Source organism: Leptosomus discolor, chromosome 9 (genome assembly GCF_034619465.1).
Source record: "Leptosomus discolor isolate bLepDis1 chromosome 9, bLepDis1.hap2, whole genome shotgun sequence".
NCBI lineage: Eukaryota > Metazoa > Chordata > Aves > Leptosomiformes > Leptosomidae > Leptosomus > Leptosomus discolor.
This window is the reverse complement of record NC_141399.1, coordinates 14069073-14138321: the sequence shown is the minus strand read 5'-3', so window position 1 is coordinate 14138321 and position 69249 is coordinate 14069073. Positions and strand designations below refer to the sequence as shown.

Sequence of the window (69249 nt, the reverse complement as noted above, 5' to 3'; positions counted from 1 at the left end):
GTTGTTAGAAAATGAGAAGATATCTAAGGAATGGGTCCGACAGCACAGGAAAGAGGAGAAAATGAAAAGGTAAGTTGGACGGGGGAACTGGAATGCGGGGCGTTGAAGCGTAAGATTTTTTACTGTCAAATTAGAATCTGGTCTTCAGAATTCTAGAGCATTCTCCAGAACTCTTTAACTTTCATTTTCTTTTTTTCTTGTTTTTACTAACCTCTTCAGTGCGGGCAGGTTCAGTAGTGAAACTAGTATGTCCTCAGCCTGGTAGCGTGTTGAGTCTTTTCATTTATTTTTTGGTTTTGCCGTGGTCAGTTGAGAAAGGTTTCCCAATGTTACTTTTGAAGCTTCTGGAAAAAACAAAACAAAACAAAACCCCAAAAAACAAACACCAACATCTGCAAAAGCACAACAGTTGTTAAAAAAAGAAATAGAAAAAAAAATTCAGTGTTACTATATATGGCATACTTTTATAGGAATCCTGCTTTATCTCTGCTAATGATATTTTTCCCCGTGTTCATTTATATTAATTGTGCCCATTGTAAACTGTGAGCTGCGATGTATTGTGCTAAAAACAGTGACCTTAGCAAAGGATAAATCTTAAAGCACATCGCTGCTACTTGCATTACTTCTATGGAAGGAATTCACAAAGGTAAAGAGTATATAAAGTACAATTACTACATGTTTTCTAACTTATTTGGCTGTATGTGAGTCTATATTAGTATGGAAGTAGCTTTATAAAGGTTGAAATATTACTGATGGGCAGCTTATCCACTTGTACAGAAAGTAAACTAACGCTTATGCTAGCTGTTAGTGAAGGTGAGCACAATAGTTTGTAACGTTAAATCCACTGACAGCCCATTTAAAGTGTTTATTTTTCTACCTGACCTCTAATTTGCTGCTTTGTTCTGTTTTCTAGTCACAAACTGGAGGAAGAATTTGAGTGGCTGAAGAAATCTGAAGTCTTGTATTATACTGTAGAGAAAAAAGGAAATGTCAGTTCACAGTTTAAACACCATAATCCTTGGAGCATGAAATGTCACCAGCAGCAGTTACAGCGGATGAAGGAAAATGCGAAACACCGGAATCAATATAGTATCCTTTCCTGAAAATACCTCGTAACAGTGGAAGGAGTAGGGCTCTGCTTTTTATTTCTTGAACATGCCAGATAAAAGTTCAGAGCAGGCTTAACTGCAATCCAGAGAGACTCTGAAGCCGTATTTGTTTGACTTTGAAGGGATTGCTAGCACTTCCCAGAACACGGACTTTTCCTGCATGTAATAAAGTAGCTAGGCTAGGAAATTCAGATAACTTAATTCAGATCTACAAATTGTGTATTAGTTACTGGACAAGTTTTACAGCATACTGTGTTTGGGATCTTCCATAAAAACAAAATGAAAGCTCTCAAAGGGGAAGAGTTCTGTCACTTTTTGTTACTGTTTTGGTATTGGTGATCTTAAAAACTAGCATCACCTTTCCCTTTTCAGCTAATTCTTAAATATAGAGGATATTCCAGTGCCTGGGGTTGTCTGCTTCTAGTAGTCTCTTTTTAGTGAGGCTTTTTGTTAAAGAAAAGCTGAATATAAACTGCTGTGTTGATATTACTAGAACATCTCTGACTGATAAACTGCAAAGCCATAGAAAGCATTTCATGGCTGGTATCCTCACCGTTTCACTGTAGATGATTATACTACCTAAGTAGGAATGTGTGCTGTCTCTGGAACAGTATTTCTATGGATGTTCTGAAGTGCTTTTTAACTTCTGTGTTTCAGAGGTGAGAAAATGCTTCACTGTTTTTCAGTGGTAACTGAAGCACACGAAATCTTCGTTTCCCACCAAAAAAGGCAGGAAATGCTTCATAATTCCAAGTCAGATGCCAGATTATATTTCTAGATGACCCTGACTGTGGGGTTTTTTCACTTAATGTGAAAATTCACCTGTCTTTTCTAGAGACCAGTGAAACTGGAACTAGATATCCACTCTTTGTGCCAGTCTATGTAACTGTAATTTTTGATAGGCTACAATATACAGGGCATGTTTTGGGTATACTTAAAGTTAAGATTGTGGCACTATAAAATCTGTGATAATGTTTTACAAACCTGTGTTCCGTGTTGTGAGGATTGTTCCTTAACTAATCAGAATTCATTTTGTTGGAAAACCTCACATCTCGGTACGAAGTGCCATGCGTGTTGGACCTTAAGATGGGAACCCGGCAGCACGGAGATGATGCGTCAGAAGAGAAGAAGGCGAATCAGATTCGCAAGTGCCAGCAGAGTACCTCGGCTGTTATTGGAGTCCGTGTCTGTGGCATGCAGGTGAGAGGAAGAATAATTGTGTAGGGCTGTAGGCTTGCATCCGTTTCTGTTAGTGGGGTTTTTGGCTTCTGTGGTCATCCCGTGTGTTGCTGTCTGCGAGATGCTGTGCTTCGTTTCCTTCGGCGAGGGGCATGAGGCTTTTGGGTATCGCTTACCAGTTGGAAGGGGCAGCATCGGCAGGAGCAACCTGCAGCATGCGCTCCGCACCACTGAAGGCATTCTCTGAGCACAAAGCCAGTCCCCTGCACAATAGCAGCAATTCAAAACTGTGCAGTAAAATTGCTGATTCGATTAACGTTTCAGGGCAGCGTAGGAAACAATAGAAAGGAGGGTCTGCCAGTACGTGTGTTTTGAGTAAAGCATGTGGAAATTTGCCAGAGTACTAAGAAGCAAGCAGTCCTGTCTTGTAGACTTTGAAAAGCTACAGATCTTTCACTGCTTAAAGTAGACTTGTTGCAAAGTGCAGACAAGAAGTGGCTTGGTAAATGTGATAAGACTTGTGGTCAAATAAGGAGATAGAGTTGCGTGGACTTTCACCAGAGTGTTTTGTTTACTTGTTTCTGTATTCCTAGAGTGACAAATGGGAAACAACTTGTTTGTATTTGAGTCTTTTCCGAAGCCTCTCTCCTCCCATCCAGTAGATTCCAGGAATAGCAGCAGTGTTTGCTAGGGCTTGTTCCACAGCATGACTGTTGGCATGTTTCGAGTTCAGCTCGCAGTTCAACTTCGGAGAAAAGCACGAGGCAGAAACGGAAGTGTGGGAGGTGCATTTCTAACCACAGTATGCTGGGATTTGAGCAGGGCCTGCTCATTGTTCACCTTCCAGTATAGATCTGTGCTGGAAACAAGGAGGAACTTTGGAGGCACCTGAAATCTTTACCTGACCCAGTTGTTTAGGCATTATCGAGCTGTGTGCTGTATAGACCACTCTCCTATAGGAAAAAACCTTCCTGCAGGAGCACCTCTGACTTGTTTAGACACAGAGTCTTACAGAGCACACCTTAGTTTTATACAGGAGTGTTTGCTGTCACTTAGAGCTCTGTGTTCCAGGAATCAACTGGTAGCTTGTGAGCAGAGGCAGGCAATGAGCTGAATGAGTGGCTGTGATACAAGTTGTAGCTTGACTTTGGAGATTTTGGCCGCAGCTTTGCTATTCTCACTTACATTCTTACATTCCTGGTGGAAAAGCTCAAATCTAAAGTGAAGGAATTTTGTTTCCTCTGTGCCTCTGAGTTCCACAGACAGTGCTGGAAATCTGTTGTTCTTAGCAGTTTCTGTAACTGGAAGAGCATTTTTGAGTAGTATGTCATCTTGTAAAAGCTTTCTGTAGCATGTCTCTCTCTCTCTCCTGTTTATTTTTTTTTTCCCCCTCAAGGCTTTGAGTCAGCAATTTTAACCATTCCTTTTCTCTTGTCTTGTGTTCGTATTTGCAGGTCTACCAGGCAGGCACTGGCCAGCTAATGTTCATGAATAAATACCATGGAAGAAAACTCTCAGTCCAAGGATTTAAAGAAGCACTTTACCAGTTCTTTCATAATGGCAAATACCTGCGCAGGGAACTCTTTGAGTCTGTTATTAAGAAACTGACTGAACTCAAGTCTGTCCTGGAGAAACAGGAGTCTTACCGCTTCTACTCGAGCTCCTTGCTGATCATCTATGATGGAAAGGAGAGACAGGAGGTTGCTGTTGACTCAGATCCAGAGGACCTGGAGGACCTTTCAGAGGAATCTTCAGACGAGTCAGCAGGAGCATATGCCTACAAACCAACTGCTAGTACTGTGGATGTCCGTATGATAGACTTTGCCCACACGACCTGCAAGTACTATGGAGAAGATAGCGTGGTGCATGAGGGCCAAGACACGGGTTATGTTTTTGGACTTCAGAATTTAATAGATATTATTAAAGAAATAAGAGACGAAAGTAGTGAATAAACAGTGTGAATGCACATCAGTAGAAAGCACTATTGTGACTCTTTGTATTCCAGAATTATTGGCCACTTTCTGGTGGTAGGAATCTTCACAGGCTCTGCAGGGATGGTCCTGTCAGAGTCAGACTTGTTCAGAGGGCATTTACTTACCTTGGTGCTGGACCTAGCACTGGCAAAACTTGGTATCCTTATTTATTTTAACTTTCTTAAACATTCCATATTTGATTACTCAGATACCTCTGTTATCGCTGTGTGTATACGTTCCAATAAAATTCTTTTTGTTCATTGTAAGTGAGGCTTCTTGTTGCTGGTGACTGAGGAGGAGATGAGGCTCAGAGATCTTTCTGGTGGTGTAGTGCAAGAACAAAGCAGGGTACAAACAGCAAGGCTTACCTGCCTTGTGAGGCTGTGCATGGAACAGCACATCTCTTCTGTCGAGAGCAATGAGCAAGTCCAGCGGAGCCACCAAGCTGGCCAGGGGCCGCAGCACCTGCCCTTTGAGGAGAGGTGGAAAAGGCCCCACAGAAGGGACCAAATGGCAGGAAGTTGGATGAGAGGCTTCCGGAGGTCCCTTCCAGCCAGAATAATGTGACTGAGAAGTGAGAACTTGTCTTTTGAAATCTCCAACAACCTTCTTCCTGTTTCAGGATCTTGTACACTAGACCTCATGCTGTGTAACCCGTGCCTAGAGAGCTGTTGACGTTTTTTAATCCAAGATGAGCCAAAACATGCGTAAAAGGCCTGCAGGATTAGCTGCAGTGGCAGGGACTAGGGGAGAGCTGCAGAGCCTGAAAGGTACCCTAAGCGGCTTAACATCTTCCTTGGGACAAAGACGGGAAGGAAGTGTCAGAAAGTGAGAGGACAGTGAGTAATTGACATAAAGATAACAGAGTAGCTGCAAACCACTGGTTCTTTTAAGAGAAATGTTTCTTTATCAGTTTTCAGATAAATGGCTTCTGCCCTTGTGAAGCTTGTCAGTCATTGTGATAGCGCAAAAGAAAAATGGGTGTGGAAGTGCTGAGGTAAGCGTGGGAGTGTTGTGGCTTGTTACAGCTGCCCAGGATCAAGCAGCAAGCTTATGTAGAAAGGAAGAGTTTGGGGAGGTGGGTGATGCTGGGATCACCCCCCTGGCCTGTCCTTCAGCTTCCTGCAGGTGTGTTGAGGAGAGGAGAGTGGGGATGTGACGGGAAGGCTGCAGATCAGCTGGTGGAAGGTCACCACCCTCTAAGTCGGCTGTAGCCCTGCAGCTGTGGTTGCAGCTTTAGTTTCGTATTCCCCGGCTGTTGCTATCAGGTGCTCCTGATCAAAGTCTCTCTGATGGTTGTCCTGTGCTCTTTTGTACTTTCTGAAGAGGTTTTTTACCTTTGCTCTTAGAACATTAGTTTGTGGTTGCCTTTTTTTTTTGTTTATTTGGTAGTGTTCAGGCACAAACTGATGTCAGCATTGAAGAAGTAGCTTTACATCTTGCAGTCACCTCGCTGTTCTATGCCTGCACAGCGGTGATTTCACCGTGAGGTGGGTCTGTGGATCCTCAACTCGCCATTCGTTGCTGTTTCATGAATCTCCAGTGCTGGGTGCAGCTGAGGAGGCCCCATGAGCTGCCCCTGAGCTGCTCCTGGCACTGGCTGTGAAAAGCCTTGGGCGGGAGGATGGCGCTGTTTATTCTTGACACTTCCAATTGCAAAATGCTTTGGGCAGGGAGCAGGGGTGCTTCCTGCCCGCTGTCCCCGAGAGGTGCCGGGGCTGTGAGTCAGAGTGCCCAGCACAGGGAGAGGGGCCGTGGCTGCAAGGTGTCGTTTCCTTTTCGGTTCTCCTGCCTGGGATGCGATGCCCTCTGCTAATGAGCTAATGACGAGCCTCTTGGCAGGCGCTAAGGTTGCCTGTCACTGGTGTTGCATATGAATAAGCCAGCCTGTGCAGATTCATCTGATACTCGGTTTGACTTTGTAGTCTTAAATTAGCAGGGATAAAGCCCTCTAATGGACTTGTGTTACGTAGGAACTCTGGAGGGAATTCATAAAATCTGATGAGAACAATCGCATTTGCTCTGATGCAAGCTGCCTCCAGTACAAGTCCTCTTTGTTTTGCTGCCTGCAGACAGGGCCCTGGGTACAGGCAGAGAGCTGCCCTCTCGGTAGTGCTGCCAGCAGGATAAGCTTGGGTCTACACCTGGTCTCAGACCAGTACAGTGTCAGCAGCCAGCCCTGGAGCACTTGGGGACACATATATGATAATAAAACCCCGGGTGGAAGTGGTGCTGCTGTAGCAAGGCAAACCTGGCCCTTCCCCCTGCTGGCCCTGGCCTGTCTGCTGAAATCCTTTTGCCAATATTGTCTGAGGATTAGTGGAGGCTGTGCCAGCGCTCTAAAGTAACAACAAGGTGGTTGGGAGCTTCCTGGGCCTGCAGCAGTGTGAGGCGGGGAGCAGGGACAGAGATGACCTTCTTTATTAGCTGCTTTAGAAGCTGCAAGAGCAAAATGTCAGGAGGGAAAAGTCTCCCTCACCTGCACATTGATGTAAACCACAGGCATCCTGGCCCAGACCATGTCCTCAAGGGTTAAAGACTGGGTGACTCTGAAGGCAAGTCCCTCTGAATGACCTATTATCTTGCAAAGTTCAAGAGCAAGTTTGTTTTCCTTCCATGCTGTTCTGCACAAATCCCTCCAGCAGTTCCTTGTGTTTGTGGAAAGGCAATTGTATAACTGCCAGCCTGGGACACGCTGGTGTGAGAGTGGGGCTCCCTGTGGCCCCACGTGCAAACAGCCACTCTGCCCATCACCCCTGCACCTGGGCTTCTTGGAGGACAGGACTGGGATGGGCAGGTTATGGGTCTGGGGAGAGTGTGTGTGGTTGCTGAGGGGCCAGGGGTTGCCCACCTGTTGGGGCATGGCAAAGGATGGAGTGATGGAATAACAGGAGAGCAGCAGCCAGGCTGGGGAAGAGACTGGAGGGCTTTTCTGTTCCTGTTTTTCCTCTATCAGTGCCATGCTGCTGCTGGCAGGTGGCACCAGGCTGACCTCAGGGGCAGATGCTCTGGAGATGTCCTGCCTGGCCTGGGCTGGCAGCGGGGCAGTGACGAAGCAGCCTGGCTTTCATGTCCCTGTGAGATACAACTTCCAGCAAGCTCCAGGGTGTGTCTGCCACGGGAAACAGTGCTTCTGCCTCTGCAGAAAGCACTTTCCTCTCCAGGGAATGAATCCTGCCCTCGATGCCTGTGCTCTGAGGGTGGCTTCCCGCAGCTCTGGTCCTCCCTGGGCAATAAGCTCTTCTCTGGCACTGGCCAGAGCACTGGGAAGGGGCAGCCGGGCTGGGCCCCCGCTCTGTCCTGGGGAGCACTGAACCTGGGCAGAGCCACCTCCGTGGGGCAGCCCTGCAGCTGGGCAGGGGGACAGGGAGCTGGGGCAGCCTGTGCCCCAGCAGGGTCACCCCCCTCTGCAGTCACTGCAGCCTCTGCTTTGTGGAGGACAATGCTCAGCGCACGTCCCTGTTCCTCATGGCTCCCCTGTGTCTGGTCTCCTCCCTGGCTGCTTCCTGATGCTCGGAGAGGACCCACCTTTTCCTGCCAGCCCAGCCCCAGCAAGGCCATCGCCCAGGGTGGCTGCAATGCGCTGGGCCTGACCCTGCACTGGGGACTTTGCAGGGGCTGGGTGAGCAGCAGCCTGTGGTCCAGCCTGGCTGGGCCCTGTCCCCAGGCGCCCACAGCCCTGCATCTCCACAGCCTCCCCTGTGCGATGCTGTGCCAGGCCCAGGGTCATGGGGAGCTTGCCTTATGTAAATGGGTTACTTCTAGCCCAAAACTGGGGTGGCTGTCAGGAATCGCCACGGGTCATCTGGCCAGAGATGAAATGCGTTCCTGCGGCCGGCGCGAGCTTCTCTGGTGAGTTGAGCTCTGCTTTGATGTTGAGGCGCTGGGGACCAGGGCAGGGGGCTGAGCAGGGGTCTGTGGACCTGCCAGGGCGTTTCAAAGATGGCCTCCCTGGCATGTGGCCTGGGCAGGGCAGAAGCAAGAAGAGGCAAGGGACAGCTCATGGCCCCCCCTGGAGAAGAGGACAACTCTGTCCCCATCCTGTGCTGCTGCCTCTTGAGTAGCTGCTGGATTTCTTCCCCAGAGCTGGGTCCCTGCCAGTGGGGAGGGACACACAAATGGCTTTTATGGAGCAAGAGCAAAATATTTCGTTGTGACTGAGCAGCAGCATCCCTGCAGGGCAGCAGCCCAATGTCACTGTGACTCCTGCCTAAGGGAGAGTGGTGTGCCCCACTCACCCTGTGGCCCAAGGGCTGCAAAGTGCTTGGGCCCCAGCAAGGCATAGGCCATGTTCCGCTGCCCCAAGCCTTGCTGGGGGCACGGTGGCTCCCAGTGTGTGGAGGCAGAAGGACCCTGTATCCTCACGGCTCTGTGGCACCCACTGCCCTGGAGACTTTCAGGTGGAGTGTGTGGCCAAGCAGCCGTGCCTTCACTGTTTCTGATGGTCGTGGGGTCAAGTTTGTTTAACTGGATACTAATAAAACGGGATTTAAGCCATTTCTATGGTGATGTCATAGCAGGGCTGGAGGTCCATCCATCCCACACGTGGGTCCTGCACCGAGGGTCCCATGCTGCCACTTGGCCAGCTACAGTGGTGACCCAATCTGGAGCCACGCAGGGCAGAGTGGACCGCGAAGGCTCCTGTCCACAGCTGGGAGCTGCCAGGGGTGAAGCCTCCTTCCCTGAATTGTATGGAAATAAGGGTTGGCTAAGGGGCCTCCTGCAGCTGCCCCACACCCGGCCTTTGCTCACAGCCTGTGACTCAGCCACCCGTGCGAGTGCAGAGCAAACCCCAGTGGGGTGTCCAGAGCCAGTCCCCGCCACACTGAGCACCCCACTGCTCCCGCAGGGATCCCCATCCCTGCACCCCTCACTTGCCTGCCAGGGCCTGCTGCACCCACCCACCCACCCACCTGCCCAGGGCTCCCCCTCAGGCAAGGGGTGCCCCTGCCCCATGAGCAGTGTGGGCAGCAAAGGGTGACGCTGGCGGGCAGTCTCGGGTGATGCAGGCTGGCGTCTGCCATGCCACGCTGCCAGCTCCAAATGAGGCCACGGGCTCTGCCCTCTTTTCATTCTTGGGTTTGCACCATAGCGATGTCCACACCAGCTGAGCCATGACAGGCTGCACTGGCCCCACAGGGTCTTTTCAATCTCTCTTTGAAAGGGATGTGGGGAGCTCCTCTAGCCCGCAGGGCCAAGACTTGCTCCTGCACCCCAGGCAACCCCTCACTTTGCAGCTCTTCCCCGGCCAACACATATGCAATGGGGAAAGGATGCGAGAAGGGTGACGTTGGGCAATTTAAAGATGCGAACCTGAGAGCGTGTCTCCTTTGCCCTGGCAGCCCTGTGATGGGAAGAACTGCGTGGGGAGCCCCAGGTGTGGTGCTGCACATTGCGGTGCACCCTGCGCTCTTGCTCCCAAGCACCTTACCCCAGGTTCCCCCTCTCTTCTCTCACCGTGCAAATGTCTTCTGCTTGTGCCCAGGTTTTACACCACAGGCAAGGTGAGTCAAGGAGGCTGGCTGCTGAGCTGATGCCAGAAAAAGCTGTATTCCCCTGAAACGGCTGTTCCCAGAGCACAGCTTTGCAGCCGGCAGAGCTGCCCCGGTGGGGGAGATCTGGGAAGGGGCCATGCAGGCAGGCAGAGTGCTTGGGCCAGTGAGGGGCTCACCAGGTCAGGACGCGAGCAGACAGCTTAACGAACAGGCCACTGCTGCTTGAAGCCAAAGCGCTTGTTTTCCTGAATTGGAGCTGCAGGGTGGGCCAGGCTGTGCGCTGCTCGCCTTGCAACCTGCAGTGCCTCAATCCTCCCTGCAGCATCCCCCCGGTCCCCCCTCCGCCATCCCTCAACTCTCCCGACCTTCTGTCTTCTTCATTTCTAGGAAGCACAGCTGTTGGCAGCGACTGGCTGCTCCTTCGTCCCAGCCGCAGGAGGGGCCTGGGGCCCCGCCAGCCCTGCCACAGGCTTTGTGCAGGGCGGGTTGTGCAAGGAGCCCTGCAGACACCTCGGTCCCACGGGCAGGAGGAGCAGAACAGGTCCCAGAACCACCCACTGCCCCAATGGCTTCAGCTCCTCTGAGTGTTGGGCTTTGTGCAGGAGCGGCCACCAGCAGAGCAGCCCCTTGCCGGTGTTTTTGGGCTCAGCGTGGAGCACTGCGTCCCTGGCAAGAAGCGGCGGCAGGGTTTGCTCCTGCCTGGCAGAGCGCCCTTCCCTGCTGCTGGCAGGCAGCGCTGGTTTGGGGTATCTCCCGTGAGGTAGCAGATGTAGCTGGAGGGGTGAGATCTCCTGCAGGCGATGCTGGTGAGCGCACTGTGTGGCTGGATGCAGGGCTGCCCTCCCGGCTGCCAGCCACTCTGGCTTGCTTAGGGCTGTACACATGGCATGGGGCGCAGAGCTGCCCAAACCTGTCCCTGCCTCCTGCGTGCCAGCCCAGCTCCACACCTCGCCCGGGAGCAGGGATGTGCATGTGTCCTGAGTGCCAGCTGTCATGGTGCAGCCATCCAGCCCTGTGCAGTGCCCAGCTGCCATGGTCCAGGCTGGCCCAGCCATGGGCGAGCAGGCAATACACAGCCCCGTGCCTTGCACGGCTCGCCCCCCTGCTCTGCTGCCGGGGTGCCTTTGGTCCATGGTGGCCTTGGCAGCTCTCCCCCCTGCAAACCTCCGAGGAGGTGGCCGGACCGGCTTCCAGCAGAGCTGCAGGAGCTGCTGACAGGGTGCCTGGAGCAGACGAGGGCACATGGCACTGCTGTGGAGGGGCTGGGGCTGCTCCCACCCTGCCAGTTGTGCCATGAGATTGCAGGAGCAAGACAGGGCTGCCTCTCCTGCCTGTAATGCAGGCAGGGCACTGTCCCCTCCCCAGGTGGCTCCGCTCTGCTCAGCAGGGTGGCAGGGCTGATGCTGGCAGGAGGAGTCTCGAGGCATCCAGCTGACGGGTCCCATCTACAGCCTTTTAATGAGGTTTTCCAGGAGGGAGGGCTGCCAGGACATCGGGAAATAGTGGCATGCCCAAGAGACATCCCAGTGCCTCCCCGTCCTGCTCATGGACACCTCCAGTTCCCATGGGATGCGCTAGCGGTCTTGTCCGCGGAGCCACAGGCCCAGGGTTCCGGCAGCACCTCCCACCCCGTATGACTTTTCACCCAGAGAGGGCTAGCAGGAATACAATAATATTTGTATACCTAAAAGTAGAATGATTGATCCTGCTGCTGTTTTGCAATGTGTTGACGACCGGGCGGTGCAGAATTATGTAAGTGTACGTGGAGCTGGCAAGTTTGTGTTCCAATCATATGAGTGCTGTTGTGCAACCTTCCCCTCCGCAGCCCTGCAGGAACACGGGTGCTTGGGGCTGCCGGTCCTTCAGCAGAGGCTGCCATGCACACGCCGAAGCCTTCAAGTGCTTATGGTGATCCTGGTCCCCATGGCTCTGAGGGCAAGGGACGCAAGCGTTATTACCTGAGGTCTCAAGTTCCGCTTTAAGTCACCTGCAAATGACGCAGAGGGATTCTTGCTCGTTGTCCCTCCTTGTCAAAGATAAATTACCTGGCGCTTGCAATTCAGAGCCAATTCCTCAGCAGCAGAAACCTGTCCTGAGCTCCCAATGCTCTCGGAGGCTCTTTGCCCCTGGTGCAACATGCCCAGGTACAGAAGGGTTCACAGGAGCCCTTGCAGAGGAAATCCGGGCCCCTTCCCGGCCACCGGCTGGCAGAGCTGGTGCACTGTGCCGAGCAGAGGCAGAGGCCGGGGTGCCACTGCCATGTGTGTGGGAGGTGGGTGCCTGCACCCCCTCAGCTGCCTTTGCAGGCCGGCACAGCCTGTGCTGCCAACTTCAGTGAAATAAAGCGCCGTTATCCCAGCGCAAACAGGAGCTGGGCCCACGCCAAGGAGTGGCCAGGTCTCACCTGGAGCGGGGACACAGCTGCAAGCTGACCCTGGGGCAGGGCAAACACCGCAGCTGAAACCAGGGCGGGCTGCGGCACCACTGGCAGGGGACGGGCAGGCAGCGGGAATCCCAGCCGCGCAGGATTGGGTGATACCAAGAGTAGTAACCCCACAAGCGGGAAGGTTTCCCTGCCTGCAGTGCTGCTCCCCAGCTGCCCACCCTTTGCCCACCATCACGCCATGCCCCACTGGGCATCTGGAAAGGACGGCAACCAGGCACGAAGCCCAGACCCCAAAAGGCTCCTGAAGGATTCAGCCCCAGTTGCATCTCACAGTTCCCACTCAAAGTGCCCCGTCCCCTTTCCAGCCACAATGTGCCTGGCTTCAGCTTGCTCTGGCGATTCCCAGAATGTCGCCTGCAGCAGGGGAGCCTGGGCAACCACTCACTCCCAGTCCATCCTCCGTCCTCACCACCGTAACCAGGCTCAGCCAGAATTACCTTACTGACAGTGCTGGGAGAACCGGGGAGCCAGGGGGGCCTGCACTGGCAGCAGGCAGCGGTCCATGGCAGCCACGAGCCTGGATTTGATTGTTGGTGGTTTCTGGATTCATTAAATTCCCCCGTTGCTGGGAGCAGGGGTCTGCAGACCCTTTCATCTCCGCATCCCTCCATCCCCACCTCCCGCTGGGATGGCAGGGGCGGGCAGGACAGGTGAGGGGTGTCTCTGCAGTGGGTTCCGCTACAGCACCATGTGTACCAGCCTCGCTGGGATGCTGTAACCAGAACCCCTGCCTGGCCCACCTCGCTGCTGTCACCCCCGTGCTGGGCTCTCGGTGCTGGCTTTGCCAGGTGGAAGATTCCTCTTGTCCCCAGGGCAGCAGGGAGAAAGCCCTGGTTGGGGAAGAGGGAGGGGGGCGATGCACTGCAGGGCTGCCACCCACCTCCCCAGGGCAGCAGGAGGGGGTAGGACCCCCGGCAAGGGCAGCGGGGGCTGAGGGGAGCTGCTGCTGCTGGGCAGGCTCACGGGGGGTCTTGGGCTGCTGGGGGCGGCTGTTCTCCTGGCATGAGGTGCCAAGGCACAGCGACAGCCAGGGCTGGGGGCGGCTGTGTCCCCTCCGAGAGCCCCTGGCCTGACGGGCAGCCACTGGCCAGGTCCCCGCGTCCGCAGCGCGGTGCCAGGCGCCAGGCCATTTCCACGCCGGGGGGAGCGGGGCACGACCGTTCTCCGCAGGGGGAAGGGACCGCCCCCGGGGACCTCACCCCGGGGTGAAGCCCCCGCCGTGTGCCGGAAGCAGAGCGTGGCCCCCGGGGTGGGGTGGGGGGCTCACCGACACACGGGAACTTTGGGGATTTAACGGCGCTGATTGGTGAAATATGGGAGAGGGCTCCTTGGGGGGTACCCGGCGGGGCCGGGGGGCGTTTGGGGTGGGGGGCGATGCGCTCGCGCCCAGCCCGGCCGAGGTGGTGGCCGGTGCAAGGGCGGGCAGGAGGTGGGAGCAGCGGCGGCCGGGAGCCGGCGGTGACCCCGGCAAAGCCGTGACGGAGGAGGGACGCCCGGGCACAAACAGGCCGGCGCCGCCGAGGCGTCACTGCCTAACGGGCCCTGCCGGCGGCCCGGCCCCGCGGGCCCACCCGGGGCTCTGGTCGCCGCCCCCCCGCCGCCGCGGGCAGGGCCGGGTCGGCGTGCGCAGGGCCCCGCCGCTGCGCGAGCCGCTGGTGCCCCCTGCCGCGCGCGGCCCGGGCGGTGGCGGCAGCGGGGACGGCGGCGGGAGCGGCGGCGCCGCGCCGCTAGGGGGCGACACGGCGCGGGGTTTTGCAGGGGCGTGGCGCGTCGGTGACGTCCTGGGGCGTGGCCCCGGCGGGGGCGTGGCGGGCCGGGCCGAGCCGGGCCGCGGCGGTCGGAGGTGCCGGTGCCGCCGCCGCCGCCGCCATGTACCGGGCCCTGTACAGCTTCCGCTCGGCCGAGCCCAACTCGCTGCCCTTCGCCGCCGGCGAGACGTTCCTGCTGCTGGAGCGCAGCAACCAGCACTGGTGGCTCGTCACCCGCGCCGGCTCCGGCGAGACGGGCTACGCGCCGGCCTCCTACCTCCAGCGGCTGCAGGTGGGCCGGGCCGGGCGGGCCGCGGGGCCTGCCCCCGGCAGGGTGCGGGACTGGCGGGGGAGGCGGCCGCGCCGGCCGTCGTGTGCACCGCCGGGGCTGGGGGTCCGGGGCTGGGCACCTGTTTCCTCCGCCCCCTCCCAGGCCGGCAGCGGGGGCTGCGGCGCGGGCAGCGGGGCTTTCCTGCTGGGCCCCGGTCTGGCTGAGTGCTGGGGGGGGGTGGGGGGGTGGAGGAGCAGCTGGGCGGTGCGGAGCGGCCCAGAGCTCTGCCTTGGGTGCTCACGGTCCCGTCTCTGCGAGCCGCTGGCCTTGGTTGGGGGAAGTGGGACATCGTGTTCCTGGTGGGGGTGGGAATCGGGAGTTTGAGGGGAGACATCTTCTGTGGGTGTCATGTTTGGAGAGCAAGGTCCAGGGAGCACCAGCTCTGCAGGTCAGAGACAAGATAAAAGCTCAGCAGTTTCATCATCCGGCTGGGTAAGGGTCCCGTGGGCGCCGACTCGCAGATTAGGAGCTGAGGGGCTAAAGGCTGGCTTCCTTCCTGCAGAATTGGGAGAATAAGTCAGAAAAGTGCCTAGGTGATGCCCTGGGGACATGGTGAGGGGGATCATCACTCCAGGAGCGTACATGATTACTAGATAACCTTGGAATCTCCCAACTAGCAGCCCCAGTTGGTGTGAGTAAGCAGTGCTTGTGTGGCCACCTCCATGCTAGCTGTTCAGCCACGGGGGTTTCCATTTGTGTGGCATCCCAGCACCAAGAGGGCAACAAGGGGATGGTTGTCCTCCTTCCACCAACACACTGTGACACCAATAGCAGACCTGTACTGTCCTGGGGGCCAGGAGAAGCTATGGCAGCTGCCTGTGATGACAGTAATTACAAGTCAAGGCGGTGATACTGGTAATTGCAGCAAGTCTGAGCAGGCTGCTGTGGCCCTGACTGGGGTCAGAGGAGGGAGGGCACCTCGGGCAGCTGCAGGTGTGAGCCCTGTGCCAGCGTCACAGGGAGGAGGTTGCTTATGGCTTGTACATTGCAGGGGTCTGTTTAGTGGAGGCTTCTGAGGGACAACATGGCTTCTGAAATTAAAATAGGCCTTTCTTATAAGGCTAATTCATGGGGGTTTTATGCTTCTGGGACTCAGGGGATAGCTGTGGGAACTGAATGCTGAAAACTCTTTGCATCAGTGAATGGGTAACTGCATGCAAATGCACGTGAATGGTACAAATGGGCTTTTTAATATCTGGCTGAAAATGGTGACAAACCCCTTTATTTCAGCGCGCTGCTGATGCTCCTTCAGATGCCATTGAATTTCTGGTTAGCAGTAATTCAGCCTGTAAGTAAGCGTGGGTGTGTGCTTTGCAGAACACTTCAGTGGGATGAGCGTTACCTGGGGAGCATGTATGTGTGTTAGGGCAACGCTGGGTCTCTCTGCTGGCTGCTTGGATCAGGAGCCATCCCGCCTGCGAGGCTGGGGCTCGTCTGCACCCTGGCAGAATAGCCTGACAGGAGGGGACATCTTGAGTATCAATAAGCCCTTAAGCTATTTACAGGAGCTATTTAATTACAGAGCAAAGACATTAAACTACTAGATTTTAAAACCCCATGGTAGCCTTGCTCCAGGCTGCTGTTCATGACTTTCCTCTCTGCAGTCCCCTGCTTCATTTGCTGGCGTGGCGCGGCATCTTCTTGCCGCTGTGGGTGCGGGAGCCTTCTCCCAGGCTGCCTTCTGGAGCAGCCTTCCTGCGTCTCTCCACCTCGCTCGATCCAGTTTCAGAATCTTACAGGAAAAGCATTTCTTTGCTGACTTTACATTCATTTCTCAGGTTATATTTTACCACAGCCTTAAGGTAGCTTGCAGTCTGCCAGGCTGACTCCTTGAAAGTCCGTTAATAATGCACTAATGTTTAAGCAGCATTGCTGGTGACTTTTGTGAGCGTTGTCCTCTAGTTCAGATGTCACGTTCCCAGATGCCTGTAGACCTGGTAGCAGGAAACAGAAGAGCCTTCCCTGCATCCGCTCGTCTTTTTTTGGCCATTAAGTTTCCGCCTCCAGAACTTGCCTGATGATGCATGAGGGAGCAGGATCTAATTTGCTGCTCTGCAGTTGCAGTAGTGCTCTGCGTCCGTGACTTGCTTTCCGCTGTTGCATCCTGCCAGCTCCGAAGAGCTGATCTGAAGTCAGAACCCCCTTTTATTCATGGGAGAAGGCATCTGCTTGCTGAAAGCTTGCTTGAGACTGCTGAATGTCCAGGATGAGAGTGCAAACAATTCGTCACCCAGTTTTGATTTAATAAGGGTGCTGAGAGTAATTAGCAACAGCAATTTGGGAGGCAGTTAATGCTGCCCCTATCACAACAGAGAAAAAACACAGCTAATGATCAGCATTAGTGTGCTTGGCAGGGAGAGAGAGTGGCCAACAGGAGTCACCATTGTAAAAGTAAGCCTTCGGCTTTGTTAGCAGTGCAGTCAGGTTCCAGGTGAGCAATAGGTTGCACAACAGTTGCAGCCAACAGCAACAAATCTCCCGAAAGCCCCTTGCAGCAGGCCGCTGAGAGGATCCTCACGGGAGAGGCTTCGGCTGCTGCTGCTGTGGCTGTCTGCTATTAGGAGTATTAGCTTTCTTCTGAGCTCCTCTCAATTTTCAGGGTTTTTTTGCTCAGCTTTCATACAGGAAGTTCATTCCTTGGCTTCTCTAGAGGAAAAAATAATTCCTATTTATTATTTAAAGCTTATTCTTGACTGATGTCTTCTCATTGCAAATGCAGCAGAATTTTGTACTGAAATCCTTGTGGCTCAGTGTTGCTGTTCAAAGAGGGTTAGTTGTAGGGGGGTAAAAAACCAACAAACCCTTCTTGGAAACATATAGTGCCTCTAAGAAACGAGTTAGGGCCAACCCAGGGCACCAGAAGGTGTGAATGATGTGCAGTTAATTTGTGTCAATTAGAAATGCCCAACTTCAGCTGATATTCCTGCTGATTTTACTCTTCCACAGTTACATTTTGGCTCTGTTGTGGGTTACTTAGAGACATTTCAAGTCAAGTGCTGTTCTGGGGATAGTCACTGAAGCCGTCAAGCAGTGAGAGGGAAGGATCAGGCCGCGTGCTCTGAGCAGGGTGGCTTGTGAACCGCAAACGGAGCGAGCTGCTTGCCAAAATGCTGGCCTTGTGCGCGGCTGAGCCCTGGCCCTGCGTGCCCACGGTGGAGATGTTGAGTGGTGATGCCAGCAGGCACGGTGGTAGCGAGCAAAGCCGTAATGACCTCGGGGGCTGCTACCGAGACAACTGAAAACATGGACCCAGCACTGCACCGGCCGGTAACAGCACGCAGGATAATTGCCTCCGGCTAGTGACTGAGCAAGAGACAAATGCTAATATCTAATGCCAGGCAAATACTGCTGCAGTAAAGCTGTCGGCATGAGTGCCGTGGCTCTGATTGAATGGAAAGGTGCCTGTCGGCCCGAGGTTGGTCTTTTGTCTCCAGCTGTGTGCTGATGCTTAAGTGATGTATGAGTGGCAGAAAAATGTGGAGGTTAAATTGGAGCTCAGGGTGCCCTCTGGAGTCAGGCAGTCACTGCAGAAGGCAGGTCTTTCAAAGCTTGATATGGAGTGGTAAAAGATTCAATTTAGAAAGCTTCCTTGGGAGCAGGAGGTTCACTCGGTTTCAGGAAGGGACAAATGCTGAGTCTAGCAAATAATAAGGGTCCTTCCTTCAGGTTAAGTAGCCTGTATGTTGCTATCATTATGAGGGGACAAGTAATTTTGTAACAGGAGTCTGGAGTTATTCCAGGTTTGTCTGAAGGCTTCATGCTCTATCGCAGCAGTACAAGCAGTGTGAAGTGAGCTGCTGCCTTTGAGGATGCCAAACTGCAGGTGACACTTGGCCTGCTAGGGAGGCTTATCTGCTCTGCCCCCAGCGGGGCGGGGAGCAGGGCAGGGGCTGGCCCCAGTGGTCTGCTGGCCATGGGACCCACATACAGAAGCATCAGTCTGCTTCAGCTCTCGTCTTCACGAGGCACCGTGGCTGGTCTTGCCTTGTCTCTTGTCTGTGCTGACCCAGGCTGTATTCCCCATCAATGGAAGTATTAATATTATATGCTGAGGAGGGGAGCAGCAGCCACAAAATACTGTATTGGTAAATGTCAGGGGTGCAAAAATAAATGCTGAGTTGCAAGGGGATGTTTCCTGGTGAAGTGGGAATGGTTCAGTATGCTGGCTGCTGCAAATCAGCTGCTCAGCTGTATTAAGCTGTTAGGAAATAGCTCTGAAATGACTATGAATAGCCTTTTCAAAATTTTTGAAATTTATTTGGAATAACTGAAAAATTGTTTGCAATGTGAGTTTAGATTCTCTGCTTAGCTCAGGCCTTCTCTGGTCAGTCACACTTTCATGTTGTACCTCTGGAAGAGTGAGAAAGGGGCTGCCTGGGTGTGAAGGTACGTGTGCTGATGGCCAAGAAGCTTTTCACTGTCTGGTGAGAAAATGGACCCACCCTAGAGTATAACAAGTGTTTTGAGGATGCCTTGGATTGCTATTTGCTGTGTCTTTTTTTCTACAAGAATAAACAGCATGTGATAAAAATAAGAGACTGCTTTGTGCAGCCTAGCAACAAGTTAAAATTCTCCTGCAGCATGAGCAAGTGCGCAGCAGCAGTGTACAGGTAGTCCTGGCCAGGCAGGCGCAGGAATGGTGTTTCACCAACCAAACTGCAAAGAGAAGAGAGGTTTCTGTGAAGGAGTGAATTGTGAGCGCTCTCTGTTTGCAGGAAGCCCCTTTGTGGTTCACGTTGTTGTGTTGACAGGGGTTCAGGGTTGGAGCATCTTGTGCAGGGTGAGGTAGCACAGGAGCCGCCTTCCCTTGCAGACTGGGGCATGCCAGGGCTCAACGCGTGGGTCTGACAGCTCACGGCCGCTCCTCGAGCCTCATCCTGCAGTCCTGTGGTCCAGCCTTCCCCCGTGCTGCATCTGCTCTCGTCAGCCCTGCTCTCAATTAATTCAGTTCACTGGCTTGCTGGAAAACTCTTTGTTTCTAATCTGGTTGCTTTTCTGCCAGGATAGCAAGTGCATTGGTTCGGTGATGGAGCAGCACGTGCCGAGGCTGGTGCCAGTGTAGGACAGCTGGGGAAGCAGCGAGTTGTGGTAGCTCAGGTACTGTCAAACCTTTCACGCTAGCGTGGAGATGATGATGGTTGTGGAGCATGGAGTTGGTTGTACAGTGTCAGTCAAATGATCAGATGTTCTGGTAGCAAATCCTTAGTCCCTGGAAACTGAGCTTTGGCAAATTTGCATTGCTGTAAGAGTTTCTCCCTCCATCTACATAAAATCCAGCTTTAAACTTGGTGCTCCTGACTGCTGGCAGAGTTCCCTTCGTTGCTGCTGAGCAGAAGGTGATGATCGTGCAGACTGTTGTATAGACCATCTCCTGCGCTGGAGCCAGCAGTTATTTGTTATCTGCTGCAGATTTGACGGAGCTTTCAATGGGTGTGAGAGCTTAATTGCAATACTTGCACAGATCCTGAATAAGTGCTTAGGCTAAAAATAAAGTTTTATTTTGGAGAATAAGCAGCTGGTAGTGCTTTGCAGCTGAGGCTGCATTTCTTGACACATGCAGGAAACTGAAAGAATGAAGCATTTTTCTCTGGGCTGTCGCAATAACAGAGATGTTATAATGTCAGAGCTGCTAATGCTTTGAGATGAAGTTTTATTCTTGAGACTAAATTACACAGTCAGGGGAATTATAACCATTTCTAATTACTGTAGCTAAAGACTTGAAATTTTAGCCAGAAGTTCTGCAGTCTTTCACTGTTCAGAATGATTAAAGTAGAAATACACTAATGATCTTTAGCCTGTGTTTTTGCTTGGCTGTGAAGACAAGTTTTTTTCACTTTTACTCTGATTAAAAATAATTGGGCTTTTTGATATGAGATAAAATTTGCCTTTGTGACCTGAATGCATGTGTGTGAGCAATATTTGCGGTCTGGGCTTATTTGACCTGCAACTGTGTAATGGCTGAGCCTGGGTGGAGTGGCACTGGTGGATGCATGGATAGTCCTGGTTTGCATTGGGCTGGAAACGTTAAGCGTGTTTCAGGGTTGAACAACATGAAGGCTGTCTTGGTCAGAAGTGAGCAAGCAGTAGGGAGATGTCAGAGAGCCTACGTCTGGTCTTGAGTGACGTGGCTGTGACTCTGTTCACCATGGAGGAAGGGCAAGGTGAGGGGGCAGGCGGGAAAGAAGAAATGTGCCATTTTCTTCTAGGTTTTAGGAGAAGCACTTGCCCAGAGCCAATAGACACAGTCTGGTTTCCAGCTTCCCTGCGGTGTTGCAGTATCTGCCAGGTCATTTGCACCCCTGCTTCCTAGTGCTGATCTGCCCCTGAACGTTTCATTGTTTTGCACAAGTGATCACTTGTTGTTATCTTGCAATTTTACTGATCAAATTTGTGATTTCTTGGGCTGCCTGCTGTATGGTTTTTGAATGCTTTTCATCAGGACAAGATGGCTAGACTTCCTTTCCTGGTTTACGTCTAGAAGATGATCAGCTTCTCGTTGCAAAGGGATGAACGGCCAGTTTTGAACTAGGAGCATCTGTTCCAAATAGCTGGCGAGGTGCTGATGCCAGAGGACAGCAAATACAGACACCCTTCCTCTGACCCCATTTGCAAGAAAACGTCTTTAGTAATGACTGAATTGTGTTTGTTTATTGAGGTGCTTCTGTGATTAACGTATGGGAATCTAGATTCTGTTCAAATCTGCCACCAGCTCACTATGGGACTCCGTGCAAGTCCCTTTCTTTGCCAGACCTTGCTCCCCTGCTTGTAAGTGAGGATACGGACAAGAGGCCCTACAAGAGGGTTGTGGCTCAGCTGAATTTCTCATTAACGTTGAAATTTAGTTGGTGCAAACTTAAGCTGATCAACGCTGCTGTCAGCCGATGTGAAAGTAAGTTGTTGATGACTGCCCAGCAGCGTGGCTCTCAAATAACGGTGCTAACATCAAGTCAAGCTGGTGTCCCACCTTCAGCCATCACTGTCTTTGGATGCTTCAGATCAGTCTTATTCTGCCCTCACCTTGTGCAGGGCACCAAGAGCTCAGCCTCAGCTGCTCCTTCTGAGCCAAAGGGAATTGGCAGATGTCTTTGAACACGAAGTCTGAATGTCTCTGGGCTTGCCAAGCTGCACCTTCTCTATGCTTGTGTTCGTGTACCTCTTCTCATAATCCCACTCTTGTGTTTCCTTCCAGGATTTCCAGCATCCCATCAGGTGAACTCTTAGTAGAAAAAAACCCCAACAACTGGAGGGGGAGAGATTTGCATCAAAACCAATAGACCAGAAAGTTCATGGAAATCGAATTTTTTTTTGTTTTGATTGTTGCTGCGTGTGAAATACAGAGGGAGCAAGACACTGAAGAGCAGGGAGGAATTCGTGTTGCTTGTCCTTCAACAAAAATGTGCTGTTGTTAGTGATGATGGGAAAACAATGTGAAGAGTCCTTCTTGCAAGAAAAGAGTAACCTCTGCGCTCGGAGCAGCCTGTAAACTAGGAAAGGCTTTGACAAAAGCAGGCTATCTCATGGTCACTGGCTGACGTAAGAAGATCCCTTATGAGGTTTAATGCCCATGGGGAAGGTTAAATCCCATGGTGTAAAGTGGGTATTTACATCTGTCAGTGACTGAAACATGGAAAACAGCTGAACCTGTCTGTTGAAGTCGTCGTTAGGAGAGCTCTGGTTCTGGAATGGAAGCAGCTTCCTCTTTTTCTTCCCATGCTTGTGTAGCTCAGATGTACATAAAAACAGAATTTTGCAGAGCATTCCAGCTTCAGTCTCTCATGAAATTTAAACTTTGCCATTCCCAGCCAGGATTATGTATTCAGCATATGAGCTGTCAGTTGGGGTGCTGGAAAAAGGATAAATTCCAGAAGGGATTTATAAGGAGGGAAGTACAAGCAGCCTTAGTGTGCAACTGTAGCATTAGATAGTCCACAAGAAAATTAGACTTCACAGATGCTGACATCCTACATGGCCAATGCTATAACCAAAATTTTCCAAGCCACAGCTTCTAATAGAGCTCTATGTGCAGGGATTTTTAAATTAAAATGCATGTGCATCGCATTTATTCCAGAGAGAAAACCTTAAATTGAGGCTTTCTTCTTGTCCATGGCAGTAACAGTTGGCTCAAATTATTTCACTTAAAGAGGCATATTTGTATGCAGGCTTACAAGGGCTGTGAGGGCAGAAAGTGTTTGCTGTTGGACTGAGAGATCAGCCCCAGTTCACAGGCTCTTGCAGGCCTGCCCCGGTGTTTCACGTCTGATGTCTTTCTCATGGCATGCCGCCTGGTGCCTCGCCAAGGAGGAGAGGGCAGAGCTGCCTGTGCCGCTTGCTGCCAGCAGCAGACAGTGTTCGGTGATGAGTAACCATGGTGGAAGCTGCTGCAGTGCCACTGGGGTGAGATGCTGGTCCGGCTGGGCTGGTGCTACGCTGCCGCTCAGGCTTGCTCTTGCTGCCTTTGCTGAGGCTGTGCGTGCAGACTGCTGTGCTAACGGGTGCTAACTTCGGACGGGGAAGGAGGTCCCACTTCCAGGGCTGGCCTGGTGAGTGGGGATGCCAAAGCTGTGTCACGAGGCCATGGAGAAATAATTGAGCTCGGTGCTGGAGCTGCTCCTGAGTGCTCCTGCTAATGGGCTGCAAGAAGCATCCCTGTGCTGCAGCAGAGAAATGGGCGCCTGCACTATTGGAGGACCCCAGTTTGTGCTTTTTATGTGACTTGCCATCTGGAGCTACAAAATGCTTGTATTTAAAGGAAAAATTCTCATTTGAAATGACAGTCTGTTTAGGTCCATAGGAAGCTCTTTCTGTGGACCCTGACTGCCCTCGTGGCCTCTGGTCTTGAGTTGCAGCAGGAATTGTGGTGGGTCCGGGTCCTGGTCCTGCTTCTGGAGAAGCATCACTTTGCTTCCTCAGCCAGTGGCTCACAAATAGAGTTTTGACCTTTACGGGAGGGACTTGTCAAGCCTAATTTGTCTTGATTTTTATCACATGGAAAAACCTTTGATTTTAAAAGAAGGGTTTTGAAGCTTGACATGTGAGAAGTGGAACAGAGGACACGATTCATGATTGAATCTGTTTCTGTCTGCTCGCCTTCACCGCCCATCACTTTCTTGCTGCGGGGATGTTGAGCACTATTCTGGGCAAAGCTCTGTCGATGCTAACAGAGAAACAGAGTTGTCCCAAAGACAAGACCCGCTACTTTGCAGCAGGAATGGAGGGTTAGCTTCATTTCAGCTCTTCTGTGTTCATGCCCTGCGATGCAGAGCTCACTCAGCAGAGCTGTTTGCTTCCCTTGTGAGGGAATGAAGCACTAGCATTTGTCCCCTTTTAGCACAAGGCTTCAGCAAGAAGGGGAAGTAAAATTATGGCAGTGTGGGATTTTTAGTATGCAGTGGAGAGTTCATGCGTTTGTTTTTCCTGGTTATTTGTTTGCCTGTTGAAGTTGTTTAGAAGAAGTTGTCACTCCCTTCCTCCTTGGAAGCTGCTTACTTTTTGATTGCTGAGTTTTGAAAACTGTGTCCTTCCTTCTGTCTGTCAGCATAGTGAGACCATTCCTCTAACTCAGACTGCCTTTCATGCTGGCAAGATCTGCTTTGGATAGGTGTCTGTCTGTGCTGTCATACCAATGGGGTCCCATCTACACTGCTTCATCCCTCTTTCCTGTTCAGGCTGGGGTGATGTGCATGCAAGCAGTCTGCGAGATGTTGATTTTTGTGCCTGTGATCTAGAAATGCCACCATAGGCTGATATTTTAGTTTGTTCAGCTGCTCAAGAGGTTTGTTGTTTGTGGTTGTTTTTTTTTTTTTTTTAAAAAAAATCAAGCTGTCGGACTAAGCATGCTAGATAATTCCGGGCTGTGGGTTGTTTCTTTCTAAATCACTGGTTCCAAGTGCAGATTAGTGCTCTTCTAAGTAATAGCTATTCATTATTTCTTGGTTGGTTTTTTTTTCCTAGTACAAGTGGGGATAGTGCCTTGTAATATGGAAACCTGAGGGCAGGTCCCAGCTCCGAATCTTCTATTATGTTGAATAAGAACAAAGGGATGAGGGAGAAGATGAGCCAAGAGTTGCAAAAACAGACATTCGCCCACGGGGAGGAGGGAATCACCTGGAAGCTGGGATGTCTTGATGAAAGGGTGTTGAATGCTTGTCCATGGGGTTTGCGCCTGCGGCGATACCTCCACAGCTGCTAATGTGGTTGGGGTGTCATCTCCTGTTCCTGCTGCCTGCTCCAGCTCCACTGCCCTTGAGCTTGCTGCCTAGGAGGCTGAGCTCAGCCTCTGAGTTGCATCCTTCTTCTCTGGAGGTGGGAAATAATCCTTGATGGACCACGCAGGCGACTTTCACCTGCTGACATGTGGAAGGTAGAAATGGTGGTGGACAGGTTTTCAGGGTGGAGTTCAGTGCAGTGTCTGTGTGCTGCGATGGTTGTACAGAGAACCGTGGTAGCTCCTGTACAAACCAGATGGCTGCCTAAGGAGATCAAGTTGAAGCTCCCCACTGAGAAGACAAACGCAGACCTCCATGGCCTCTCAGTCTGATGTGGTGACAATTCCTTTTTGGGTAAACTCTGTGAATTCTGTGGTTTTCCAGGCTGCTTGAAGATACCCCTTTTCCCTCTCTTCCTGAGGGAAGGATGTGTGTTTGCAGGGGGATGGAGAGGATACCATGGTTTCTACATAGTGTGCTATGCCCAGCTCATAAATTGCATTTGAGTGGCACACCAGAAGGCAGGTCCGTGGTCCCTTTCACTTTGTCCCTGGGCTTGGCTGTCCCTGAGGAATATTTGGGGAGAAGCTCAAGTATCAGGGAAGCCCATGTTTTTCAGCATGTAAAAATAATAGTTGCATGAAAACCCAGTAGCTCAAGTAAGAATGATGATCATAAAAATTCATCACCTACTTAATGCAGAAGCTTAGGGGTTTCCCTGAGCCTGGCTGAATCAAAGTGTTTGTAGCTGAAGACTTTTTCCATTTGACATCAAAAAAAACGATGTCCCTTGAAGTGCTGGATTCTAAGTAATGAAGTTTTTGCCTGCCCCAGAATCACCTTTATTGACTTAGACTGAAAAATGCATACCCTTTAATTTGTTTTTTGAATTGATTTAATTTGTCTGTCTTCCATTATCTTGATGAGAAGAGATAGCAGCAGCATTGAAATAATTGTGCAGTTATTACAAGGGGACTGTACAGTATCATTCTTTACATCAGGGATGGAAGAAACCCCTTCAGCATCCAGTTTTGGGAAGTATCATCTTGTCTGTGGTCTTAGGCTCCCTTAGAAGCATTGCCCAGTCATACGGACCAGCATCTGAGACTTACATGCATGAACACATGTGAACTGGCTGTATTCTTGAGCTCTCATTCAGAAACTTAAGATTTCAAAAGGATATCAAGCTCTGTTCACTTCAAAAGATTTTTAAACACTATTAATATGTTAATATTGTTGGGCAAAAAAGTTCATCCAACAAAACGGCAATGTTTGGTCTTGTGTGACTTCAGATGTGGAGGTCCACCCAGCCCTCTCATAGCTGGGCCGTGGGGAGTTATGAGTGGTGAAGAGTGATCAGCCTCGACCTGGAGGAGTTTGGGGCAGGGCAGGGCAGGGAGACAGCATGCAGGTGGGTTGTGCAGACTCCACAACTTGAGAGTTACTGTAGCCCCTTGCTTGGTGTCAGGCAGCTTCCACTACCTTCTCTGCTCTGTGTGCACTGGAGGGGTCCTGCTCTGGACCTCCGAGGAGGAGGGGCCACCAGCTGGGTCAGGTGGAGGTGAGCTGAGTCCTGGCCATCTCCTTTCCTGTGGGATTTGTCCCATTGGAGATGGGGTGGGAAGATTTCCTGAAATACAGCAATTTGCCCTTGCTGATGCTGCTGAGCGAGTTGGATGCTGACATGGGTGAATGTGGCATGTGAAGAGGTAGATGCAAGAAATCGATACCATAATAAGGCAGGTGAGCTGGGTGAAAGTTTTGCACATAAGAAATGAACAGTCCAACAAATATAGGGTTTTTTGTTCACCGCCTCAGGAAGTGAGGAAAACAGGATTATGGCTGTTCTGCTGCCTGTAGCACAGTGTCCTAAGAGGACATTGCCCTCCTGTTCCCATTTCTTTGTGTTTTCTGGGGAGCCTATGCCACTCTAAGCTGCAAAAGGAGATGGGATTATAACTTGCAGCTAGAGCAGTAGGCTATTTTTCCCTGCAGATAGTTTGGGACACTAATGAATTGCTTTTCTTCTGTGACTCACCTCTTACTTACAGGTGAAATGTCAGCAAATCCAGTTGAACCCTTTAATCTTTTTTTAAGGTAAAAAAGCCCACTAAACAAACCCCAGAATTTGTTCCTGAACTGAATCTGGAGATAACAGCAAGTTAGCCTCGTTCCTCTGCTAAACGTAGCTAAACTTGCAATTCTCAAGGTACTTTTGTAGGTCAATGGGAACTATCAGTCTAAGTTTTGCAGCACAGAAAAATCATGTGCTGTCCACTCCCACTGTCTGCCAGTCAAAAAGCAACTCGGGAAGCTGCAGTGTCTTTAATTCACAACTCTCTGGGGTTGTTTGGTTTTTTTGACTTCTCCTCTGTCTTCATGATCACACATGTAACAGTTGTAATTGTAAGACACTGCCATAGAATTCAGTGGTATCTTTGTTTATTTTGGGGCATGAGTTAGCATTAGCTTTATCGTTGTCCCAATAAAGCTTGATTGCATTGACTCCCTGGATTTGGTGAGTGTCTGGGTGCTGATTGCTTCAGCAGAAACATCCGCTTTACCAGGAGTCAATGTGCTTGCAGGAGCAGCTCTTGGATAACAAGCACGTTGGCATGCTTTGGTATTTTGTCTATGGCCAATTAGCATGATCTACCTCTTGACAGCACAGCCCTTGTGGAGTAATTCAGCCCCTCTGGTACCCACTCCCTTGCTGCCCTGCACCTTCGCCCTCAGCAGTCTTTAAGTGACTTTGCTATTAGCTGGCACACCTAAGTTTTGTGTAATTTTTGTGTATAGCACTAATAAGCCAAAAGCATGAATAGCATCCCCCGTTCAACAGTGCTATTCGGAACGCATTGAAATATATAGCTACCAAAATGTATAGTAGGGGAGCGAGGGAGTTGCCTGTTTTCTTTCAGAAGAAGGTGTTCCTTCTTGCTTTACCTTTACAGTGGCCCACCTGAAAGCAAATGAGCGTTTGAGGGTTATATTTTACTGGGAGCTGTCATACTTCTTGTTTAAATCCCTCAATTAGTATTTTGTACCCAGGCTAAAGTCATGAAGGCTACTGGCAGCCGGAGGGAGGCTGCTAGGGCTGGACATGCCGTTTTACCTGGGTAGAAGGCTTCTTTGGGATTCCCGTATTGGGAAGTACCAGCACAGGAGAGCTGTGTTTCCCCTGCACTGGTGGGAGCTGGTCTGTACAAGCCTGAAAATGTTGGGGAGGAGGTGGTTGGGTGTCCTGGAGTTTTCTAGTACTGATGTTTCAAATACCTGTGCCTGTGACCCAGGGGGGGCTGTGGACAGAAGAGAAATCGCCAGTGAGATCTGTATTATGGGAATGTTACACAGAAATGAGGTTTGTTTTAGGCACCTACTTTGGAGAAACTTTGTAAGTGTGCTTGCTCTCTTGGGTCCCTGGCCTAAAACACCGTTAGTGGGAGAAGCCCTCAAGGATCTTAGTCTACCTGATGTACTTAGGACTTGTGTGAAGGGATGATGGTAAAAGGACTGTTTGTAAATGATCCCTGCACCTTGGAATGAGCTTTGCTCTGTGGGAATGTGGGGCTGCTCTCTGAGCAGAGGGACAGCATAAACCATAAACCCAGCCTTTCTGGTTGCTGTTACTCTGCAGTTGCTTGGAGCAATTCTGCTCCTGGTAACAAACACCCAGGTTTTTCCATATGGTGGTTTGGGTGTCATTTTATATCAGAGTAGGTCACAGATATGATCTGGTCACATCACTGTGATAAGCTGCATTTTGGGTAGGATGCGAAAGTAACTTGAAGAGAAATGATCATTACAAGGGAAAGCACTGAGTTTTCTGTAAGAGTTATTGTGGTTTCTGATCTTGCCCTGCTGGCTTTCTTTTTGTTTTGGGATGTACAGGGGGAACTGCATCCCTTTATGGCAGAAGCAGCAGTGTTTACTCCACATGTAGAGTCCAGGAGGCAGGAAAATTACTTTCTAGCCAGGCTTTTACCTGATCCTGCAGCAAGCAAGCTGCCTTTGATCCTTCCAACTGGAGTCACCTTTGTTTGGTGAGAACTTTTCAAGGCTCCTCTCTGGTTTGCTTATGGTAATGCAAGGCAGTTTTCATCACTGACAGCTTTGCAGGAAGGAGCACCGGCTGTGCTGGGCCTGGCAGCTCTGATCTTGGTGCTGCTAAAAAGATCCTGGAGATTTGTGTCTGGTTTACAATTTTGTGTGATTTACATCTGTCAAGGAAAAACTAGCTGGTGACTTTCCTGTGTTTGCCCCATAAGGATGGAAGCTCTTAGTGGCTTTGATAAAGTACATGTGGCTGTTCATACGGCGGATAGCAGAAAGCAGCACTTGTTCTCTGCATGGCAGACTCGAATTGTTCAGGCCCAAGCCCACAGGTTCTGCATTCCCTCGGAAGGTGACCTGTCCACCCTCCTTGCCCCTTCTCCTTCATGCCTGGCGGGTGTTCCTGGTTTGTATGCCTGTGCCCACTGCCGGGTCTGCTTTCCCATGTTCACTGGGGCCGAGATGGCAGGTTGATTTTTCTTTTCCAGTCTCCCCTTTCCTGTTAAGTCAGTAAGAGATGCTCTACAATTTGTCCATTGTTTTGGGTTTGGGCAACATGGTAATTATGCCCAGAGAGCATCGTAGCTGCAGTTTGCCTTCTGTCTCTTGCTAGAATTTTCGTTATGGGAGAGGGAGGATTTTAGAAGAAAAGCTGATAAATCATAAATTCTCTCGCAAGATGAATCACAAATGATTCCCTCTTTCTCAAAGACATAATTGCACGCTGTTAAATTGGTGCCAGTGTGTGGCATGCAGGAGGAAAAGTCCCTTTTAGTTAACATGTATGTATGTGCTCTTCTCTTGCATCTGTCTTTGCGCATCAGTTGAGTTGCCAACTTACTTGCAGTTTTTCCTGGTTGACCCCTGGAGACTTCACTGACTCGATCCCCACGTGCTGGAAGTTTATTCCAGAGCGGAGGTGATGGGAAGGGAGAGAGTTCATTTGAACATGGCAGAAATTTGTGTTTCTTGGTTCTGCCTCTCATATGACTGTCACCTTTCTAGCATTTTTCTACAATTTCTCCTACAGAAATAGATTTTGGGGGAAAACTGAACCTTCCTCCTTGATTGCCAGAAGAGGAGGCAGAACTTGCACAGTTTCCCAGGCTCATTTCTTCCTCTGAGCTCTGTCCTTGCCCCTTGTCCTGGCAACGCTTGGCAAACCTGATTAACTGCAAGGGGTGTTTCTGTGACTGGGTCTTCAGCCCACATCCGCATTTTTGCCAGTTCAGTCAAAACAAAGATAGGCTGAAACTCACACCTTGTAATCTGGCCAGCATGCTGGGAAGTTAGAAATTAGTTGCATCTTTGATCATATTTAATATAGGGGCTTTCTTATGCACCTGTGCTAATTGCATGCAAGTGATGTAGGAGCTGTACTGAATCTTACTGAGCAAAAGGCATCTGTCATGTTTTTTTGGGCCACCAAACTGAACACTGTGCAAAGACTGTCATAATCCTTTCTGTTGGGCTTTTTTTGCAACTTTTAATGCTAATATGTCAAAAGTCCTAGAATAACTGCTAGCACTTCACTGCAGCATCTTTCCTTCTACCTTGATATATCCTGGTTCATAATCCTGAGCTTTCATCAAAGTAGAGGCTATGTGCGGTTTTCTTTTTCAGTGTAGACGGTAGCTCTAATATACATGGATGGGTATAATTTATATATACATATAAGTAGAAACATAAGTTTCCCCTGCACAGATGCAGTGTTGATCATGTCTGATGTTGACTTGGGTTCACAATTGTATGCCGAAAGGATGTTAAACAGGTCATCCTAAAGAGAGGGGGCAGCTCTGGTGTTTGGCAGTTGTTTACTTGGGACAGGCTGAGCCAGAAAAGTCCCCTGAAGCATTGAAAGCAGTAAGAATTAAAGCAGCAGAGAATGGCAAGATACGTAAGTATGTGTTGACTGCTTTATTTTAAAAACTTCTGTCTCTGCTTTTATCCTCTTAGAGTGTTTTGGCTTAAGAGACGAGTTCTGGTTACTGGAGGGCACAGAATTACGAGGGGAAGGAATCGGTGGCCAATTCTGATCATCGTGGCCAGTAAACAGGGTCTGAGCATGGCTGGAGAGACCCAGGATGAAGCATTTCCACCTTGGGAAGTTACAAGTGTGCAGTGGTGGGTTGCATGTGTTTCGTTGTTCCTCAGTGTGTCTCTGACTCCAAAGCTGCCTGCTCCCGGGAAAGAAATCGGTTGAAGTTTGGTTGCAGTGCATCCCTCTGCTGTCTTCAGGGTTTTGTTTATTCCCAATGCCCCTTGTGCCTGTACTGTCCCTAGCTAGTATATCTCTTTCGCCATGACCTCTGGCTTTTGCTTTAGCATGATTTGTGCAACTTAAGCCCTTTCCCCAGCTCTCCTTTCTCTTCATTTCTCATTTGTGCGGGCTGTCCGCTCAAGCGGCTGCTGTCAGCACGCAGTGGAAAAACACCAATCTGTTAGAAACCCACTATAGCGTATCAGCAGGAATTCCAGATCTGTTTCTGGGCTGCCTCTTTGTCAGAAGAGCTCAGCCATGTCTTTGTTCAATCGCTAGCAAGTCAGAGATGCTGCAGGTTTGTTTGGAGCTTTTCTCATCTTATTTGCTCAGTAACCAGGACAGTTGCCTATTGTTTCACTTGTATTTTTATCATGCATTTTTAAGTGCCACAAGACACAATATCTTCATACTGACAAGAATAAGTTAATGTATATCCCTTAGCCAACAGCCTGGGGACTAAAAATTTCTGATTGGGGCTGCAAAAAAGGAGAAGGAGAGAGGAGCTGAATTTCCCATAGCAATGCAAAAACCAAAACTCAGCCCATTTGTGTGAGCTGTGTGGTTCAGAAGGGGGAACTCATAGCTGATACATCACTCAGCTGTGGACAAAGGCTAGTTCATTTTTGTAAATTGCTGCCACGACCATTTAAATCTGGAAGGCATACAGCATGCAGACAGTCTGGTGGTGACTGGGAGCGAATGGCATGTGACCTAAGAGGTGGCGTTTGTCACCGATTTGAGTAACAAAGAACCAGCTTGTGCCTGTGTACACCAGCGGGATAAATACCCGAATTTCAGCAGTGGTCTGTGTCAGTGCAGCTGCGTGAAAACTGAGCTGTCACTGGAGACAAAACTTTGACTGTCTTTTGTTGTCGTATTGTGAGAACTGGAGCAATGACATGAGGGTGAAAATCGGCAGCCCTGCCTGGGCACCCCGATGGCTGCAAAAGCAGCTGCAGGAATGAGGGCATGGATTCCTGCACATGCAGAAGAGCAGACGCCTTTGATCATCAAAAGCTGGGGAGGCAAGAGGAAAAAAAAATGCCATGTTTTCTTGGATCAGCCCCCCGCAGAGGTAAAGAAAAGCCTGCCATGCATTAATGGGCCACTTTCATAAATGTGGGAGTCTCGAAGACACAGGGTGGCTCAGCCTGTCTGTGCTGATGCAGCTGTCAGCCTGTTTGTCTAGAAAATGCTTTTCTGAAAGGTGTGATTATTCTAGACTGTTGAGCAACTTCTTCTGTGTGACTTCATTTAAACAACACTGGTGGTAGGTGTGGAAGGACTCAAAACGAAGAGGGAGGGGAGCGACATTTTCGATAGCCTCAGGAGGGGAGGTCGTGCTGCCTGCACAGCAAGGACACCAGCAGTATTTCCTGAAATGCTCGGGCTTCATCAGCCTGTATGTGGGGTAGCAGAGACGTATGACACGTCCTGTGCATGTGTGCTGTCTTTGGGGAGACTGCCCTTGGGGCAGTGAAGATGAGACCAATGTGAGCTGCGGGGGTGAACGCGCCCCTGCCTGTGCATGGCTGTGCCCCATCTTGGCAGCGCTTAGGAACCCGCAAGATACGCTGGAAGGATGCTTCTTAAAAGCCTGGCTTTGGCCCTGGGAAAGGCATCCTTCCCTGCCTGCCTTGAGAGAGGGGGGCATGCAGAGCATCCCGGGGCAGTGCTGAGGTCTGGCTCTGCCCCTTGTCAGGTGGGGAGCCCCCTCCTGCGGACAGGGGCAGGAGGAAATTGGCAGCGGGCTCTGGGGAAACCCTTTGTTTGCTGGTGTTATTAGGAAAGGGAGAGGAAGTAATGATTTATTGATGCTTCTGTGATCCTCCTACATTGGGCTATGAAGGAAGAAATTCTGTTTCATGGCTCTGATTGAGCTGTAACTTGTTCCTGCAGGGCAGCTCGCCTGTGGGGTGCTGGCAGTGCCCCCCGTTCTCTGATGCGGCGCCCCAGCAGCCAGTCTAGCCTGTGATTGTCAAGGATCACTGCTCTGCCCTTCCCCTGCCTCTTGGTGTAGCCAGGCTGGTTGTGACAGGCTGTTTACAGAGCCCAGCATTTCTCTGCTGCAGCATTTTAATTGATTAAACCGGAAATATCTGATAGAGGGGGTGGCAGCCAGTCCTTTCTGGGGTGAGATGCCATGTGAATGTGGATCAATACCTCACCAAAACACCCCTCTGTTTTCACGGTACATTGGGCAGAAGGTGGTGTCCTGTTGATAACTCTTGGCCACAGCCCGGTAGCTGTGCCACCCCATGCTGACCGTGGAGACCCCTGCTTTCACCCTGCGAGGGCAGGCATGCACGGTCAGTACCTTCCACCACCGTCATTGCCCTATCCCTGCCACCTTCACTGCCTTTTGGGAGACACTGGTATGGCTGTGCCACTGGTGAGCTGGTAACTGGTGAAGTGTGCTGCAGTTGTTGCTTGGGGCTCTGCCAGCCCTTACTCGTGCCGTTACCAGCACAGCTTCAGTAAATCCAGCTGAATTCCTGGGCTTTACTTGGTACATCTCCTCTGACAGCACGCTGTACAGCAATGCCCCTTTCATGCGCTCCCTTGCTTCTGTGTGAGCCTTAGCTTAGCCAGTGATAAGCAGGATTTCATCTCTGTATCCTGGAGCGTGGGAGGGGGCAGGGGCAGGATCGTAGTGCAGGGCCCTGTGGGGGCAAGAGCAGACTTTGAGCACCGATCTCTCCTGCCTGAGCTCAGAGGCTCTGCTCCGTTACCTTGGTGCCGGTTTCTGATATCTCTCTTTTGCAGGCCATAGAGCCGTGCATGGCCAGGATTGCCTGTGAGTGTGTGAGAAGGGTGTGCGCTGCCTGGCCGTACCACTTGGGATCACTACCTGCCCGCATCCCAGCTGCGAGCATCCTTGGGAGTGGGTGCTGGATGCAGGCAGGAATCCCCTGCCAGCACTGTGGACTGACTGGTCTCCCTAAACTGCATGGGGAGAACGGCAAGGCCTGTGCGTTATCCTGAATTGCTGTGAGTAGGTAATCCCTGGGGTCCTAGGGAGAAGGGGATTGTAGGTGAGACATTGGCAAACCTGACTGTTGCCCCTGTGCAACCCATGCTCCTTTTACCTGCAACATGCTTTTTTGTCCATCCTCTTCAAATAAAGCAATGCCATTTTGGTTAACCTGAGGAGTGTGTGGATTCCTTCTAATCATGTTTTATCCAAGACACTCCTTTCTATTTTTTAAGTTTATGACTATAGTGCAGGGGATCCCCAGTGCTGGGTGTCCTACAAACCCTGAATGCGAGGTGGCCCCTGTGCTGAAGACCCTGCCCCCTGACGCCCCCAGCTGAGCAAGGAAGGAGGAGATGATTGATTTAAGAGCAGCATCAACAATGTCATAATGTGTGAGTGGCAAGTTAATGCTGCTTTTTTATTCCAGCCCTTTTGACAGGGCCCTGTTAATAGAGGGCTGGGGAGCAGAAACAAAGGAAGGAGCACAGGAGCTAAAAGCCAGTTGTCACAGTGCTGCTGCATTAGTGTGAAAATGCTATATTTTATTAGAAAAGAAGCACCCCCTCCATAACAAATGACATCTCACAGCAAGCAGCAGCTCCAGCCTGTGGATTCCTGTGGGCTGTGGATGATGTCAATGTCCCCTCTGGGAGAGGACAGAGATGCTGAGCCATTCAGTAGGATTCAGGGCTCTGTATTGCGGTCTTGCCTGGGAAGATCAGATGAGAAAGGGTTGAAACCCATGTGGGTGAAAGCCTGGCGGGCTGGGGAGGGTGAGAGGAGCCAGCAGGAAGTGGTATACCTTATGGAGGGGATGGTTTTGGAGTGGGCGGTGGTGAATGTGGAGAGACTACAAACAGGGGGCCAGGGTGAGAGTTTGGAGGCTGTAGCAGGAGCTGTGTTGAATATCGGGGTGGGAACTCTTGTGGGAGTGGCACGAGGACAGGTGAGCTGTGCAGAGGGCAGGGATCTCCAGTGCCCAGAGCAGCACTGGCATTCACCTGGGGAAAGCAGCGCTGGAGCCTTCTGCACTGCTCTGCTTCCCCAGAGGAAGCGTGCAGCTTGCCGTAATTTTCTCTTATCTTCTTGGAAAACGAGATGTATTCTCTGAAATAATTTGCCTTTCTTTTCCAGCGCTCCTTTAAATGTGTTCAAATGTGCTTTACTCCTTTTCCTTGCTTAGATCTGTAGTTAGAGATGGTGAAATGCTCCCTAGGCCATATGGGGCTGCTTGGAGGCTTCATCCCAAAGTTGTGTTCTGAGTGTTGGTTTTGTCCTTGATGTTTAACAAATTTGATAGATGTATTTTAACATACACGGTTTTATTTTTAAAGTTTTCCCCAGTTGCTTTCTTCCCTATCTTTCTTGGGAAAACAACAACAACAACAACAAAACCCACCTCCTAAATTTTTCTTTTTCAAAGCTGAATATTGCAGAGGGGGCCTCTCATCCCCACCTTGTTCGGAGGCTGTTTTTCCCCCCACAGTCTGCAATAGCTGTTAATTCACGTTTGGTTTAGTAATTAATCAGGATATAAATAATACATAGCATGTTATCAGAAAACTGCATGCCACTGCTATGGAGGCAGGCAGTTTCGGCCCCGGTGGGGAGGGCTTGCCTTCTGCTCTCTGCAGCCCCCTAAGGCCAATTAAGGTGCATCCTTAATGAGACTCCAGCCGTTCCTTGGCTGGGTAAGTGGTTACTCTGATGCAGGGAGGGGCAAAGCAAGCGAAGATGAAGGGGGTTTTAGTGTTCAAACATCTGCAATGAGCGCTGGAGTCCAAGCACTCCTCTCTTGCTCCTCCCCTGTGTGCGTGGGCTGGGGCTGCCAGCGGTGGTACCGGAGGGATGGAGCAGGCATCAGTGGCAGCTTGTGGGAGACCTGCAGGTCTGCTGGATCCAGGGCAAGGAGCTCAGTAGCACGTCCTTTGCCCTCAGCCTTAATCCTGTAAAGGTCTCTTCTGAAGGCATGTCAATGGTTGATAAACCCTTGAAGAATGTCCCAAGTGTGGAAACTTGCTTTACCTTCCCATGCCCCTTCGCTACGGCTCTCCCAGCCTCCTGTGTAAGGGTAAGAAATGACATCTGTGGCATTTCTTGTTTCAAGGCTGGTGTTTATTTCAGCTGCAGTAACAAGCGCTAAACTGGCTGGCAGGAGAAATAAATGTTGCTATGACAGTTTGGGTGGAGATTTGGAAAAGGCACTTCAAGTTGCAAAATAAGTATAAAAAGTATCAAGAGAAAAGTGAGCGAAAATGCAAACCCACAGCCAACAGACTCTGAAGGCCCCCAGATTTCGACTGTGTCTTTGTATTTGCTTTATAGCAGGGCAGCAAGAGCAGAAATAATTGAGCTTGGGATAAGCTGGGCTTTGCAGTGGGATCTTGAAAGCTCCCTGCAGCAGCCTGAATCTTCAAGGCTGCTGCATGGTCCTGAAGCTCTGTCCCTGGCCTTCCTGTAGGGGTCATTGGACTTTGGTGCTTGTGACAGTGACTTTCTTTTCCAACCATACACCTTGAATGGGCAGACGGAGTTTGAAGCATAGCTTCAAATATGTTTCGTCTGGAGGAAGAAGGGAAAAGGGAGGTGGTGCTGAGATGGGGTTCTGGCTCTGGGAGCTGTTGGCCATTTGGCTTGTGCAGTGCTCCCTCTGGGGGTTTCCCATACTGTGGTCTCTCCTGCCCTAAGCTCTGGTGCAAAAGAACCACAGCCGAAGCGGCTCAGTAACGTGTGGGATGTTGTGTTTCTCAGGTGCTGGAGCAAGATGTGGTTCTCCAGTCTATTGACCGTGCCATTGAGGCTGTACACAATGCGGCCATGAAGAATGGGGGAAAGTACAACCTGGAGCAGAGAGATGTCCTCCAGTAAGTATGACGGGCATCTGGGAGAGCTGGCGGATGGAGGGTGGTCAACATATGATGCTTGTGTCTCTTCTGGTCTTAGGGGTCAAGTTGGATGTTTTTGGTTTGAGTCCCTGTGCTGCAAAGTGCTGATGCACTCAGAGAGCTTCCCAGCATTTGAGCTGGTAGCTGATGCTGCTCCTTCTGCAAACTGCATCTAGCAAAGCAGTGCTTTGGTCTTGCCCCTCTATCCCTGTGCATGTAAAGAAGAGGAAACGCTCAGCTGCGTTGTAGGCTTGGAGGAGAAATCCACAGTCTTTATGGATGCATTTTCTCCTCTCTACGAGCCAGGAATTGTAGAAGTTGTTGGCATGTGGCACAAGGTCCTTAATATGTTCTCAAATAATTGCCTGTGAGAATTTTTGTTTTTCTCTGACACCTCACACTCTGCGCTGAGGCACGCTGGTTTAATCTCGGTTGAACAGTGATTCTAAAGTGCAGGCAATTTCTGAAGCTTGCAATGCGGTATGTGACTCTCCCCCGAGGAAGAGGCATTTTTCTCCAGCGAACTGATGAATAAATCATGGCCTCTTGCAAAGCCTCTTCCTTCCTCCCCCAGAAGTGTTTCCTTAGTTGTTAATGAAACTGGAGTTGGTGTTCAGAGTAATGTAACCTATTCTGGTGTATATAGCCCAAATGCAATAAATAATTTCAAAATACCATTTAAGTGTTATAGCACGGTCTCTCCCTTCCTTTAGCTTTGCTGTTCCTGATGTCATCGTTCTGTTTCAGAAAACTGATCCACCACCGGAAGGAGACCGTGTCCCGCAAAGGTCACTCTCCCACGCCGCAGGGGATGGTTATGACACAGTCCTCCAGCGATCACCATCTGGATGTGGCACGGCAGCCCAACGGGGTGTGCCGGACAGGATATGAGCGACATCACAGTCTTCCAAACACTGAGTTCGAGGAGGAGGATGAAGGTCTCTATCAGGTAACAGTGACTGCACACTTTGTAAATTCCTCTTTGGGTGGTATGACACCACTTGTCCTGTTTCAGTAAAATGACTTTGCAGCTGGCATCACAAATGAAGTGTTTGTGCTGCTTACCTGGGATTACTGCAATGTACATTGATGCTGTCTCTATGTAAGAAGTCTGGAACAGTCCCTCTGCTGTTTACACTTGTCATGCTTTTTGGGATCCTTGAGGGTCCGTGGTTTCATGGTAACAAGCAAGATCCATTCTTATGTTCTGTGACTGTCTCTTGACAACTTTCTAAAAGAGTTGCAAGCTCCCCAGAGAATTCTTTGAAAAACAGTTTTGATGTGAGCAGCAGAACTCCCTCTGAGTACTCAGCACTGCTTTGTTTCTCCCTTGTTAAATCCGCACAACAAGATCTTTGGTCCTTAAGCATTTTATCTGCTGTGGCTGCCTGTTTTTACTACCCAAAACATAAAAAACCCCCAAAGATCCTGATTTGCCTGAATGTTGCTTGTCATGATGAATTAAAGATAAATTGCAGGAAATATGATTAGAGCAGATTTTTTTTAATCTCGGTGGCACACAGTTCCAAGGCACCAGCAAGGCTTCAAAGTAGCCCAGGACGGATGTGGCAGTTGTTGGGGATGAATGATGTGGCCGATTACGCTGTGTAAGTATAGCTGGATGTTAGGGCTAAAGGCACCAAGCAAGGATGAGCGTGGAGACTTTTTTTTTCTCCCACAGATGAACGTGTGCACTGTAGTTTTTCTTCATCTGTCTAGGATAAGTGTTTGGAGGCAGTCTTTATAAGGTACTGACACACTGTCACTCCTAGCAGATGAGGCTTGTTTTACACCTGAAGAACTACGAGTCCGCAGAGATGAAAGGTAGCTCTGGCTCATGCAGAACACGGCAATCCCTACAAACCCCCATTTTTCTCCTTGGTGTTTGTGTTCTTTTCTGGGCAGCCAAACCAGCTCCATTCTCAGGCTTCTGCATTATGGGCTAAGTGAATGGGGAACCTTATGGCCCATTCTCCATGCCGATTCCCTGTCTTTATCTGGTCTGTGGTTTGGTTGCTTGCCAAAAAGGAGCAAGACAGATTCCTTGGCTGACAAAGAACTGTTTCTGTCTGGGTGGCACTGAGGATGCAGTTGAAGGGCTTCCAGCTTAGCTCTCTGCTGAAAGGGCTCCTTGAGATTTTAACAGCTCAGTTGAGGGATTTCCTGTGTGCTTTGAAAATACAAAATGGAGAAAGCAGCATTGCTTTCTTCCACTGGTTATGTAGCTGCTTAAGAGGTGACCTACTGAAATCTAAACTTTCTCACTAACTCTGGAGAAGCAGAGGTCTTAGGGTTTTCGGTGCGTTCAATGTTTGCATCTGAAAGCAAAATTTGAGGTGCAGATTTCCTGTGGGTGGCTTTGCTCCCAGGGCTGAACTGACTGAAGTACTTGGTGATGGCACCTGTGCTGAGCCTCTCCTCAGCCCCTCCGTAGTTAGCATAAGATGGGAAGGCAGGGCAGTTACGTACATCCCAGCCTCCAAGGGAAGGAGGTTGAGCTCTCAGAGTATTTTAGTCATAGCCTACTGCGTTTGTGTGTGGTCAGTAGGTTTGTGATGCTCGTCTCCAGAAGCCTTTGCTGCCAACCAGTGTGGCTGGCTTGGCAGAGTTTGCATAGAGGAAGTGGTGGGTGGGGGTTTGTTGGTTTGGGGTTTTGGTTGGTTTTGTTTGCTTTTTGGTGTGGGGTTGTTTTTTTTTCTTTTTTTTCTTTATTCCCCCCCCTGTTTAAAGGGTCATATTGTAATAGCACTGTTCCCAGGAGTTGCAAGAAGTGATGGAGGTCTCTGCCTGCCTGGCTGCAAGGAGGATTTGGAATATTGTGGTTGAGCGGGCTCTCATTTCAAGCAGTGCAGGGAGCAGAGCCTCTGCTAGCAGTCCCTGCAAAGTGGGAAAGGAGAGGAAGCACATGTGTAAAATCTGTGGATTTGGGGAAGTTCAAGCCCCCTTGTAGAGGCCTGGGGAAAGGGAGGCTTTCAACACATGTGTAGGCGCTTCTCTCTGAACCCTTGGTAAAGTGCCTCCCCTTCTCCTCCCTGGACAGGAGGGATCTGAGCTGCAGGGACTCCTGCATGGTCACCTTCCCCATGGCACTGGACAGAGGCTGTTTTCTTCCTTTTCCTCCTCTTCCCTGGGGGGGTTTTGGTGTTGTACATCCTCCTCTTGGCCCCACACAGCGGCTGGGATGTGGGGCAGAGGGAGGGGGTGGCCATCGGTTACCCCTCACGACTCCTGACTGTGCGGCAGCTCACAGCTTGGGCAGGCATCAGGAAAGGGAAATTCGTGTGATGCTTCACGTTCTCATCGCAGCCTCTTGGACGGTGGTGCATGGCTGTCTAAATGAGGCTGGCAGGGCTCTGAGCTAACATTAGATGTACATCTATTAATTTAAGCACTAGTCTGTAATAGCTGGGTTAAACTTGCATGGTAAATTTGGAAGGCCTTGAAGCCATGGCAATACTCCAGAATACCCCAACCCTAGCTGTCTCCGAACAATGTCACACGGCTGCTCCAAGCTCTGAGCCTGCCTGTCTGCTAAATCCCACTGCTTCGGTAATCGTGGGCATGCCGTGCCAAGCAGCTCCGACTCGTGCTGTAGCTCTGTTGCTCTGCAGAGAGGGCTCTGCTTTTAGCACAGCTGAGCTTTCTGGATTTGGGACCAGCCTTCCAAACACACGTTGCAGAGACCCCTCCTGATCTGTTTGGCTTCTCTCAGCTGTGCAGTCTCTTTTTGGACCAACAGGGATAATTTTTGAAGCTATATGCAAGTATCAGATAGCATTTTACTCGGAGAACAATGTGGGATGGATTGACAAGAGCAGAAGAACTCAGGCTGGGAGTCTGCAGCAGTATTTTGTACTAATCCACCAGCTGAAGGCGCTTATAAGTGACTTGTTATGTGACATAGTAAAATATTGGATGTATTAGGTGTTGGGTGGGAGAAAGGGACCGAGAGATCCCTTTTTAGAAGTCTTTGTAAGCTGTGCAAACTGCTGTGTCTTCACTTGTCTGGTAGGGTCCAGACATATGCCGTGAGCACTGCATTAACAGCTTTCGGAATCAACTCTTGAGCATTTGAGATGGCTCCTATAGGTGTCTTCTTTACAGGAATATCTTTGCTCCCATTTCAGAGGAGGTTTCTGCCCTTCCTGGATCCAGGAAAAAAAGTAGTACATTTTTCATTCTCCTTGTTCTGAGCTATTTAAGACAGAGACTTTTTGGGGCCTGTCTCAGTTTTTCACTGCAGGGACTGGCAGTGCTCTGTGCCTTGTGTGGCGTTATAGGGCTGTTCAGCACTAGCATGTCGCAGAAAATCTTCTCTTTCAGGGCTAAACAAACCTAGAAAATTGGCACTGTGTGATGGCCTGAATGCCACTATAGATTCTAGCTGGCTTCAACCTGGGCTACCTGAGACATTTGGGTCATTACCTCCTTTCCCTTCCTGTGCTGCCCTGGGCGGTTTTGCTGCAGGCCACAATTGCAATATCCCATAAAAAGAGGCATGTTTCAGGCAGCAGGCTCAATTGCAGAAGTATTAAGAGATCCCAAACTGAGTCTCCTGGCCCTGACCTGCTGGGATGTGGGGATTAGAGCATTGATGCAATGTGCTCCCACCTAGCTGCTGTGTTCAGGAGCATCCTGCTGATCAGAGGTTAACCCTGAGGTTACACCTCACTGGAGTAATTCTGGGTGAAAGCGATGTTGGGTGATCATGGTGTTTGGATCCGACAGGAAAAGATGAGTGTACAATCTGGGTCTGGGACTCATACGCTGCTGGCTCAGCATTCCTAGCAGAGAAGACTTAACAGGAGAAAGCCCAGATGAAGAGAATTAATGCAACTCCCTGGCAAAAGCTTTTCCCAGCAGGGCTTGCTATAGGTAGCGTAGGATTGCACAGAGGATCTAGCCCTATTTTCCCCCTGCATGAGCAAAAATAGCTCTGAAAGCATGGAAAAGGCATTTACATGTCTCCAGTCCTTGGCTTTGTCTTTCTGCAAGGGTATTTGTAGCTGATGTAATGGATCTCTCTAGAAGAGTGTCTAAATACGCGCTCTGTTTGCAGCCTCTGTGGAGCTATTGAGAGTAATGTGGAGTCATGGTGAGTGTGTGGGATTGCATTTGGAATAAAGGAGGAGTAAATGCTTGACAGGTCTACACGACATGTGTGCTGTGTGCTGCTGAACACAGCAATTAAACAAGGGCTGCTTTGCCTGTCACAGGGAGGGGATGAAGCCTGCTTGAGTCCTGCTTTGTTCTTCCAGGAAGCCACCTATTAATATCTGTCCTCCTGAGAAAACTTCCCTGAATGATGAGAGAGATGTAAGGACAAATCTGCAGACACACTTGAGAAAGGTGGTTTCATAACAGAGAATGTCTTTATTGTCAACCTGCTTTGATTGCTTTGAAATCTTTCCTTATAGATCCCACCACAGCCCCGGCGTGCTGCTCCTATCACCCCCCCACCTCCAGAGAAACGCAAGAACGCACAGATTGCCGCTCCCATGAAAAGTAAGGACAAACTGCTTTCCAGATCTCGGGCACAAAATGGACACTGGGTGATGTAACAGTCATGGTGCCCAGATGCTTTTGCTTCATGCTTAGAAGAGCATCCTTTTATATATCCTAAATTCCTATAGGTTTTATATCCTTTTATGTATATCTATAGCTATAAATAAATGTATATGTATATATCCTAAATTCCTACAGGGTTTAATGCTAATGATCATGAGCTGGTGGCCAGTGGTTCTTCAAGCCCTGTCTGATCTAGGAGGGTCTGGGCAGCCTGGTACTTGTTGATGGGTGCCAGGTACAGCACCCTCCCAGTCCTGTGGTGCTGGTGGCCCTGGGAAACATGGTGCTCTCCGAGGAGCAAACTCTGCCTGGTCACGTGGCTAGTCTAGCCAGTGCACAGCCTCGGTGATTTAAGATTCTTGTGGGTGTTTCTCTCTCACAGACACCATGGCCATCTCCGAGCAAGCAGAGGGTTTTCCCTGGCAGTGCAGAGTGGGGTAGTTCACCAGGGGGAGCTCACTGGTAGTGCTTTTAGGACAGGCTCAAGTCTTGCTTTCGGCTCCCAGACTGTTTGGCGCTTTCTTTGTACAGTGCTCACATGGGATTTCCATAAAATCAGTGGCTGGTGCCTGTAAGGAGCAGTAATAATGCCAGGGGCACAGCTGTCTCTGTGCTGCTCACAGGCAGGGGAGCAGCTAGTCAGGAGCACTTCAGAGCAGGACCACGGAGCTGGGGCAGGAGCTTCTCCATCTTCAGCGCTGTTGGGCTGGTGGAGGCAGTGGTCATCTGCCGAGCTGCTGTCAGCTCGCCCAAGTGCTCTCCTGTGCTGTGACGGTCAGGCCTTTAGTGACACACGGCCCATCTCAAGCCCATTCATGTCCCCTTGTGAGGAGCAGGACAGAGCTGTTGACTTGCAGGTAGTTAATTGAAACTTGGGGCTGGCACCAGCTTACTTAATGGTACTTAATGGTATTGAGACATTTTTCACTGTGGCAGTGGGAGCTGGCAAAGGTCAGTTCAACTCATTATCTTGATTTGATGTAGTATGGTGGGAGCTATGATTTGTGAATGCTTCTCTGAGGAAGAGGAAAAAGGAATGCTGAACCCCTGTGGGAGGGAAGGGCCCTGTTTTTCTGCCCGGCTTGTGCTTGCCTTGGGGTGGAGTGGTGGAGGGCTTCCAGCACTACCAGGACAGAAAGGGTTGGAGTTGTCTGCAAAGGTGTTTCAGCTGTCTGTCCCACTGGTCCTTCCTTTGGTGTGGGGGAAACTACATTCCCTAAGAGCTGGACTCCCCATGGGGTGCACTCCTTCTCTTCCAGTACTAACATCAGCTGCTCTTGTGAAGCTCTAGATGAAGACGGGCCAGTGTTTGCCCAAGTAACTGTTTTCATAGCCAGGGACTGACTCTGATATATTTCTGCCCCCTAGAAACTAACTGATTAGGTTTACCAAAACTATATATTAGACCAGGTTAAAGGAAAGAAAAATGTTAACGTATCTTGGCTTTAGTGGATTTTTTTCCCGTGGAAGGTGGGACAGCTACCACTGCTAGAGGGGGAGGAGGGGGAGAAATACAGTACAGATAATGTGGAGGCTTGTGAGAGTGGTGGATGCTAGCAGGGCTGCAGGGCTCATGATCAAATGTTGGAGAGTGCCGAAAGGGAGAGACTAGAGGTATTGTCAGCCAAATGTTTCCTTCACAGTCAGTGCGAACCATGGCGTGCTGTCAGTGAGGTGCGTGCAAGAGGGAGGCGTGGGCTGGCGTGTGAAGCCTTTGGTGTCTTGCGATTCTCAGGCACCGTCATTTGAAAATAAGGGCTTAGATCCTGAATGCAGAAAAAAGCCCTGGCTAAGCCAGGGGAAAAGACTTTTCTGTCCGTTAGTCCTGTCCCTCCCTCCCTTCCCTTGCGTAAAACACTAAGCCCTTTGAAGGGTATTCATCTCAATAGAGTAGTTTTCCCCTTTCTAAAGAGGTGATTGTGCAGGAATGCTCCAGAGAGAACTGGTGCAATTTGGCTTTGAGATAAGTGAGGCAGGAAGAGGAGTTAAACTGCTCTGGTGGCATGCACAATGAGCCTTTTAATGGACTGCACTGTAGCAAATTGTTTTTTCCTTTTTGCCTTTGATGCTGTTGCTAAGGCATTTTTAATTGTTCCCTTTCAGACGCTGTTGAAATTATCCCTGGGTCAGCTTCTAGTGCCTCCTCTATAAGCACGACATCCCTGGATACCTTGTACACTGCTTCTTCTGTGTCAGAAACCGCTCTCCCGACAGCCACATCCAGTCCTGCCAACACCCCACCCCCTGTCCCGAGCCGGAGTGTCCACACCACGATAACACGCAATTTGGATGCCGGCTCGGTGACCCACTCCCGCTATGGCACTTCCCCAAAGGATGGGGCCAGCAAATCTCCCCAGACCAAGAGGGCTGCCCCGGCACCACCGGCTGAAGGGGGGACCCAGAGGTCCCACACTGTGGATGGGGAGAAGACTTCTCAGGCGAAGAAAGCTGCCCCGGCACCCCCTGTAAGCCTGGATGCCTTCAGCTCCCTCTGCCTGGAGGATAAGAAGGCGGCTGCAGTGGAGCCAGTGCCACCAGAACCCAGTGGCCTGGTGGCGTCCGTGCCCAAGACGATAGGTGCCGAACTGATCGAGCTGGTGCGCAGGAACACCCACCTCAGCTACGAGCTGTCCCGCGTGGCCATCGGCGTGGTCATCGGCCACATCCAGACCTCCGTTCCAGCAACCAGCAGCATCATGGAGCAGATTCTCATCTCTGTGGTGGAGAGTAAGGTAACATGTCTGGGGCTGGGCAGGGGGGCTCCTGCAAACCACCTTCTAGTGTCAGGCAGAAGGTGTTACGAGCTCGATGAGCTCTCGTAACATTTGGGATGAGGAGCACAGTGAGATCCTAAAGGAAAGCGGAGAAGCGCTGGATGGAGGTAAATGTCTAGCAAAGGGGACCAAGGGTTTAAACCAAGTTCAAGTACTGGTAGCAGGGAAGTGGAAAACCGGTGAGTGTTTTCCCCAAATAAGCTGCAGATACATGGCATAACCTTGAGTTTGGAGGTGGGGGTGAGAGGTAAAACCAGCTGAGAGGGCCCTTGGTGCTGCGAAGCACTGGTAGGCTGTGGTAGAGGGATGGGTGTCTCAGATGAGACTGCGGTTTGGTGAGGGGATGATGAGATGGATGGCAGTGAATTGAATCACATGAGCACATCGAGTGGGAGGTGTCAACCTTCCAGGTCCCAGGGACAGTGCTGGTGACAAAGTGAGTGTGGATGCGGTGGGACTTGAAGCACGCCGAGAAAGTTCTGACATGAGTTGTTGACCACTGATTATGAAGGCTTCTGGAGAACTATTGTGACAGCATGAAATCAGAGAAAGAAATGAATAGTGACTTTTTAACAAGGTGTTTTTTGTTATGAATATGACAAATAGAAGCTGAGGAAAATGGGGCCTTCGCAATAAGTGCTTCTGTATAGAAACCTTCTATAAAATAATGCATTGTATAAACTTGTTTTCTTCTACAGTGCTGCATGTACTCTGTGTAGATTCAGCGTGCCTATGCATACTATAAATAAATCTGCATGGATTCTTGTCTCTCTTGATGATGGAGCACCTAAAACTTCTATATGTCTGGCCTGGTCTTTCCTCAAAGCAATGAAAACTAGTTTTCCGTAGACGTGAACCTCTCTGTTATTCCATAGCACATGCCTCAGCTCTGCTTTTTTTAAAGACCACGGAAAAGTAGTTTTTCACCCAGTGGAGGAAGAGCATTGCCTTGAGCTTGTTCTAAAGAAACCTTATGCCCAAATGATCCTATATTCCTCTTTCCTCTGCTGCAGACACGCAAGAAGGGAAATAAAAGGATGCTTCTTGCAGCAGTCGTTGAAATGGCAAAGTGCACCTGGGCAACCCTTTGCTTTAGTTGGAGGGATAATAAATTTCAGCTCCCACTTGCTAAATACAGCCCCAAGGAGAACATTTCATATAAACATCTAAGATTGGAGTTCCATTGCTAATGGCAAGATTATAATGAACTGTTCAGCGGCATCTGAATATGGAAAACCAATGGCATTCAAATTTTAGATCAAATCATAATCTAGTTAACTGTCTGTGCTGAATAGAGGGTCCTATAAGCAATCATCAAGTCTCAGTTTGTGGCCATAACCCAATGCTTAATTGCTTCCTACTTCAATAACAGTACTGTGTCACTGTGCAGTCTAGATTCAGCAAAAAAAATTAGCTGTTTCAAGCAAATATTCTGGCTCTGACTTGCTCACTAAGTAGTTCAGTTTTCTGTTATTTGGACCTTGGACAAGATTTGAATATTATTTTTATCTTTAATACCTCTTCTCAGGATACAATAAGCTTGATTCCAAAGAAGTCATTTAGTGCCAGGTTTCTGTAGAGGGGATTTGGAAACCTCAATTTCATGGCCATTGCTGCAGCCCAGTGTGAAAAAGGAGGGAAGAAATTCTGATGCTGGTGCAGGGATGAGTGTGGATCTACTTGTAACTGATATGGTATCTGTCATCTAGGGTATCCTTGGGACTTAAAAATGCCTGGTACTGTATGGAGACACAGCAGAAGGTCCTGTCCCATTTATGATACCTCATCATACCTGTCTTAGGTGGTACTGCTTTCAGAAGGAGAACCTGGATGGGCTTGCACAGTGGTCAGGTGTAAATGTTGTGGTGTGCATTTTTCCTGAATGTCCCGTGCAGATGATGTAGGTCTGCTGATACATGGGTGCCTGGTCCCAGATGACGTTGTTCACTTGGTGTAGAAGATCAGCTCTAACAGCTGAAGGGGCAGTCATGTGTTGTTGTGGGGTGGCTGTACTGACATAGCTTCACTAGTGTAGTTTAATGGTACAAATTATTATCATTGACTTTGTGTTATTCATTATACCAAATTGCTCCAATCTCGGGGGTTTCTGTGTAGAGATGTTGCTGAGTCGCCAGTTCTAGGTCAAGGGCTTTTTTTTCTTCAATTTGTAACTTCTGAAATCCCTCTACACCCCAATCCATGCAAATACGTGGTCAATTCTTCTTTTGCCTATTTTTCAAGGTTTTTCTTCCCACTAAAACAGAGCGAGAGATCAGCTTTGATTTAAAGCTTTGGTCTGCTCATAGTAGATGTCATAACTGTTTCAGCCTTTTGTACCACGTTTAATTAGTTATATCCTTTCTATTCCTATTCCAGTTTTAATTTGAAGTCAGATCACTGATTTACTAAATCAATTCCAGAATCCATTACCTTGCTTCTATCCCCAGTGCCTTCTGAAGGTTGAATTGCACTGGCACTTCACTCTTATTTACGTTGCTGCTCCTCCAGCATGGAGCCTGCCCAGTCACGTGTTTTCAAGAGAACAAAAGACCCTTCTGCTGGGGCAGCATCATGCTCCTGCTTTTAGAGAGGTAACATAGGGCTATGCTGGGGGAACAGCAAAGACAAAGAGGGTGCTGAGGTGCGCTCATGCCTTAGGAAAGATGCTTCAGAGGTACCATAGTACTTGGGGAAGCCTGATCTGCAGGAGCAAACGTGCTGAGTTGGCTTCCCCGTGTCAGGATTTGTCCCGGCCTTGGAAATGGCCCCTCTTCTCCTTGAGCCAGCTCCTGATGAGTGGCATAGTGACTGGGTAAGATGTGCAAAGGGAAATGAAACCTCTTTTCCAAGGCGTTGCTGCAGTGGCCGTCTAAACTGGAGCTGGTTTTCATGGGAACTTGTTTGAAATTTGGACATAACTAAAGATAATATAGATGCTGACTGGTTTTCAAGCATCTAGAGAATCACTTGGATTAGTTATCTATTAGTGGTATGTCATTGCCTTCAGCTCTGCTGAATTATCTACCATCTGAGAGGAGTGGGTAGTGCTGTAGTTGTCTTGTCTAGGGAGGTCGATTTTGAGAATTTATTAAACTGTGAGGCAAGCAAAATTGCCTAATACACAAGTTAGCTACACCTTGAGAGGGAGTGCTTAAAATTCACTTATCTGCTTTTTATTAAATTAGCATTGCTGTATTGCACTTATGACTCAGACCCATCTCTGGTTGCCTTAACTTTAAGCTTGAAAACTGCTGACAAAGGTGTGTAATTCGGTTTGGTTTTATAGATCGGCCCAGGCTGCTGGGTGGGGTCAAATGGTTCTTGGATGTGTTGGAGATGGAGGAACAAGCTAGGAAGTTGGGGTGGGAGGTGCTGTATTTCTAGAGGGGGTTTCCCTTGTAGTGCTGGGCTGCGACCTGCTCCCAGCTGCCCATCACCAGTGCTTCATGGCCACCTAGTCCTCAGTGAGCCCTACCAAACCTTGTGGCTACTGTGGCCGAGCTCTCTCTCCTTCCACAGGAATCCATGTGAGCCGCCTCTCGCGTGCAGTTCCTGTTCATTCAGTCATTTGGCTTTGCTTAAAGGAGACTTACTTTTGACAAGACACAAATGCTGCTCTGGGCCTCAGGTTTTTCCTGCAGGAGCTTTGTCCCTCTGCTCGCCTGGGACAATGGGAAGGTCAGCAGGGTGAGTGCTTTCAAGGCAGAGTCCTTTGGCTGGGCTGTTAGCGTGCCTGTGTAGGGCTTCTCCTTAGGGAAATGCTGTAACAAAAGTGAATCTGGAGGGCGGGAGGAATGCATTAGTGCTTAGGGAACTCCTTCGCTCACTAATTGCTAGAGGAGCGTTTATGAAGGTCTGTGCCAGAGTCTTGATGCACAGCCATCTTGGTTCATCCAGAGCGAGCCGCTGCTAGGTACAGCTGCGGAGCAGATGTGCCTTGGGCTGCAGATGGCTGGGACACCTGAAAAGCGAAGGCTGCAGAGACCTGACTGAAGCAGAGCTAACGTGGTGGTTGAAAGCCAGGCGCTCCTGTCTCCCCGTGACACCCCACGGGTCTGTGCACGGCAGCCGTTGCCTCCCTGCAGAGCCGACCTGCCCTGTTGGTGGGCTGTGTCCCTGGAGTGCCCAGCAGGAGCAGACCTGCTGCTGCTGAAAGAGTGCGTGTGAAAGGCCTGCCCTGGGAAGCTCAACTCAGATGAAGTCAGGCGTCTCTCTTGCTCCATGTTTCATTTGGTTTAGCGGCTGCCAAGGAGCCTGGCAGTCTGTGTGTCGAGAGCAGTGTTAGCTGCCTGGTTTTTAGAGATGATGCTGTAGCGGGAGTGGTTTGCCCAGAGGAGGAAGGAATTCCCAGACCAGTCCCCCTGAAATGTGTCTAAAAACCTGCTATGTGGTTTACCCGAGGTAGATCTGGGCTAATTTGGAGGGAGACTGCTGGAGGTGTGTGTACCCAAGGCACTGGTGATCCTCCATGCTTGCTGGTGGGGTGGTAGGAAGGGAGGTATGGGAGGGTATAAGGAAAAAATGGGAGGAAGTGTTTGGCAGGATGGGAGCTGGGCTTGCATGGCAGGCATGACCACTTCTGAGCAGTGTGGGTGCAATGAGGTTCCCAAAATGGTTTTGGGCTGCTCGGGAGGAACAAAATCTGTGCAGCAGTTTGTTCTGCTGGGCTGGGGGGAGGGAACTATTTGAAGCAGCAAGATAATGCAAAGTGGCATTGTTAGAAATACCGAAACCTCCTCCTGCTTATGGGCTCTCTAGCAGATTCCTGGAAACAACCATATGATGAGGCTGCAGGTTGAAGTAGCTGCCAAGATGTTTAATGAGCAGAGACCTGACCCTGGTGGTGGGAGGGCTGAGAATGGTGCTGAGAGTGCATTGAGATGGTGTGTGGTGTAGTTACATTGGTCAGATTGAAGAGCTTGTTAATGGATTGATCTCATCCAAGTCCATTAGGATCTTGATGCTCGGTGGAGTCGTAAGGGCTGCAGATGAAGGATTGGAGGAAGCAGATTAGGGATAAGAGGCTGACTAAAGTGATCATTAAAACGAGTACTCATTAAAATGCTCATCCAAAAAGACATCCCAGTAGTAGACTGAGGTAGGACTGGCCCTGCACTGCTCTAGTGATGAGGATGTGAGTAAGGTACATAAATGGAGAACCCTCCCAAACAGCTGGGATGAACGGGACAGGCAGGTGCCACTGCACTGTTATAGGTCCTTCTAAAGAGAGGAGGAGATGGCAAGACTGAGTTTCTTAACTAATGTATTTGCTTCTGCGATAAATCAACATTCAGTGGGACATCCTCTTGTGTTTGTGCTCGGCTCCTGAAAGCTGCCGTCCTCTCTCACAGCTGGTTACCTAGTTTTCTGCTGGGCCATACACAGCTTCCCAAAATTTTAAGAGCGTACAGACCTTAAACCAGCATGCTTCTTCCTTCGTTACCTGCCTGACAAAAATTATGTAATGAGCAGCAACAAGAAGAATACTTTTTTATTATATAATTGAAGCACTGAATTGAAGTCCTAATTACTTCACACCCCAAATACCCTGAAGCACATTACTAACAATTCTGTCTTTAATAAAGCAGGCGAGGATGTTAAACCTGGAGTGGTTTTCTCAGAAAGGGCTGGAGGGTTGAAGGTGTGCAGGAAGGGTGCTGCTCCTGCACTTAGCAGTCTCGCGTGGCTGGTGGTGTGGGTGTGCGACTGTGTGTGTGTTGCCACTGCCACAAAACGTGGGCTCGTGTCTCCGCACAAAATCCTTCTGCTCTGCTTGCAGTGTGAAGTCTGATTAAAGGCTTGCTGTCCCCAGCCGCAAAGCCAGCCTGTTGGAGGGAGCTGCACCAGGACAGGGCTAAGTCTTCTCTAGATCTCCAGGAGAAGACACTGTGCAGTAGCAGGGTGTCCTGGCTGGTCGCAGTAAAGGCCTTTTCACACTGAATGATCATGACTTGTCACTGCACGGTGCAAGAGAGCTTCATCCAAAATTTCTTAGGGGTTTGGTCTTGGTGAATGGGTTTTCCCTGTTGTTTGAATTTCTCAGCTCCATTCTCTTCCACCTTGCTGATCTCCTGCTGCTTGTTGTCACTGCTGCCAAACCTTTGTGTATATAATTTAAGTTGTTCTGCAAATTAGTTCTTAATTTCTCCTTTAATGATGCCTGGGCTCATCACTAGTAATCAGCCTGGTACCATATGCTGGTCCCCTCTTCTTGTCCTGTTGAAAGCCCTTTCCTGAAAGGAAACCAGGTACTTCATATGATATACTTAGGTCCTAGAAGGTTATCCTAAATCACAGACCACAGCAGCTGTTGGGGCAGGTTAACTGCTGCCTGATTACTCCCCCCTCATTCTCAAAGGAGAAGAAAAGTGTAGGAAAGAGTGAAGCCTTCATGGCAAGGGTTATGTATGAGGTGGAAGTGATGGGGATGCAGATGACAGCAATTTGAGAATGTGCAGTAAGATTTGCTGAGTTAGTCTGCATTGTAGCTGCAAGCTTCAGAGCTGTTGTGAATGGTGGCTGAGCTCTGCTGTTTGGAAGAAAGCAGAACCAATGCAGCCCAAGATGAATTGGTTCCTGTCCTTGTTGCAGAAGATGGCAGACCTAGCATTGAGCAGTTGGCATGCAGAGTACCATGTAAGCATTTGCTCCTGAGTCAAGGATTAAGGAAGACCTGTCCCTTTCAGGCTGGAGGGAGAGGGAAGTGAAGGGAACTTCTTGCTGGATGCAGTTGTGCAGTGTGGTGGTTTTGTGTCCCAGAACACATCTGTTTTACTGGGGGTGCGCCTGAGCTGTGCTCAGCTGCTGCCTGGTATCGGTCCTGACCCATGCCAGGCTGGTTTGTCTTTCCTCATTCTCAGGATGATTTTCATTGTCTACAGTGTGTCCTCTGCAGGGCTTCTGAACACCTGCCTGATGCCCACACCCAGAAGGAGATCAGTTTTGTGGGGAGGTGATGGAGTACCTTTGGGTTCACTGAGGCTGGGTTGCCACATGCTCTTGGTGCACTGGGCTGCTTTTATGAAAGACATGGTGTGTTTGTCTGCCATGTGGGAAGGGTGAATGAGGGTTTAGCTCACACTAGAGTGTCTCACTCTGGCCAAGCATTTTGGGTTTTCCTTTAAGTGTGTTGAAATGCGCAGAGGGCTGTGGTCGTCTGAGTTGGCTTCTTGCCCTAATATCCCCTCTTATAGGAAACTGGCATTTCCCTTACCGCAGTATTTGCCCTCTCCAGGACAGGCGGGCAGCTGGTGGCGTTCTGCAAACACCCTCTGGTTTGCTGCAGAAGGAAGTGGGAAAGCTTGTGGTGTGCTTGTGTGCTAAGAGGTTACAATTATGTGATCAGGTACAAATTCTTTGGGAGCATTGGTTTGCCTGGATCAGCCTTAAGTTACTAAAAGCAGTAAGAGAAAAAGGGCTCTAGCTTTGTTTGAGTGAGGTTTGTTGTGTTCTTCAACATCCTTAGAAGATAGCTATTGCTCCAGCAAGATGGTGGCAGCTTGGATTTAAAGACTTTCTGACCACGCACCAGTTCTGGCACCTATTTTGATTCATTCACTGCATTAACTGTGCAAGGAAAGGAGGCAGGTAGAGGCCCCAAAAGTCTGAGAGCTGAAATAACATGTGTCTTAAACTTGCTGTCTTTTTGCTGCCAGCTCTTGACTGAATGAGGTCACCTGCCAGTCCTGAGACAAAGATTAGAGGAAACAGGCACCCAAACAACAGCTAGCTGTCAGGACCCCGCTAACCAGTGGTTTTGCTGTCGTGCAGAATCTGAGTGCGGGGCTGCCCTCGGGACAGATCTGCCACGATGAGCAGCGGCTGGAGGTGATCTTCGCAGATCTGGCCAGGCACAAGGACGATGCTCAGCAGCGCAGCTGGGCACTCTATGAGGATGAGAACGTCATCTGCTGCTACCTAGAGGAGCTGCTTCGCATCCTGGTGAGTAAATTTCTCTCTTTTTAGGCAGAGCAGACAGTCCCAGTGAAGTTCCTTTTTTCTGACCTGTCACAGGAGAATATAAACCCTCACCTCCAAAACTAAAAACTGTCATCCTGAAGCAAACCTAGAAGTTTGCTATGAGTGTCATTGCACTCCTAGGCCCATCTCAAATGTCTTCCATTTAAAATTTCCTCTGTGGCTGGGAAGTACCTGCAGGGTGAGGCCTATTAAATGCAAAGAAAACTCTTTGGTTGTCTTGAAAGTGAGCTTCAGAGCTATTTTTATGAGCAAGTATGAAGTATCTCACCACATCTGTGCAACCCCATAGTGAGCAGCAGTGGGAGATACTGTCACTAGCACTAGCACGAGCCCTTCTGTGTACAGGGAGTGTGATGGTTTGGGAGCTGCAGCTCAGTGCAATGACACAGTCTGTGTTATGGGTGCCAGTGTGGGGTTTGCTCTGGCATCGATTTTGTATTCCTTTCCAGTTCTAACATAAGCATTTTTTTGTGTAATAAGTGCCTGTGGCTTTGTCACTCAACAGAGGGCCTGTGCCACCTTGCTGTGGGCCTGCAGGGCAAGGCAGAGGGGGATTTCCTCATAATTTAGGGGTGGGAGGAGATGTACAATACTCTTCAGGATGGGAACGGTACTGGAGCTGCCCTGTGGAACTACATGATGCACTCATCAAGGTGCTGCTTAGGTCACGAGTTTTTTAGGTGTTTTCAGCCCAAGACATGCTGTATGGCAGAGACATTTCTGAAGAATTCACTTTGCAGAAAATCTGCAGGGTGGCGGCTCTTGAGCTGTCTTTGTGCTCTGCCTTCAGTTTCTTCTTTGTGAGATGGTTGATGTGGGGCTACTGAGATCCGAAAGAAGCTAGCCTCCCTCGAGTTCCCTGCAGCAGGCACCTTGCTGCTTTGATATGCCACTGGGCTGACCTGTTCATTCCTGCTTCCAGACAGATGCAGACCCAGAAGTTTGCAAGAAAATGTGCAAGAAGAATGAGTTTGAATCTGTCCTGTCTCTTGTGGCATATTATCAGATGGTAAGGAGGCAGAATGCATCAAATCTCTCTTTTTGACATTTCCCTGAAGATGCAAAAGAGCAGGGTTGTTATGATGAATATATGTAAGACGTTCCCCTGGATAGGGCAGTTCTGAGAACTAGATGGAGTAGCAGCATGTCCTGTGTGCTTGCTGGCTGATGTCAATGCCACACATGCAAGTTCTATGGAAGAGCAGAGGATGCTATAAACTTTGAAGCAGTAGCTAGTACTGTGAAGGGTAAGCTTGCTGTTTTTATTAGCTCCATTGAGGAACAGAATTGGCATCACTAATACCTAGAGAAAGGATTTCTGAGGATGCCTTGGGAAAGCTGACAGGCTGTGACTGCTCCTCTTTTAATTGATGCACTCCTGTGCATTAGTAAATAGCTTTGCTTGGGAAAGTAGGTTGTGAGCAGAAGCCTTGGGAGTGAGGAAGGAAATCAGTATTCAGAGAAAAAAAATGAAAGTTTTGCCTTCAACGCCTATGTGGTGTTGCTCTCCCCCTCTCCTTCCTGGAACGTGCTGTTGTAGGACTCTGTGGGGGTTGGAAACTTATCCCTATCTTGTCTGTAAGTCCCCAGCTACAGCACATCAAACCATGTGGCGTTTAGCTTTCATCTGGCACTTCTATGTCTGAACCCAGAATTCAGTGTCAGGGGGCTATAGCATATCTGAGAGCAGTAGGAAGGCAGGCTGGGCGTGATGGAGCCTGCTGGCTTTCACTGCCTGCTCTTCTCTGACTGGGATTTCAAGGATCTCCTGCCTTGACTGCTGTCGTTCCCAGTGCTTGGCTTACTTCTGGTCTCTGAACATTGGAGTTGGCTGAGGCTGGAGCAGGAAGGTTACCCCAGCACCAGAGCTCCTGCGTGGCAGCTGCAGGTTGAGCATCATTCTTGCTGGAATCCCTGTATGTCCCAAAACTTTCTGGTTATACCCTCTGCTTCCAGCACGAACCCGACAGCTTCACAGTGGAGGAGCTGCTCCCATCCTGTTCGTTAACCATCACATGCTGAAGAGGGTTTGCAAATATTGTGTTGTCAGGAAACCTCCTTCAGAGCAGCATTCACAAAACCTCAGTGTGCTCAGAGAATCCTGGCTATCCAGCAAATGAAATTTCTGTTTGAGGACAGGTAGAGGTTGTTGATTTGTATCGTATTTAGTGGATGAAGTGGGGCGTCTCAGACCTGAGCTCTGGCTGCCACACGCCCTCTGGCCGCACGTGCCAACAACCTGTAGCCAGCCCAGTTGTGGATGTTATTGTAAAACGACTCCTATGCTGTTGTTAAAAGCTCATAGAGGTAATGGGTTCAGTCTCACCCTGGGAGGGTCTGTGGTTTCCTAACAGTGGGAACTTCTAGACAGTTACGTCTCTGCCTTAGAGTGAGCCCTCATCTGGGACAACATTTCATCTAATGAACTGTTTTTGCAGGAACACAGGGTGCCATTACGGCTGCTGCTGTTAAAGTGCTTTGGAGCCATGTGCAACTTGGATGCTGCAGTCATCTCCACGCTTGTGAACTCTGTGCTGCCGATGGAGCTGGCCCGGGACATGCAGACTCACACACAAGGTGAGCCCCTGCTGCTGTACCAAGGTCTCCAGGAACGTGTCTTTCCATTAGATGATTTACAGCAGCACTGGTGGCCCCTCAATGCTTGACTGCTCTATGTGCCCAGTGCTCTGGGGATAATGGTGTCTGGTTTTAAAGTTATTCAGGTTATTACAGCTGTAAGTGGAGAATGCACAGGAGGGGATGTTTCAGTCCGATGGTGCAAAGCCCTCTAGCTCTTGAACATGCCATTAATGATCTGCATCACTTCTTGTAGATGTCTCAAAGCACATTTTCAGCTGTTCCAGTTTTTGTTTCATGATGCTGACAAGAGACACCTGCAGATCTCAAAGAAGATATCTGCAGCTTCTTATAGGTGTTTTTTCCCAGCACTCTACACCAGATCTTTGCAGTGTTTCTGGCTGGTGAATGAGATGTGTGCTGGTTGAAGGAAAGGATCTTCTCACCACTACTGTACCAAGGGAGGTGGTAGTGCTGTTAACAAAGTTGTGGTCCTGGTCCTCTACAGGATAGTGCCACAGCTTTGCTTTCCTCAGCTCTTTGCTTTCCATACCCAGGCTTTACCCTCATGTTAATTCTACTTCATGCTCCTGCTCCCTTTATTAGGATGACCTGTCCCTGCTATTTACAGGAACATCCTTCCTGCCCTTTGAGCTCCATGTGTTCAAAATTGGGGGGGGGGGTGGTGGTATTGTCAGATTTTGCTAGCATTGTCCCTCAGAGCTCCTGCTTAGCCCAGTGTCCTTTATCTCCCAGCAGCCAGGAGCAGATGTTGAGGAAGAGCCTAAGAACAAGGTGAACATGTAGTAATAGTCCCCTGACGTCACCTTCCAGGTCCCCACGCATGCCTGACCCTGGGCAGTGGCAGCTTTGCTTCCCACTTTGAAGTCAGCCTGTAGGCCACCAGTGCTGGCAGTGGCATATACTACTTTTTCCCTTGAAGGGATATTGAAAGTCCATCGTTTTGCGCTAATCATGACCCACAGTTAAAGTAGCTGTTGAGTCACCATGTGGATCAAACACAAGAGCCCCAGCGTTTGGAGCCGTGCTGCCCTGATTGCAGTCTGTAGCCTGTTGGTTTGCTGCAGGCATCATGGACCTGTGAAGTATAATTTGGTGATGTGTAGGGATTGACAAGTCTGTGTAGAACAGGGACTGTCACATCCACTTCATGTGAGCCAAGTAAATGTCCAAGATGACCACCTTAGACATGCATAATAGACATCCCTGTCCCCAGCATTCCACTACAGACTGTGCCAACCTGATTGTGTGGTGGACAGGACTAATGGAGCTAATCTGGTGTCTGGAAAAGGGGTATGAGAGGTGAAAATCAAGCCTCTTGCAGAAGGCTTTGCGCTCGTCTTTACTTAGACGCTTTGAATGTGGGCATTTCAAAGGTGGGGAGTGCCTGAAAAACAGTGTTTCAGCTCAGGGCATGGCAGAGCACTGGTGGTGTGGTGTGGGCTACGCTTTGTCTTTGTGCTACCACTGCTTATCGATTCTGTGCAGTGAACTTGCCACACTGTTGGTGTTTTATCTGGTTATGCATGAGAAGCTTCTTCTGTAGGCTGAGGTTTTACTGCACAAGAAGCAAATAATACTTAGTTATGGGACTGTGACTGTGCTTCTGTGGCAACATTACTCCCAATTTTGTGCTGCCGAAAATAAACTTTACCATATATCTGTCACCAATTCATAAAGATTGTCTCCAGTTGAGCATCTTCTGCACAGTGCCCAAACAGTCTCCTGCTTTCTTCCCTGAGTTGCCTTCGTGCAGGCAGGGCAGGCTGGTCACCCTTGTTACTCCGTGCCTGGTCGCAGTGTTGCTGTCCAGGGCGTTTTGCCAGGGGCCATGTCGTCTCAGGCAGCACAGCTAACTCGGCCTCTGGATGCAATGGAGCATTGAGCTCTGACCTAGGTGACTTCTACACATCTCTGCTGATCTCCACGTAGCACTTCTGGTTGAAGCAGGCCTATCCTTCAGCAAGTGTTAGCTCTGCTTTGGGGACCTGAAAAACATTACAGTGGAAGTGGGTGAAGAGTGGCTCTGCTCTGTCCTCCAAACTGACAAGCTGCAGCATCTCTTCTTGCCCTAGCTTCATCTCAAGGTGAGGGGTTTTTTCCCTCCATGCATAGGCAGTACAGTTGAACGGTGAAAAGCTGCTCTTCCTTTGCTGTCAGACTGCTTTTGTGTACGAGAGCCTCCCAAATCGGTGTCCTGATCCCGTGCTGCCTTTCTTGTGCTAAGCTCATGGCAGGTGCTTGCGTGGATGTCATCTGTGTGGCATCCAGTCCTCTTGGCCTTCCCAGCAGGGCTGCGGAGAAGTAACCATCCTTGACCCAAACGCGTCTGTCCTTCAGAGGTGTTTTAGGGCATTAGTAGTTCCCTCCTGCTATTCTGGTGCTTACTGCTCCATGTCCTGCCAGCAAATGGCAAGCAGTACCTTGTGTGAAAACACGACCTTGAATCCTAGAATGACTTGAGCTTATTTTGGTACTGAAAACTGGGGAATAGCAGCTGATCCGTGACATACTGTGGAATAGCTAATCCCTTCTGTGGACGGCAGGGGCCAGAGCAATCAGTGCCAGCACTAAGCAACTGGGGAGTGTTGAACTGGCTGCAGCAGCTCTGTGGGATCCCTCCTGGCTTGTTACTGAGGAGCAGCCGAGGCACAAGCTCTGTGCATGGATGCTGGGTGCCTTTGATGAGAAAGCACTTTCCCCTGGGGCTGATGCAGGCGTGTTGGCTGCTGGCCAGTTCTTCTGCCAGATGCTTGGGTCTTACTGCTTCTGGACAGCCACTTCCCTCTGCTGTGGCTGGTCTGCACATCTATCAGTGTTAGAAGAGCTTATAATAAGCCACAGCGAGGCAGAATTAGCCAGAACAATTCCAGAGAAAACAGACGGGGATAATCCAGTCTGTAATTGGAACTTTCTCCCTTGTTGCAGCTCAGTGTACATGCAAGTCAGCTGTCGGGCTCTTTTCACTTCAGTTGTAGTTGTGTCTGCTCCCAGTGCCTGGATTTTGCACTGATGTGTTTGGAGATTGGAAGCAAGGTCTTTGAAGTCCTCTGAGAAATACCTTTCATACATAATAGCAGCTTTCTTACCAGTACCTCAGCAGGCTTCGGAAATGCAGGCTGGTGAGCAAACAGCTGCATCTCTCCTGCCTTTCCTGGCCACTTGAGTGATGCTTATCAGTCTGTTGTCAGCAGGAGATTGGTATTAATGCTATTTACTTTCTTGCAGCCACTGGTGCTGCACTGGGGTCAGGGGGAAGCTGTGCCTTGTCTGGCAATTACTCTGTTCTTCAGCACGGTGAGTCTTGGATGAGTCTTGCTGCAGCTGGGACACTCCAAAAACTTTTAGAGTCTGTGCTGAGCAAGTGCACTGGGTTAATCTGAATTTGCCTCGAGTTCAGCTTTCTGACTGGTTTCAGCATCCTTTGGTTCAACATTGTTAGGTAAATACGACAGGATTTGCCACCTAGTAGTGGAATCTGCTGTCAACCGAGATGGATAGACATCAATTCATGGCAGATGGGCCAAGGACGTGTAAAACTACCCTCTGCCTCCTGTCTCTAATCTCCTCCTCCATATTTGCTACAACCACATGTTTATCACTGGCTTCTAGTTCTCAGATCATTATTTCATTGCTCCTGATGTGATGAGAGAAAATGTTTTGTTCATGAAAGCCTTGCTAGGAACATGAAACAGCAGGTCCCTATGTCTACCTACTGCAGTATCCTGCCTCTGATACCCAGCTCCTGAAGCTGTGGAGGAAAGAACGAAGACATTGTGAGGTGAACAGTTTGTCAGATTCTTTTTTCACTACTGTGAGCTTTGGCATCACTGACACCTTATAGCTCAGAGCTTCTTATATAACCATGAATGCTATTTAAGTCATTGAATATCCTCCCTCTCTGTTTACCAAGAGTAAACAGCAGTTTCCAGCTTTCCTTTGCTGCCACATGGTCTAGAGTGCTCTCCTACAAACTCTTAATCTTGTTAATGCTGTAGTATCTCTGGTTAAGCCCCAGATGATCTATTTTTACTCAAAGTATTTGCTATTTGAAAACTCAGGCATCTTGTGGAGCTATGACAAAGTCTGCATGTTCTTTGTTTATAGAGGCTTTGCTTATAGAGCTGACTTTCCAGGGGCATGAGGCTGGAATGATTTGCTAGCATTTTTTCCCCCAATGCTAACAGTAAACCCAAGAGCTGCCAAGTGCAGGAGTTTCTTTGGCCAAAACCAGGAGTATGCAGTGACAGTGAAGGGATCAATCTGGGCAGTCAGACCCCAACTGCAGGGTGCAGGTGCTTAGAGACAGACCAATTTGTGCATAGAGAAGTGAAATGTCTTAAAGGGTTTGGAGGGGACACTGGAACCAGCATGTATCATGCAGAGAAGCAGTACATTGGGAGAAGCGTCATACATTGAAGGGACTTTTTTCTTCTCTAATGAAAAGTAGTTTTGGTCAATTTTTTTTATAAATATACTGTTTCTCGTAACAAGTGCCCCTAGGCTCCTTTTTAGCCACTATGTATGGTAACCTACTTTATAAAAATAAAATTCCTTTTCCTATTGTCTTCAGACTTGCTGAACTGGATGGAGGCTACATTTGGTGATGACACAGAACCTATTCCATGACTTTTTTTTTTTTTTTCTTCTGCAAGTATCTATTGAGGTGTATCCATTAATTAAAATTCAGGAAAGGCACCGGCTGTGGTTCTGTGGAGCACTCACGTATCGCTGCTGCCAGCGAAAATTGTGTTGGACTAGTGGGCTGTGGGACGAATTATTGCTGGAGACACGTGTGGCCTGGGAGGTGGGCAGAGGCACAGCCTGAGTCATGAGCAGTGATCTGGTCTCCCCAGAGACCTTTTATTCCTCCAGGCAAAGCTAAGGTAGAGAAAGTAGAGCAGTGCAGAGATGGTAACAAGCAGCGTAGCTGTCCGGGGGTGGTGTTGGTTGGAACAGGCAATATTTCAAGGTGGCCAGATGGATGCTTTTTCTGGGTTCAGTAATTACATAACTATGGAATGTGTCCTGGGACTGTGCAGGGGAGGTTTTTAATTATTCAGATCAAGTTTTCCGAGATCCTCTTAAGTGGCAGGGAACAAAATCAAGAATTCTGGTTGTGATTATTTTTAAATTGCTTTGGAAACGCATGGCACAGAAGGCGTGTGGTGTGCTTAAACAGGGGGAAAAACAGCCTTATAGCTTAGTAAATACAGGAATAAGGAGCAGTCTAATCAGTGTTAAATGTCTGTATTAAATGTGTGACTTCCCAGCTGGAGCAGGGGAACAGTGTTTCATGTCCTCAGAAGAGCTAATGGCAGGACCTTTGTCTTGCAGATCATCAGAAAATGTGCTACTCTGCACTGGTGCTGGCCATGATGTTCTCCATGGGGGAGCCCCTGCCATATCATCACTACGGTAAGAGCAGCTTATGCTTATGGCTTGGTAGGGCAGCAGAGCTGATGGTGGGACATCTGGGGTGTGCTGGCAGACACAGGGAAAGGACCTTTACTGGTGGCCAGGGTGGGGACAGCTAGGGGAATGCCCAGCAAGAGTAGGGTCTGCTCTTTATCGGTGGAGCCTGGCTGCTGAAGCACTGGGCTGAGATGCCAGATTTCCAGAGAGAGCAGCACAAACCTGGATTAGAGCAGTGGAGGACTGATGCCATGCTACAAAAGATCACTGTGTCTAAGTGGCATTTTGTTTTACCTCTGCCCTATATGAAAGCACACACCTCTTACTTGCCTCGGAGACATTCTGACTGCTAAGAGTCCAGATCAGTCCATGAACGCCCACTAAAGCTGTCAGCTGCATAATGTGGCCTCTTCCTGGTCTCCCTTCTAACAGGATGGTGCAGCCCTGTGCATTTCAAGCTCTTAGGCAAAGCAGAAATGATTAAGGGTATTGCAGGCAATAAGGAAATGCAAACGTGCCAGATCTGCCTGGTTTATCTTCTGTCCTTTCATTTCAACCTTCAGCCAGAAAGCCCTGCCTGCCTGCTTCTTTCTCAGGCTATGTTGTGTTCCTCATATTTGGGAAACTCTGGGCTCAGTTTTCCTTAAAACGCAGTAGAGATTTTTATAAGCATCTCCTCAACAGCTTCACTTTAACACCCCAGTAAACACATACAAGATTTAAGCTGGTGCAGTAGAGACTGTGGAATGAGACTCCACACCTCCTGCTTTTCTCTTCTCATGTAACCCTGGCAATTATTTCCTGCAGGTGGACTTATTTGCATGAGCTCCTGAGCTTTTCTAATAGCTAAATTGAAAAATGGGTTATTATTAATGATCTGGATGATTACTTTTTTTTAAATAGATGGATTAAATCAGTGGTCAAGAATACAAATCTCTTCCTACCTAAAGCCTTCATTGGTGGCAGTGATGCTGCAGCAACAGCTGGAGCAGGATTTGGTATTTTATTTACTCCAGAATATTGCCAGTGGGGGACCAACTTCCAGCTTTTCCATGCACTGTGGATAGTTCTCTGAGCCACTTGTCTCTTGCACAAAGACATTTCAGTGGTCTGTCTAGTCCACTTGCAGGGTTGTTAATTCCCTGGAGGCTGATGCTGGCACTCCACTAATGGTTTTTAAGCATAAAAGCACAGAGAAGTGGCTTGCATGGTCCCTTGTTGCTTGCTTTATTTTCACTGTGCTGTAAGCGTCCTGTTTCTCCTTGCGCAGAACATCTCAACTCTCAGTTTGTGCAGTTCCTGCTGGATGTGATTGAGGATGGGCTGCCCTCAGACACCACCGACCAGCTGCCTGACTTATTTGTCAACGTCCTTCTGGCTTTCAATCTCCACATTCCAGGTCAGTTTGGTGCTGCTCTGCCTTGCCAGGATTTCAGTGGTCTGGAGTGAGAGTGTGAAAAATGGGGAGGGAGAATCTCACTGGTTCTTCATGGTGCTATGATAACCTCTCCAGCTCCCTAGCCTCTGGCAATACACTGTGTTTAGATACTGTGTAAAACCCTAGAGGAAAAAATGGTCTGAGAGCCCACGTCCAACCAACTGACTCTCTGGGGCACAGCAGCTCTGTGAAGCTCAGCAGATTTCTCTCTGTAATTCCACGCTGCCTGGAGCAAAGAAGTTGCTGGGCTGCACTTGCACAACATGAGTGGGGTTAACTCGTAGGCACAGCTGATTTGGGAGAAAAAGTGCTTCAGCAGGCATTTTTCAGTACCAGTCCAGAAAGACAGTCCTCTGCCTTCTGTAGGTCTTGACAAACCTTCTGTTTAACCGTCTGCACCTCTTGAAGCTCATTCAATGCCTGCGTGTTGAGGCCAGGCTCTTCAACGCTGGTCTGAGATGTGCTCTCTCCTGATTGCCCTTGTTCTCTGTCCTGCCTGCCCTGCTGAGCTCCGTGAGAACAGACAACACATCTGGTCCCTAGAGAAGGGAATTTGCCCTTTCGCCGTCTGCAAGTTCTGAAGCCTGTTGTGGGAAGATCGGAGAGTAGTTCCAGGTCCTGCTAAAACGAGGACACTCCTTAACCCAAAATCTCCTGTTGCTCCAATTATCTGTAGTTAATTACTTCCTCTTGTTCTGCTTCATGGCTTTATCCTTGGCTTCGTGGAGAAAGGGGAGGATAAAGCAGCAAGGACGTGTCCAGTAATTTACCTGTTATTTTGAGTTGTGCTTCATTAAAATTTATGTGAAAGTTTTTAATTTCATGTGAAAGTTGATTGCACAGAGACTGATTAAGTGTATCTCTGCTGCTTTCATTCATTACCCCTTCTCACACTTACCCATATACTTCCTGGCTGCAGTAATTAGGCAATAATGCATGACAGGCAGTGTGTTTCTGGAGGATTATTGCCCACCCGGGGTGTAGCCGAGAGCAGTGACTTGTTCTCTGATGCCAAGAACATGTTAAGTGATGTTCAGGTTGCTTTTTAGTGGATTGAATTTTTTATTCCTCTGTCTACAAGATTCATCTATCATACAGTTCAGTGGTGCAGCATTAGTTCAAAAACTCTCCTAAAAGCATATTATATTGATGCCCTGCAACGTAAAGGATCCTAAAGCACTTGACAGCCTGTGAAATACCGTAGAGTTGCCAACCCTGTGCCACAGAAATAGCCCCACTGTGCTGTTTGGATGCTTCTGAGTGTGCACACTCACACACATGCATAAGGTCTGCTGAGGTGAACGTATTTTAGTTACAACAAATCACCCCCAAAGCAGGCTAGGGGCCATTTCCTAGGAGAAGTCTTCAGACCCTACCCTTGCACAGCCCCGTGCTGAGTGCTGGGAAGAACTTTTCCTTTCTGGCATGCTGCTGGGACCTGGTCATCCCTTCCTAGGAGAGCTTGAATGAATTCCAGCGGGGCAGTGGGGCACTGCTGATATGAAGTAAGAAGGTACCAGAGAGTGGAGCCCTTGGCTTCAGAGGGCTGTGAGCAGAGGTGGTGTTTGACAACATAAAGCCTTTGCAAGGTATTTCACAGATTTTGGCTGGCAGGACTGGAGCCCACACGTGAATCAGGTGCACGTAGAAAGCACGAAGTCCCAAGTGCTTCGGGCGTTGTTTCCAGATTTATTTCAGCTTCCCTCTCCCTACCCACACACTCTCTGGGGCTGAAACTTTTTGTAGCCCTGACAGACTGTGGTTCCCTAAAGCTCCCCTAATGCGAAACAGTAGCCCTCCACTATTAATACCTTTTTATTACCGTGGTCTTCAGGAAACAAAGGGGTGTGCTGAACAGGTTTCTTCCTTAGTTCCAGAACACAGTGTGATCATGACTACAATAAGCAAGCACTCGAACGTCAAGACTTTCACAGAGAAGCTGCTGCTGCTGCTGAACAGGGGAGGTGAGTGTTTGCAGCACTGTTATATGCCTGGCAGGGGGTGCAGGTAATGGTGACTCAGGGAGACAAGCCCGGTGCTTGTTAAGGGGTGAGATGTGTCAGGGATGCAGGTAGCTGAGGAGCTGTCAGCTCAGGCAGGATGTGCTGGTTCCTGGTGAGTTTGTGAGGGTGACAGCCTGAATTGCTGAGGATGGAGCTGCACAAAGAATAAAGTGATGCTAATGGCATGTAGGAAGAGAGGAGAGGCCTCTGGGCTGCCATTTCCATGTACTTCTGGGTCAGATTAGCCTCATCTCTCAGCGCAGCCAGCTGCAACGTAGGCAAGCTCTTGTCTGGGAGGAAAGCTGGTCCTGGGCCACTTCTGTCCTTGGACAGACAGGACTCCATCAGCGCTGGCACACAATCCTCAGCCCGTGCTGCCCTGGAGGACAAATCCAGAGGGAGGTCTTGCCTTCTGAAATGCCGCTTAGAGCAGAACTTACCATTTCAGAATCACGTGCAGAGGGTTAGCTTTGTGTCTGCTCCAGGCATAGAAAGAAATCCACTGTACATGTAGAGCTTCTGCCAAGCAGGTTGCTAGAAAGCTGGAGGTCTCCATAGGAAGAGCAGTGCCAGGTATTTCTGCCTGTGCTGCATGCCACTATTGTGCTTTCTAAGACCTTCTGGAGCACAGGGACTTTGCTGCCCGAGATTCATTTTGTTGATTTGCTGGTGAATAACTCATCCTGTGATGCTTGCAGCTCATCTTACTCTGGCTTTAGTTCTCTTTGGGGTTGCAAATCACTGTCTCCACACTATATCAGTGTGAGGGCAGCCGGCATTTCAGTGCTTTTCTGTCTGGCCTCCTCCCAAAGCCTTTGTTTAGCCCTTTCCCTGCTAGATTCCCTGCAGGGATCACCTTACTGCAGGGGGCTGGGGGAGGAAAGAGGGGGGCCACAATCTAATGAAGATGCTTCTCTTTTGCCTGCCTTCCTGACAACTGCTGGGGGGGCTGCAGTGTCCCAGGGGCCCATGTTTTGGAAGAGAACAGGATACAGTGGCTCATTTATACTTGGAAGTGTTTCTTGGCTTGCTTCTGGGACAGTACTAGCCTGGTCTCGGTGGTGAGAGCTTGTTTCTGGTACAGGCTCTGATGGATTTTTGAGAGGGGTCATTGGACCAGACTTAATAAACAAAGAAAATGAGTGGTAGCTGTTGAGCAAAAAGGGGAGGCACTGAGAGGTGGTGTGCTAATGAGCTCTCACCTGCAATGGTGAGTGAAACATAAACAATGATTAATGCTAATGCTAATGAGTTTGGTCTCGGCTTGGTACCCTGCAGAGCTGCCATCCTGATTACGCAGCTTTGTGCAAGGCACTAAGGTCTGCCAGCACAAAAGCTAGCCACGGGCAGGGAGCGGCTGGCCAAGGCCAGGACAGCCCCCTTTCCAAAGCCTGTAGGGTCTAATGAAGGGATGTGCACTGAAGATGGAGGAGGGGGGCAACGGGCAGCATGTGGCTTAGCACAGTTTCTCTGCCTCCCCCAGATGATCCGGTTTGTATCTTCAAACATCAGCCTCAGCCACCGCACTCAGTGCTGAAGTTTCTGCAGGACATCTTTGCCAGCAAGGATACAGCCAGCATCTTCTACCACACGGACATGATGGTCCTGATAGACATCCTGGTGCGGCAGATTGCCGATCTCTCCCCAGGAGACAAGGTGCTCACAGTAGCCCATAGGCATTGGGGAAGGGAGCACAGTCCCAAAGCAATGGTGTTTCTCCTGGCCCTCAGTGGGGCCTGCTAGTGCAGGCAAGAGTGGAGTCCTGGGGTGGGCACAACATTTCCGGGTACTCAAATGAACCTTGGGTGCTGAGGAGGAAGGGGGGATCTATCCTGCCTGGCACACAGCAGTAGAAAGGCATGTTTGAAGAAAGATCTGCCAGGCTTCTGGTGGTCTACACCCTTCTGTCCAGGGACCTTTGGGAACAGGGACCCTCTGTGAGTAGTAGAAGTAGGAGGGAATCTCTCTGTTTTGGTTATTGCAAGAGGCAAGAGATTTGCACATGTTTGAGAGTGGGTGAAGAGCAGTGCTGGGTTGCTGTGGGAAAAGCAGAGTTTTCCATAGTTACTAATGAGCCTTAAGGAAAAGCAGGTGCCTCTGGAGTCGCTCTCTGGCTGGTGCAGCAGCAGCTGTTCCTGTGCTCATGCTGTAATGGAGGCTGGCATGCTTGTTTATCTCACTTCAAATCTTTCATTGTGCTCTGTGTTTTGTCTCCCCTCCCACTTGGCAGCTGAGGATGGAGTATCTCTCTCTGATGCACGCCATCATCCGCTCCACACCGTATCTGCAGCACCAGCACCGCCTCGCCGACCTGCAGGGCATCTTGCAGCGCATCCTGGGGGAGGAGGAGGAGGGCCAGCAGTGCCAGATGGACAAACTGATCATCTTGGAGATTTATAAGGAGTTCCCAGAAATCTCTCCCGGTACCAGCTAACCGCCCCTCAGCTTGGACTAGAGTTTGAACCACTTGGATCGACGATGTCTCTTGTTGACACTTTCTCCCCATTCCCTTCCGGTACAGCTCATACCTTGTATCCCTCCGTGCGAGGCCTAAGGTTGGGACACCATTCACTGGCCCTTTAGAAACGCCAGCGGCAGAACAGGCATGGGGTGCCCCCCAGGGCCTGGTGCTCGGGGGAGGTCGGAGCAGGGTGGGCACGGGCACGTGGTTTGCCTGCGGGACTGAGGCAGGAGGTGTTTAGGCAGCTGGTGTTAGTGGGAAGGGCAGAGAGCTTGCAAGGGACTTGGCAGCTGGGGGGGGTGGTGTTTAGCTGCGCTGGTGTCCCGAGGTCCCAAAGAGAAAGGCCTTTGCCTTGGAGTATCACTTCTTTTCCATGTGCATCTCTTCTCCCTGCAGTGACCAAGTGGAGTCCGCTGGTGCTTGGAAGAAGCTTTCGTAACATCTGTTCTGTTTGCTGCTGCTAGTGCCAATGTGCTGCAGCCCTGCCAAGGGGAGGTAGCTCGCTCGCTGTCTAACGCCTTGTCTAGTGAGCCTTTCACTCCCTCTTGGCTCTCAGCTTTGCCTCTGGGTAGCAGCCCACCTAGGGTCATAGAGGTCTTACCCCAGCAGCTGCTTTTTTCAATCTGCTTTCTATAGTGACGTTTAAATCTGAATTTTCTGCACACTGTGGCAGCCTAGAAGTAAAGACCACAGGGGTGACGCTGCCCTTAAGGAGCCTTTGGCCCGGACGCAGCGCAAAGATGTGTCCTGCCGAGTGCAAGCTGCCGCTTACCACCTCTCTCGCGGTGCTGCCCCGGGGCCCCGAGCAGAGGGGCTGCGCGAGGGCAGGCGTACTCTGTTCGTGAAGCGTGTGGATTTCTTGCCTTGAGCTTCATAGTAGCTCTGCCTCGCTGCCCTCCCTCTCCACGTGGCAGTGCTCAGAGGCAGCGTGAGCCTGGTGTCCAGTAGCTGTTTGTGACTATGCACGAGTGTGGGGAACCCTTATTTATATTTCCTTTAGGTTTCTAGCAAACAGGATTAACCTGTTTCCCTGTTACAGATAGTCACATACACTAACGTGGGTCTCTTAGATATTTGTGTGCGCAGTCCAGTCACTCCCTGTCCCCCAGCTCTTCCTTTGCAGTATCCAGTGTAGGAGCTATTGGAAAGTGGAACTGGAAATATATGGCACTGTATTTATTTTTTTTTTTTTTTTTAGCTTGAGGCCATGACATGAGCTCTGCTCTGCAGGCCTGGACTCTAGGCACTGGGGCAGTGATGCTCAGGAATAGAGGGGATTGGCCTGGCAGCCAAGGGGGGCGAGGACCTCCTGAAGTCAGTCTGGGAATGCCCAAGCTCAATAACCACCCTCGTAGAGAAACCTATTTTTCCCCTGTAAAAATGTATGAATGTCAAAAGGGATCCTGTATTTTCTTAAACACTGAGTGTAACATGCAGAGGAATAAAAATGTCTTAAACTGCTGTGAACGTAGCCCTGCCTGCCCTGTCCTGTTGGGGGGTACCGAAGCGGTGGGGGTGGCTCGGGTGCCTGCTGCCTGCTAAGGCAAAGCAGTGGGTGCTGATTTTCAAATGGGAGCAATGCAGTAGTTTTCCTACACTCAGCTTCTTGCATTGTGTTTTCCTAGCCCATTGCTGGCAGACAAGGAGCAGTGGAGGGCAGCAGCCCTTGCTAGGGGCACAGCCACCACCCCCGTGGGCTGGCCCAGCATCGCTGCTCCAGATTAAGGGCTTGGCAGAGCTGGATTCAGCAGTTTGCTTCACGCAAGGCATGCACAGCCTCAGCTGGCTCCCGGCAGAGCTGCCAAGGCAGCAAGCCCCCACGGCAAAGGTTTAACGGTCTGTGTCGAGTGCTAATGAATCATGCTTTGGCTGTGGATGCCTCTTCCCAAACCTCAGCCCTGTGTGTGTTGCTTTGGGGGTGCCTTGGGTGGCAGGGTGTGCGTGTGGTGGGAGGGCAGCGGGCGCTTGGTGAAGCACCGAGTCGGCGGCAGGGAAGATGGTCTCTGCTCCTGGCTGCGTGCTGGTGGAGCCAGCCCTGGCCAAGATGTGTAAATGCCAGGTGCAGGCTCTGCCCGCCCACCCCCCCCCCCCCCAAACATGGGGGCTGCATCAAGCAGAGCTGCCTGCAGAAATGGGGCCAGGGCTCTGTCCCAGCTTCTGCCTGTTTGGCCAGCGTCTCCCAGGTGCCTGGGCTTGTGGCCTTCAGCATCCCTAAGCCAGTGCTCTCCCTTGGGGATTGCTCACCCCCTGTCCCATCTGCACAGTGAGCGTCAACCCTTCTGCACCATGACGTGCTGTCACCGCAGCCAGGGCTGGAAGAGCTGGGGGGCAGCCTGCTGTGGGGGTTC

The 69249-nt window shown here is 49.9% G+C and overlaps 2 protein-coding genes across 3 annotated transcripts in view; both read left to right on the top strand.

Annotated features, from left to right (window-relative positions):
- Nucleotides 1–4503, top strand: part of IP6K2 (inositol hexakisphosphate kinase 2) — a 7075-nt gene extending 2572 nt beyond the window's left edge. Inside the window, exons 2-5 of the mRNA XM_009962110.2 lie at nucleotides 1–69; nucleotides 914–1089; nucleotides 2134–2309; nucleotides 3743–4503. The exon at nucleotides 1–69 is cut by the window's left edge and continues 154 nt beyond it. Coding sequence (XP_009960412.1) covers nucleotides 1–69; nucleotides 914–1089; nucleotides 2134–2309; nucleotides 3743–4240 — 919 coding nt within the window. The 3' untranslated portion in view covers nucleotides 4241–4503. The remainder of the gene's footprint in view (nucleotides 70–913; nucleotides 1090–2133; nucleotides 2310–3742) is intronic.
- A 9568-nt stretch (nucleotides 4504–14071) lies between these two features.
- Nucleotides 14072–68362, top strand: NCKIPSD (NCK interacting protein with SH3 domain). 2 transcript variants are annotated; one of them, XM_086469957.1, is made up of 16 exons: nucleotides 14072–14242; nucleotides 14902–14906; nucleotides 14991–15073; nucleotides 25072–25079; nucleotides 36531–36643; nucleotides 37412–37613; nucleotides 42082–42169; nucleotides 44336–44964; nucleotides 52777–52947; nucleotides 53909–53995; nucleotides 55425–55563; nucleotides 60922–61002; nucleotides 62270–62398; nucleotides 64309–64401; nucleotides 65924–66096; nucleotides 66671–68362. In XM_086469957.1, the coding sequence occupies exons 1-16, from the start codon at nucleotides 14072–14074 to the stop codon at nucleotides 66872–66874; spliced, it is 2376 nt and encodes a 791-aa protein (XP_086326083.1). In that variant the 3' UTR covers nucleotides 66875–68362. The 2 variants fall into 2 exon arrangements, with proteins under 2 accessions (XP_086326083.1, XP_086326085.1); XM_086469959.1 differs by lacking the exons at nucleotides 14902–14906; nucleotides 14991–15073; nucleotides 25072–25079.
- Nucleotides 68363–69249: the final 887 nt, after the last annotated feature.

Bases quoted from the DNA above. Each gene is read 5' to 3' on its own strand.
- NCKIPSD (XM_086469957.1), top strand. From the start codon at position 14,072: ATGTACCGGGCCCTGTACAGCTTCCGCTCGGCCGAGCCCAACTCGCTG. The intron at 53,996-55,424 runs GTAAGGAGGCAG...CTGTTTTTGCAG, and splicing joins TTGTGGCATATTATCAGATG to GAACACAGGGTGCCATTACG. The intron at 55,564-60,921 runs GTGAGCCCCTGC...TTTGTCTTGCAG, and splicing joins CATGCAGACTCACACACAAG to ATCATCAGAAAATGTGCTAC.